Source organism: Bubalus bubalis, chromosome 20, assembly GCF_019923935.1.
Source record: "Bubalus bubalis isolate 160015118507 breed Murrah chromosome 20, NDDB_SH_1, whole genome shotgun sequence".
NCBI classification, from domain to species: Eukaryota; Metazoa; Chordata; class Mammalia; order Artiodactyla; family Bovidae; genus Bubalus; species Bubalus bubalis.
This window is the reverse complement of record NC_059176.1, coordinates 20,498,547-20,570,552: the sequence shown is the minus strand read 5'-3', so window position 1 is coordinate 20,570,552 and position 72,006 is coordinate 20,498,547. Positions and strand designations below refer to the sequence as shown.

Here is a 72,006-nt window from a genome sequence, read left to right as displayed (position 1 = left end):
ATTTCAGTGTTGACCATCTGGTGATGTCCATGTGTAGAGTCTTCTCTTGTGTTGTTGGAAGAGGGTGTTTGCTATGACCAGTGCATTTTCTTGGCAAAACTCTATTAGTCTTTGCCCTGTTTCATTCCATATTCCAAGGCCAAATTTGCCTGTTACTCCAGGTGTTTCTTGACTTCCTACTTTTGCATTCCAGTCACCTATAATGAAAAGCACATCTTTTTTGGGTGTTAGTTCTAAAAGGCGTTGTAGGTCTTCATAGAACCGTTCAACTTCAGCTTCTTCAGCATTATTGGTCGCGGCATAGTCTTGGATTACCATGATATTGAATGGTTTGCCTTGGAAATGAACAGAGATGATTCTGTCGTTTTTGAGATTGCATCCAAGTACTGCATTTCGGACTCTCTTGTTGACCATGATGGCTACTCCATCTCTTCTAAGGGATTCCTGCCCACAGTAGTAGATATAATGGTCATCTGAGTTAAATTCACCCATTCCAGTCCATTTTAGTTTGCTGATTCCTAGTATGTCGACGTTCACTCTTGCCATCTCCTGTTTGACCACTTCCAATTTGCCTTGATTCATGGACCTAACGTTCCAGGTTCCTATACAATATTGCTCTTTACAACATCGGACCTTGCTTCTATCACCAGTCACATCCACAACTGGGTATTGTTTTTGCTTTGGCTCCATCCCTTCATTCTTTCTGGAGTTATTTCTCCACTGATCTCCAGTAGCATATTGGGCACCTACCGACCTGGGGAGTTTCTCTTTCAGTATCCTATCATTTTGCCTTCTCTTACTGTTCATGGAGTTCTCAAGGCAAGAATTCTGAAGTGGTTTGCCATTCCCTTCTCCAGTGGACCACATTCTGTCAGACCTTTCTACCATGACCCGCCTGTCTTGGGTGGCCCCACAGAGCATGGCTTAGTTTCATTGAGTTAGACAAGGCTGTGGTCCGTGTGATCAGATTGATTAGTTTTCTGTGATTATGGTTTCAGTGTGTCTGCCCTTTGATGCCCTCTTGCAATACCTATTGTCTTACTTGGGTTTCTCTTACCTTGGACATGGGGTATCTCTTCACGGCTCCTCCAGCAAAGCGCAGCTGCTGCTCCTTACCTTGGAGAAGTGGTATATCTTCACAGCTGCCCCTCCTACCTTGAACATGGAGTAGCTCCTCTCGGCCCTCCTGCGCTCAGGCGGCCGCTGCTCCTTGGACGTGGGGTGGCTCCTCTAGGCCACTGCCCCTGACCTTGGATGTGGGGTGGCTCCTCTCGGCCGCCGCCCCTATCCTCGGACGAGTCCAGGCTACCATACTGGAGTGGGTTGCTTTCCTTTCTCCAGGGGATCTTCCCAACCCAGGAATCGAACCAGGGTCTTCTGCATTGCAGGCAGATTCTTTACAAGTTGAGCCACCAAGGAAGCCTATATTTTGTATAGGTGTGGTTAACATCTGTAATCAGTTGACTTAAGTAAAGGGGATTGCCCTCAAATGAGTGGGTAGATCTAATCCAATAAGCTGAAGATCTTAAGAACAAAAATTCAGTTTCCCAGAGGAAAAAATTCTGCCTCAAGACTTTGAAGTCAACTCCTGCTAAGTCATGCCAGCCTGCTCTCTGAATTTTAATCTTGTAGCCCCCACTATTCTGTGAGCCAATTTTTAAAGTTAAATTTATTTTATTAAAATTATTTTATTTAAATCACTGCCTGATTTGCAGGGCAGAATTGTTTCTCTCAGAGCTTCCCTGGAGGCTCAGATGGTAAAGAATCCACCTGCAATGCAGGAGACCTGGGTTTGATCCTTGGGTCAGGAAGATCCCCTGGAGAAGGGACTGGCAACCCACTCTAGTATTCTTGCATGGAGAATACCATGGACAGAGGTGCCTGGTTGGCTACAGTCCATGGGGTTGCAAAGAGTCAGATACAACTGAGTGACTTTCACTTTCATTATTTCTCTCTGCAGAGATTTGCAAAAGTTTTTAATTATTACAGTATAGAGTTACTTGGAGTATAGATTTATGCATATTTTAAGAAATAAAAACTTTTGAGCTTTTTTTGACAGAATGAATATTTACTAAAACTTTATATTAAGACATGAAGTGAAGTGAAGTGAAAGTCGCTCAGTTGTGTCCAACTTTTGCGACCCCATGGACTGTATAGTCCATGGAATTCTCCAGGCCAGAATACTGGAGTGTATAGCCTTTCCATTCTCCAGGAGATCTTCCCAACCCAGGGATGGAACCCATGTCTCCAGCATTGGAGGCAGATCTTTTACCAGTGAAGCCACAAGGGAAAACCATATTAAGACATATTGACCAAATAACATGGACAGATTAAAGACGTCATTTCTTTCTTAAATAAATTTAATGAAGAAGTTAAAGCATGAAAAAAGTGTGTAGTTTAGTTAATACTAATGTGAAATGTTGATTCCTTAGTTATGACAAATGCTCTATAGTAGTATAAGATAGTCATGTAATATATTCATGCTGCTAAGTCGCTTCAGTCGTGTCCGACTCTGTGTGACCCCATAGACAGCAGCCCACCAGGCTCCCCCGTCCCTGGGATTCTCCAGGCAAGAACATTGGAGTGGGTTGCCATTTCCTTCTCCAATGCGTGAAAAGAAAAGTGAAAGTGAAGCCGCTCAGTCATGTCCGACTCCTAGTGACCCCATGGACTACAGCCTACCAGGCACCTCTGTCCATGGGATTTTCCAGGCAAGAGTACTGGAGTAGGGTGCCATTGCCTTTACTCCGAATATATTCATAATAGGTAATATATATAAAATAGGGGAAATTGAGTGTAAGAGACATATGGGGACCGTACTAGTATAGTAACTTTTCTGTTAATCTAAAACTATTCTAAAATTAAAAGCAATTAAAAATTTTAAAAGTCAAAACAAAGATAGCTTAATAAAAAATAGTATCATTTAATTAGATTTCAAAGATAAGTCCAAAACTAGCTGGTAGACCATAATTCTCAGGAAAGCAGGTTCACACAATCTCTTTCTATTAAAAAAACAGACTGTATTTTCAGGAACTTTCTGGTAGACACGTGATTAGAACACAAATATAAGATGATATTAATAAGTGCATGCTCAGTCACTCAGTTGTGTCTGACTCTTTGCAACTCTATGGACTTCCTGCAGCCCACCAGGTTCCTCTGTCCATAGGATTTTCCAGGCAAAAATACTGGAGTAGGTTGCTGTTTCCTACTCCACAGGATCTTCCTGACCCAGGGATCAAACCTGCATATCTTGTATTGCAGGTTAACTCTTTACTACTAAGCCACTGGAAAGCCCCCAGTGACTCTCAGATAGATTTTCTGAGACTGTCTTCCCTCAACTGATATTTCAGACATAGTCATAATGTTCAACTTTGCCATCTTTAGCCAAGGGTCTTGGATAGAATAATGTATCTCCTTTTTCTCTCTCTCCCTGGCAGACCATCTGCCTTTTGTTCATGCAGTAAATCTCTTCCCAGAGTAGTTAAAATAAATTGAGGTTCCTATTAAAACATTAGAGTTCTCCCAGTTCTACTTTCCTGAGATTATTCTGAAACCAGTGTTTTCAAGTTTAGGTTGTTTCCATTTCTTTTCTTCAACATTTTGAAGAGCGTCTCTCTCTCTCTCTCTCTCTCTCTCTCTATATATATATCTTTATATACTTTCCAACTAATTTGATAAGATAATTTACCCAAGATTTAGGCCTATAAATATTCATGGAAGGATTTTGTGGTTTCATTAAATTTCACTATAGAATATTTGTATTCATTTATGTATCCAAAAGGAGTAGCTGGGAATGCTCATTTCCTGACATACTTGATGACCATTTGGCTTTAACATTACTTATATTTTTTAAAATATGCAAAACCAAGACCAACTTGGTTTTAATATTAATTTGTTGATGACTTGTGAGGGTAAACATATTATCAGATGTTTGTCATTACTTCTTCCTGACGAATTGCTAATTGCTTTGTTCAGGGGTTTTGATTGTCAGAAATTAATTTCTATAAACTTGATTCATCTGTATATAGACTCTTCTTTTGGTGCTGAAAAAACTTGGCTTTCTGAGCCTGAAGCCCTGCACAGTGGTGAATTCACCAGAGAGCCACCTTGACTCCCAGCCTCCTCCGGCGACACCTTTCTTTCTTAAATTGTATTTGATATTTGGAATTAGGAGAAAATGGCTGATTCTTACCTTTCTGTTGTGCTCTACACCCATGACTTTTCCAAACCTTAACATCCCTTTTTTTTCTTTTCTTCAACCAGTTACAGAAATAGCTTATTCTCACAATTAGCCACCTGTCAACCTTATATATTTTTTTCCCCAAATGCCCATCAACACTGTTAATGTGGTCATTTCACTTTAAACTTCAATTTACATGTGCCAAAGCCTCCATCCTCCTCTAACCCCACTTAAGAAACATGGTATATTTTGGTTCTCACTCTAAAATATCTTTTTAAAAAGTTCTATGAACATAAGTAATGTTAATTTAAGCTGTTCCTTAAGAGCATATGTGCCGCAGTAGGATTTTGTTTTAGTCCTTTAGCGAAGACTGAACTAGAATGCTGGATGTGGCTGATTCTTCTTTACTGTCCATACAGATAAAATTTTGTGCCAAAAAGCTTTCCTCAAAGCTATTTCTTTTAGGTCTTTCATGTTGCATATAAATACCTGCTTCTCTTACCCTGTTCCCATATGGCATTTGAAGTCTTATGAAATTCCCCTTGATATTTATTTTTGCTTTCCCTCATGACTCCTTTACTAGTGAGGAATAATTTATAGGATCTCCAAAGTGCCTCAGTCACTGTCTTGAAGCAGAATGCTATTTAAATATATTTTAGAAGAGCTGTTTGTAAAATGAAAATGAATGTCATATCAGGCTTTATGGATGTTCTGTATAAAGAATAGATTCAGCCTTAGAAACTGTAGTGGTATCATTTTCAGGTATTGTCTGAGCTGTTGCAAATATTCTTTATCCACAAGATATTATGTAAATGTAACATAGCAAGTTAAACTTTCTGACTTTTAAAAGACTTGAGTTTTGTGCTGAACCAAAAGGCCAAGAAAAAGCAAGAAATAGTCATCGTTTATACACTCTCTCTCCCTCTCTACCACAGTGTTCTAATCAATCCCTTCCTAAACATTAATCCCCCAAAATTACCAAGACAGGGTACTTGTTCCAACATGGCGGACAAGTTTCATAAAATTTTCACTGGTCCCTGTTTCTCCTCTCCTGTTGTAGTTGGTTTATCCATGTTTTATCTTAACATAGGACTTGACCAATGCGATTATGCCCTTAGTTTTTGTGACTGATGATTTCATTGGCTTAGAGGCTTTGCAAATTTCAACTAAGTGTACTGGAAAGTTTGGATTTCTTGGGACCCTTGGGATCAGGGGATCTGTGACTTCATGACTGAAAACAGTTGTTTTTCCTGGGTCTTCCCATCAAGTCCTTTTAGGATTATTTGTTTTTGTTTCTTGACTAGGCTATACGTTTTGAGTGGAGTGCTATATCATACATAATTTTGTTCCCAACTTCTAACATAACTCCATTCTGTAATAAGTTTAAAACAAGGGTTTTATAAATAAAAATGATAATTTTTGAGGGCTTTTCTCTATGCCATGTCCAAATTGAGTATTACCTAAATGGAATTTTCATTTAATTTATTATATAACTTGAGTGGGAGATTCTGTAATTGTCTTCATTTTTATGATGATGATCTGAAGTGTAGAGGGGAAAGTTAAATATATTATCAAATGACATATGGTAAATAAGTGATACAGCTAGATTTGAACAAATAAATGTTCTCACAAATAAAGAGTGCTCACCTTTAAGCACTCTTCTGTGCTGTTCCTCATGAACAAATGAATAGATAGACAAATACTGCTTCCAGATTAACTTTGACTTGAACCTTTAAATGCCTCAAAAATAGAATTTTGGCCATTGGCACCAATATAAAAGTATAGATCTACTATCAGATGATGAAGACTACAGAAGTATCAAACTGTCTCTGTTGATGAGTAATTAAATATCTCAAAGTTGGGCAACCAGAAAACCAGAAGGAAGAGATGTTTTAAAAAGTATGATTATCTAATAAATCTGATAATAAGCTCTAAATACTTAAACTTCTTGGGGCATGTATATGCAACTTACATGCTTATAAACTGTACATCTAGGGCCTTTATTATTCTGTGCTCCAGTGTAGTAGTGATTGTGTTCATCTTGACCTTTTTGGGGGGATTTTAGTTTAACTGCAAGCCATATCTGGTGAGGACTTTAAGTGGAAATCATTTGGAATTATAGTACCTGCAATGCCTCTGAAACATATTAAAAAGAACAATGGTTGTAATAAAGTATTCACAGCTTCTAAAAAATATATTCATTTATGTCTGCTGAGCATCGCTGAGCAATAGTTTTATTTAAATTACCTTTATATTTCCTTGCTTCTGTTGATTTCAAAGCAGTAGGATCCTGTAGCCACACTTCCCTTGGACAACCCAAAAGCAAGAATCCTATATAAAACCCAGATATTTAACTGACTGCTCCAATGACTTTGACAATGCAAAGGTGTTTTGATGAAAGACCAACAAGTAAAATTTTCTATCAAATGCATTCTTAGACAATAACTTTTTCAATTGTTCATCTTATTGAAGGATATGCATATATTCAGAAAACCTTCAAATGAATTTATGATGCAGTCTGAAAGCACAAACAGCATATTACTGGAATGACAACAAATAGGGTTAAAAGGGAAGCTAGCCACAGTGCCACAGGAGTTTCGTCTAGGTTCCTAATTAATTATTTCATTGCATTGTGAGCTTTGCGATTGCTCATGAGATGGCAGTGGATTTCATGACATGCAGCATGGAGTTAGCTTATAAGCTCTTTTGTACACTTCTTTAGGCTGCTGCGTCTTTAAATTGGGCTGCCAGCTGGCATCTGGAATGTCAGCTCTGCAATATGTTAAGACCAACAGAGAGAGAATGGGGTGATTAGATTTCATCATTTAAGGTATTTCATTTGTAAGGGCATTTGTGCAGAAGTTTTTTCATTATCAGTAGTGAATATAGGGAAAGTCATTCTTCCATTATTTAAAACATAATGAAAACATCTATTACTTCTTTGCTATTAACTCTAATTTGAAATATTCCACTCCAGTGTGTCTAAATTCACTTGTGGTGAGGATGGAAATAACAATCCAATTGGAAAACTGGGTGAACTATTTTTAACATGGATGTACAAATCTCATTATTTGATTAAAAAATATATATATATGCACATGTATCTTTGTTTTTATTTTATTTTATTTTTAAACTTTACAAAATTATATTAGTTTTGCCAAATAACAAAATGAATCCGTCACAGGTATACATGTGTTCCCTACCCTGAACCCTCCTCCCTCCCCATACCCTCCCTCTGGGTCGTCCCAGTTCACCAGCCCCAAGCATCCAGTATCGTGCATCGAACCTGGACTGGCAACTCGTTTCATACATGATATTTTACATGTTTCAATGCCATTCTCCCAAATCTTCCCACCCTCTCCCTCTCCCACAGAGTCCATAAGACTGTTCTATACATCAGTGTCTCTTTTGCTGTCTCGTACACAGGGTTATTGCTACCATCTTTCTAAATTCCATATATATGTGTTAGTATACTGTATTGGTGTTTTTCTTTCTGGCTTACTTCACTCTGTATAATAGGCTCCAGTTTCATCCACCTCATTAGAACTGATTCAAATGTATTCTTTTTAATGGCTGAGTAATACTCCATTGTGTATATGTACCATAGCTTTCTTATCCATTCATCTGCTGATGGACATCTAGGTTGCTTCCATGTCCTGGCTATTATAAACAGTGCTGTGATGAACATTGGGGTACACGTGTCTCTTTCCCTTCTGGTTTCCTCAGTGTGTATGCCAGCAGTGGGATTGCTGGATCATAAGGCAGTTCTATTTCCAGTTTTTTAAGGAATCTCCACACTGTTCTCCATAGTGGCTGTACTAGTTTGCATTCCCACCAACAGTGTAAGAGGGTTCCCTTTTCTCCACACCCTCTCCAGCATTTATTACTTGTAGACTTTTGGATCGCAGCCATTCTGACTGGCGTGAAATGGTACCTCATAGTGGTTTTGATTTGCATTTCTCTGATAATGAGTGATGTTGAGCATCTTTTCATGTGTTTGTTAGCCATCTGTATGTCTTCTTTGGAGAAATGTCTATTCAGTTCTTTGGCCCATTTTTTGATTGGGTCATTTATTTTTCTGGAGTTGAGCTGTAGGAGTTGCTTGTATATTTTTGAGATTAGTTGTTTGTCAGTTGCTTCATTTGCTATTATCTTCTCCCATTCTGAAGGCTGTCTTTTCACCTTGCTAATAGTTTCCTTTGATGTGCAGAAGCTTTTAAGGTTAATTAGGTCCCATTTGTTTATTTTTGCTTTTATTTCCAATATTCTGGGAGGTGGGTCATGGAGGATCCTGCTGTGATGTATGTCGGAGAGTGTTTTGCCTATGTTCTCCTCTAGGAGTTTTATAGTTTCTGGTCTTACGTTTATATCTTTAATCCATTTTGAGTTTATTTTTGTGTATGGTGTTAGAAACTGTTCTAGTTTCATTCTTTTACAAGTGGTTGACCAGATTTCCCAGCACCACTTGTTAAAGAGATTGTCTTTAATCCACTGTATATTCTTGCCTCCTTTGTCAAAGATAAAGTGTCCATATGTGCATGGATTTATCTCTGGGCTTTCTATTTTGTTCCATTGATCTATATTTCTGTCTTTGTGCCAGTACCATACTGTCTTGATGACTGTGGCTTTGTAGTAGAGCCTGAAGTCAGGTAGGTTGATTCCTCCAGTTCCATTCTTTTTTCTCAAGATAGCTTTGGCTATTCGAGCTTTTTTGTATTTCCATACAAACTGTGAAATTATTTGTTCTAGCTCTGTGAAAAATACCATTGGTAGCTTGATAGGGATTGCATTGAATCTATAAATTGCTTTGGGTAGTCTTTGGAATGTGCTTCTATGTTGAGATTGTGGGAAAAGTCTAAATTGCTGAAACTTGCCAGTCTTTCTAATGAAATCTTTTCATCTAATATAAACATCCCTAGGGACCACTTTTGACTTTGTTTCTTATCCTATGTACTTGAGAAAGTTTACTCTCTAGGTCAAGATATTTTCTAACCCTGAAAGTAGATTTTCCCTGTTTTATATCCAAAAATGAAATGACATATTTTAGGTTATTGGAAAAGACAATTGAATATACATTTTCATTAGAATTCTGCAGTCATGATGGAATTTGAAGGAGATTAATGAAAACTCCAATACTTTGGAAACCTCATGTGAAGAGTTGACTCATTGGAAAAGACCCTGATGCTGGGAGGGATTGAGGGCAAGAGAAGAAGGGGACGACAGAGGATGAGATGGCTGGATGGCATCACCGACTCAATGGACATGAGTTTGAGTGAACTCTGGGAGTTGGTGATGGACAGGGAGGCCTGGCGTGCTGCGATTCATGCGGTCGCAAAGGGTCAGACATGACTGAGTAACTGAACTGAATGAAAACTGGCAAATATGATATATCTTTAATCTGGGAGACAAAATAACATATAAAAATTACTAATGCAAACATCAAATATACATAAAATTGCTAAAGAAAATGGCAACTTTCTGTCTGCCTCCAAAGATTAGGGCTTTCTTCCAAACTGCAAAACACCTTTGAGTTCAGTTCAGTTCAGTCCCTCAGTTGTGTCTGACTCTTTGCGACTCCATGAATCGCAGTACGTCAGGCCTCCCTGTCCATCACCAACTCCTGGAGTTCACTCAAACTCATGTCCATCGAGTCGGTGATGCCATCCAGCCATCTCATCCTCTGTCGTTCCCTTCTCCTCCTGCCCCCAATCCCTCCCAGCATCAGGGTCTTTTCCAATGAGTCAACTCTTTGCATGAGGTGGCCAAAGTACTGGAGTTTCAACTTTAGCATCATTCCTTCCAAAGAAATTCCAGGCCTGATCTCCTTTAGAATGGACTGGTTGGATCTCCTTGCAGTCCAAGGGACTCTTAAGAGTCTTCTCCAACACCACAGTTCAAAAGTATCAATTCTTCAGCGCTCAGCTTTCTTCACAGTCCAACTCTCACATCCGTACATGACCACTGGAAAAACCATAGCCTTGACTAGATAGACTTTTGTTGGCAAAGTAATGTCTCTGCTTTTTAATATGCTATCTAGGCTGGTTATAACTTTCCTTCCAAGGAGTGTCTTTTAATTTCATGGCTGCAGTCACCATCCGCAGTGATTTTGGAGCCCCAAAAAATAAAGTCTGACACTGTTTCCACTGTTTCCCCATCTATTTCCCATGAAGTGATGGGACCTGATGCCATGATCTTCGTTTTCTGAATGTTGAGCTTTAAGCCAACATTTTCACTCTCCTCTTTCACTTTCATCAAGAGGCTTTTTAGTTCCTCCTCACTTTCTGCCATAAGGGTGGTGTCATCTGCATATCTGAGGTTATTGATGTTTCTCCTGGCAATCTTGATTCCAGCTTGTGCTTCTTCCAGCCCAGCATTTCTCATAATGTACTCTGCATATAAGTTAAATAAGCAGGGTGACAATATACAGCCTTGAGGTACTCCTTTTCCTATTTGGAACCAGTCTGTTGTTCCATGTCCAGTTCTAACTGTTGCTTCCTGACCTGCATATACCCTTTAGCTCATATTAAAATTGATATGAACATTATATATACATATATTAGAATAGCTAATCTTTGAGCATCCATCTTGACTGTTTAAAGATATTTCAACACTTGTTTGAAAATGATTAAAAATTAATACCATACTATTATGATATTTGGAGAAGGCAATGACACCCCACTCCAGTACTCTTGCCTGGAAAATCCCATGGACGGAGGAGCCTGGTGGGCTGCAGTCCATGGGGTCGCTAGGAGTTGGACACAACTGAGTGACTTCACTTTCACTTTTCACTTTCCTGCATTGGAGAAGGAGGTGGCAACCCACTCCAGTGTTCTTGCCCGGAGAATCCCAGGGACGGAGGGGCCTGGTAGGCTGCCGTCTATGGGGTCGCACAGAGTCGGACACGACTGAAGTGACTTAGCAGCAGCAGCAGCATTATGATATTTACGAGTCTCATACAACACAATAAAACATGAAAATGAGTGTTTGTGATATGTCATATAAATGTAAAACATAAAAATTTATTCCTTAATATTTTAAGTTAGCATTTTAGAAAATTTTATTAGTCAGTCTGACACTTAAGCCAGTGTTATAATTGGGGTTATGAATTTGCCCTGTATTAATCCCACTGTATGTAAATACAGTAAAATACAACTGGTCAGAGGGAGTTTGCACTTAATCAAGTGTGGTTTGTGGATAACGCAGGAGAGCCGAGTTTATACTGACCAGTTGAAAGGGTGTGATCTCAAGTGGATCCCTGCATTTCTGTCTTCCTTTCCTTATCACTAGCCAGTGTGGCTACACAGCCCGGACTGCACAGTTGACAGTGCAGATTATCAGACAAAGACATTACTGAAATGTTTGCTCAATTCTGTCTGGAATAGACAGACATATGTAAGTCCTGTACTTCTCATTCCTAAATAAACAACCAAGGCGTGATGAGTCATCTTACTACTAGACAGCAATCATCTGTCATAAGAGTAGGCCTTGCAGTGCACCTAAGCTGTCTTTCCTGTAAATAAAACTTCAATCATATTTGTCTACTTATTACAAGAAAATTTTGAGAACAAATGAAAAATATGAGGAATATATATATGGTATATGTTTGTATATATATAGTGTGTGAGTGTATATATATATATATATATATATATATGGTATATATAGTTGGACTTTCCTGGTAGCTCAGTGGTAAAGAATCTGCTTGCCAATACGGGGGACATGTGTTCAATCCCTGGGTCAGGAAGATCCCCTGGAGAAGGAAATGGCAACCCCCTCCAGTATTCTTGCCTGGGAAATCCCATTAGAGAGAGGAGCCTGATGGGCTACCATCCATGGGATCACAAAAGAGTTGGACACGACTCAGCAACTAAACAACAGTAAAACAATGGTGTATACAAACAACAAATATTTTAAAATCTTTAAATGCTGTTTTCCTTTCCACATAAAATTGATGTCTGAGAGAAAATCTACAGGGTTTTCCTGACTAAAAAAATCATCTTTTAACTGTTTTCCTTAAGATATGCAATTTTAACTACAAATGTAGAATATGTAGAAGGCACTCACTCTTCATCTTATCATGGTCTTTCCAAGCATTATCTATTCCTTCTAGAAGTTTATACTTTAGCAATGAAGTATATTTGTACATATATAATTATGTGCACATGCTGCTGCTGCTGCTAAGTCACTTCAGTCGTGTCCGACTCTGTGCGACCCCATAGACGGCAGCCCAACAGTCTCCCCCGTCCCTGGGATTCTCCAGGCAAGAACACTGGAGTGGGTTGCCATTTCCTTCTCCAATGCATGAAAGTGAAAAGTGAAAGTGAAGTCTCTCAATCGTGTCTGACCCTCAGCGACCCCATGGACTGCAGACTTCCAGGCTCCTCCGTCCATGGGATTTGCCAGGCAACAGTACTGGAGTGGGGTGCCACTGCCTTCTCCACCACATCCATACATATGTGTGTGTGAATGAGGTTTTCAACAAGCCCTCTATGTAAAAGAACTTTTCTGAATTGTCAATAGTTTGCTTTTCCTAAAATAATGTTTTTAATGCCATAGTTGTAAAGCATTTGAGCTGTAACTAGTCAGCAATATATGATTTAATTTCTATTTTCATTTCTTTGCTTTCTTGGGTGAAACATTTCCTATTTAAATCAGATAAGCATTTTCTGATGTGCCAGGGTTTTACCTAATTGACTGGGCATATGGTGGCTTAATTCACCTATTCATCTCCTGCCCCGCTTTCAGACGTGTCCTAATAGCAATCATTGTTTCCACATCTTATGAACTGAGCTTCCTGAGTCTACATCTCCATTTTAAAAAACCCCAAAGCCTGTGGTATAATATCCAAGCTGCTACTGGAAAGGATTAGAATGTGTAAACAGAATAAGGACACATCTTTTAATATAATCTTTGAAATTTAAACAGCTATTGCCAGTGAAAAGAGTAATTTCCTTCTGCTTGCCTCTAAAGATTAGTACTCTGTTTCAAACAGCAAACAAGAAAGACTCTTACATTGCTACTTTTGATTAGGAAAAGCAGTCACAAGCAGATGAAAGATCAGAACAAACCTCTAAAAATACTCTTTTCTTCACCGGCAATGGAACTTGGTAGCTTTGAACCAATTAAAGATGTTTTTCATTGTAAGTCTCTACTTCTTGGGTGTCGAATATCAATTCAAAGCTGGGTTGAAAATCCAGGAATGTGCATAGATCTCATACTGGCTCAAGTAGGTCCAAAATATTCCAGCCACTCATTGAGGCAGTGAGAGCCATGTTTTCATCTCAGTCTGAGATGTCTTAAGCTGCCAAGACACTAGAAGGGCAATTTTATCCCAAGACGTCGTTCATAACACAGATGCCAGAGTCAGCCACTGACATCCCTGGCTAGTCCTGTGGAACTCCAGTTAACAGCTGGCTGCTTGGCTTGCCAAAGCAATCCACAGTTTTTTGAACTCCCGCCTTTCTTCTGGCTTCCAGCCTTTGCAAAAAGAAAGAAAGCATATAGTCATTCCATTTTTACAGTTGCAAAGAAAATCAGAAGCTGGCAAGTAAGGATGATTTGTGGTTGAAGGAAGGAAGATATGTTTTCAATGATATAATCAAGGACACCATTAGCCTGGAGCAGGGCTTCTCAGGTGGTGCTAGTGGTAAAGAATCCACCTGCCAGTGCAGGAGACACAAGAGACACGGGTTAGATCCCTAGGTTGGGAAGATCCTCTGGAGTAGGTAGGAAATGACAACCCACTTAGTATTCTTGCCTGGAAAATTCTGTGGACAGAGGAGCCTGGCAGACTACAGTCCATGTGGCCCCAGAGAATTGGACACAAATGAGCATGCACAAACATACCTAAGAGCAAACAAATAAAAGGAGCCCATTTCTTGAAGTTATAGGCTCTTAGGAGCAAGGCTGGGCTATCAGATATCATTTCTGTATGAAAAAATAAGGTTCTCATCCTGCTGGTAGAGAGACATAGCCTTGCACATCCCTCCTCACCCTTGTGACCATCGTGTGTGTAGAACCTGAATCTTAGAGCCAGTGGGTTGCATGAGGGGACATTGGAGGAAGGTGGTCAAATGTTACAAACTTTCAGTTATAAGATAAATAAATACTAGAGGTGTCATGGATGACGTGATGACCCTAGCTAGCACTGCTGTATGATACATAGGAAAGTTAAGACAGTAAATCTTAAAATGGATCCCAAGGAAAAGTTTTTTCGTCTTTCTTTTCTTTTTATTGTATCTATATGAGAAGACTGCTATTAGCTGAATCTACTATGGTAATAATTTCACAAAATATGAAAATCAAACCATCATGCTGTATGTCTTAGACGTATACATGATCTGTGAAAATTATTTCTCAATAAAACTGAAAAAAAATTGCATCAGAAACAGTGCTGGACCAAAAAGATGGCAGAGACTGTAGGGAAATGGCAGCCAATTTAGAATGACTGGCAGAGACAGAGATTACTGGGAAAAATATAGCCCACATCTTACAAAAAGAAAAGAAGGATTCTAACATGATCTGATTGGGATTTTACTGTTATGATACATTTAGCTTTACTTTAAGCCAATGGGTTTATAAGAAATATAAAAACATTCCCAAATTAGACCCTAATGCTTAAAAATAGGTCAACATATTTCAATGGCTTGTAAGGCCAATGAGCGTGCTTGTCTTAATTCCAGCCATATCATCAGTATCTAGTATGCTATTGGTACAAAATAAAGGTTCAATAAATACTACTGGCAGGAAGAAGGAAGGAGGGGATTAAAAAATGTGGGAGGGAGAGAGGAAAAGAGAAGGCGTGAAAGACTTAGAAAGCTTCTAAAAACGTGATGCAAAATGCCAGGCTGGATGAAGTACAAACTGAGATCAAGAGTTCTGGTAAAAAGTATCAATAACATCAGATACTCAGATACCACCACCCTTATTGCAGAAAGGGAAGAGAAACTGAAGGCCTCTTGATGAAAGTGAAAGAGGACAGCGAAAAAGCTGGCTTAAAACTCAACATTCAGAAAACTAAGATCATGGCATCTGGTCCCATCACTTCATGGCAAATAGATGGGGAAACAATGGAAACAGTGACAGACCTTATTTTTTTGGGCTCCAAAATCACTGCAGATGGTAACTGCAGCCATGAAATTAAAAGACCCTTGCTCCTTGAAAGAAAAGTTATGACCAACCTAGACAACATATTCAAAAGCGGAGACATTACTTTGCCAACAAAGGTCCATCTAGTTATGGTTTTTCCAGTGGTCATGTATGGATATGAGAGTTGGACTATAAAGAAAGCTGAGCACTGAAGAATTGATGCTTTAGAACTGTAGGCTGGAGAAGACTCTTGAGAGTCCCTTGGACTGCAAGGAGGTCCAACTGACCAATCCTGAAGGAAATCAGTCCTGAATATTCATCAGAAGGACTGATGCTGAAACTGAAACTTCAGTACTTTGGGCACCTGATGCAAAGAACTGACTCATTGGAAAAGACCCTGATGCTGGGAAAGATTGAAGGCAGGAGGAGAAGGGGACGACAGAGGATAAGATGGCTGGATGGCATCACTGACTCTATGGACGTGAGTTTGAGTAAGCTCTGGGAGTTGGTGATGGACAGGGAGGCCTGGCGTGCTGCAGTCCATGGGGTTGCAGAGTGGAACATGACTGAGCGACTAAACTAAACTGAACTGAAAAACAGGATAACATTTAGAAACTAGAGCTAACTAGATTTTTGAAATTTGTAGCATAGCTTTTCACCTGCAGGTTTATATGTAATTTTAGCACAAAAGATAAAGGTCACAATTTTGATCCACCTGTTCCTGTTAAAATAATTATTTTACTGAGGGGAAAAATGAATGCACTAAAAGCAAAGTGTCATCTGGGAATCCTGAGTGAGGCTCATAATATGCAACAATAACTAAAAATTCAAAGGCCAGATGGCCTATAACAAGGAAGATAAAATAGTTGTTATAGGGATTAGATGAAAATCAACAGAACATTATAGCCAAAAGCCACAAAATTGATAGCAGCAGTACCTAGAGGGGAAAAATATTTATTTAAATGTTGAAAGTTTTGGATTCCAAAATAGGCTACACTCTATTTTCCAAATAATCTATTTTATTCTAATTTTACTTTAAGTAAATTATGTTTGTTGGTTACCTATTAACATGTCAGGAACCCTAGTTGAAAAAAACAAAACTTGCTAACAACTACAAATATATCAGGGAAGTGAACTAGAACTCAGAAATATTAGGGTAAAAGTAAAAATTGGCCACTTTGACACAGAAGCAACAAGAATTCAAGTTGCAGCTGGTGTTGTGGGATGTCCTGGGATATGATTTAATGCATAAAAGAAAGTACTTGGATAGATAATGAAAAACTTGTCTCAAGAGGGATTTTATCTATAAAATTTTATAGGTAAAATTGTATGTACTAGAATTACAAGACAAAGGCAAGGACACTGGCTCAGAATTGAGTGATCTAAGGTCAGAATCTGCCTATGACCCTAGTGGCATTAGAAAACCAGACCTCATCAAAGCCGCACAGTATAGATCGCTGCAACTTTAATGATATTTACTAATGATGTAGTTCTGAGTATTCAATGTATTTTCAGTGAGATATCTGAACTGGAACAGTGTGAGGTGCCATATAAGGAAGTAATAACTGCCATAGTCATTATTATTGCTGTACTTGAATTAGGAATTTTCTTTATATTGATAAACTCTGCAGATAAAAAGCAGGGTAACAGCAGGAGTAAAGGGGAAAGAGTGTGCATGTAGAAAATTGTTGTGCAGTAAGGCTAACTGGGGAGAAGGCAATGGCACCCCACTCCAGTACTCTTGCCTGGAGAATCCCATGGCTGGAGGAGCCTGGTAGGCTGCAGTCCATGGGGTCGCTGGGGGTCGGACACGACTGAGCAACTTCACTTTCACTTTTCACTTTCATGCATTGGAGAAGGAAACGGCAACGCACTCCAGTGTTCTTGCCTGGAGAATCCCAGGGATGGGGGAGCCTGGTGGGCTGCCGTCTATGGGGTCACACAGAGTTGGAAACAACTGAAGCGACTTAGCAGCAGCAGCAGCAAGGCTAACTGGATTGGCTTCCTATGTGGGTCAGTGGTAAAGAACCTGCTTGCCAATGCAGGATTTGCCAGAGATGTAGATTCAATCCCTGGCTTAGGAAGATCCCCTGGAGGAAGAAATGGCAACCCATTCCAGTATTCTTGCCTTGATAATTCCATGGTCAGAGGAGCCTGGTGGGCTATTGTCCATGCGGTTGCAAAGAGTTATGCATGACTGAGCTATGGAGCACACACACACAAGGCTAACTGGTAACAGAATTCCACTGAACTGTTTAAACCCAGTAAAAATTGTTTTCTTTGGGGGAAAAGTTTTTCAATGCCAGACCCCGGAGAAGAACAAACATCTTGACTTTCAACACACCAAAGTTTCCCATATAATGTTCTATTAACTTCCTTCCTTTGTGGTTGACATCTTAACACAAAGATATTATTGAATAGACATTCAACAATACTGTAAAAATGAAATACATCACAGAATCCTTACAGACAAGATAAACTTGTACTGGACATCTAGCTTTTATACAAAGTCTCTCAAAATAGAAATTATTGGGGATGTTCTACCATGGGAGATAATTTGTTTTTACTTCCTGCTAGAGCTGCCGGCTTACATCTGGTCAACCTATGCTGTGTAGGTGTATGTACATCTATGTGGAAAGGTATGGAAATTTTTTAATCTGTTAAAGAAAAATTCTGAAGCCATTTGTGAGTTAAGTGTGCATTCCTGACATGAAATTTAAAATGTAAATACTTATTTCATTTTTTTAACTGATGGTTTTCCCCTCTGTGGCAGCGGTGGTCTTTGGCCACACAATACAGGAGGCATCTGAGACCATGGCAATAGCGGAACGCCACACACTTTAGATTTATGCTCTCGAGTAGTTTGTATGCCATTTGTCTTTTTGACTGAACGCTGCACGCTGGCACAGTATTAGATTGTGTGAGCACATCAAAGAGATATAAGATATTATTCTTGTCCCCCAGGCCTGAGTTGTTTTACTGCACTTTGCTCAAATGAAAACATAATGAAACCCCTGAGTTGGTTAACTTTCGGGGTAGAGTAGCATGCTTTTCTTTTCTTAGGATCTCACAAAAGATTTCAGTTCACTCATTCCCCTCAGATAGAAGGATTGAACGGCCTGCAAATGGATTTAGGGGGAGAAAGCAGTTTGAGCAAGGTGGGGGCCTCTCAGCATTTCATTGAGAAGAGTGAAGTGATTCGAGATAAGGTGTTGAAAGCCTGTAAAGCTCACCTACGACAAAGGCAAGAGCACATTTATTTGTGATTTCTAGCCTGCAGTTCTGTGGCATAAATTCCTGATGCATTTTTATAGATTTTATTGGCTGCCTTTAAATGCTTTTTTGAGAATCAATAGTCATTCCTTTTCAAACTTTTATAATTTGTTGAAATTGTCTAAGGCAGAGGGCAAGTTTGGGATGTGATGAGGGATGGGGTGGGGTCCTACACATATTTTACATGCTGTGAGCTACGTTGAATGATTTTTAAGGTATCATGTCACAGATACATATCAAGATAATGATTCTGGGTCTCACAAATGGAAAGAAGATAAACGACCTGCATATTAGCATAGAAAGAAATATGGAGTCCATTCCTAATAGGGAATACTTTGTCGATATGCATATTAGCATTATGAGTATTATTAAAACACTGGAGGGAGTTTAAAGTAGGGGCAGACAATAGGCATTTATTTGCTAAGTTATACTCAGTATTCAACAAGGAGAAAAAGAGAAGATGAGTCTGGAAGTATGGATGGGAAAAACTGAGGAAATTTACTGTTTTAGTAAAACTATTATCATAAGGGGTCAGGAGCAAGGAGGAAAGTTAGCAATCAAGTGGGTGTAGACTCTTGAGGGAGGCAAAATTGTAGTCTGTAAGGGAGTATGTAAATATAATGTAAACATAGAGTATTTGCACTTAGTGGCATTTTCTGATTTTCAAAATTCAGCTTTGGCACCTGACTATGATCTGAGGTTTTATTTTTATTTCTTTCATCACTCACATTTTAATTTTAAAAGTTTTAGTGGTTGAAGCATAACTTGATAAAATATTTTCTGAGGCCTCACAGTCAGAAGTTAAAGCCACAAGCTTCTGAAATCTTCAATAATTTTATGCTAAGTACTTGGGAACATGAGCTCTTCATTTGAATTAAGGATGGAGATGTTTCTGGGAATAATGAGCCACTTGTTATTGGTCTCCTGGCCAAAATCAAACCAAATGGACTATGAAATGATTGTGTTCATAAAAAGACATGTAATAAAGGCCAGTGTGAGTATAATAGGAAATTTTCACTATCTACAGAACCAGTAGAAATGTTATGTTAATGGATCTGTATACTGGATTGCTTTTTTAACTCTATATGTGCTTTAAATGACCATGTTATTGTATCTTTAGACTTAAGATTGAACAGAGTTCTGTAATAATGTTTCATTCCTGAAAATAAAATGAGTCCTTTCCCTATTTTCCTATAGAAATGCTTTAAGCTTATATGTATTAACTAGATTTTTAATATTGTTTTGTTTCCTGTTGAGAGCTTTTATTCAGGAAAATGTAAGCTTAAGATGTTCATTTATTGGGCAATTTAGTTGAGGACAAGTTATACTTAGAGTATTTTAAAATAGAAAATGACTCCTAGCCCTCTCGTTCACTTCATTAGACTGGAGGGAAAAAAAAAGAACTAAAACTTATCCAGATTTCACAGACACATTTTTTAAAATTTCATGCAACAGATTCTTTATAACATTAGAAAATGTGTTCCAAGCAAGAGCTATTGGAATGGAATTTTCAAAGTCTTAAGGTTTAGAACACACACTTTAATACTGTCACAATTCATGGTAAAGTGAGCTAATAAATGCTTTGTGGATCACAAGTGCACATAAATTGAGCATTTGTTGCCTCTACCCAGTTTATAATATAAGAAGGGAAAAGGGCCTGCTCTAGGGTAAACTCTAAAGAAATGGTCTGAACCATTGTAACTTTTTGATCATTGGAATCACCAGGCTGGGTTTATTTATTTTCTCTATTAGCTGCATTTCTTCTCATCAGTATCACCCTTCACCCTACTCCCAACCCATCTGATGCCCTTAAACAAATTCTTAATTGGGCATCACATTGAATTATCTCATTGCATTATATTTCATTATCTTCTAGAGAATTTTCATGAGCATAGAATTGATATTAGAAGTTCTGATTCCTACTTCTAAAACTATGCATTCTATTCCTAGGTGGGTTTATTGTGAAGTTAATAGAAAGCTTAAGCTTCAGATTCCTTTGCTTCTCATGAGAGGGGTTTTAGTAATATATTCATGTGGTTGAACACTTCTGTAAATTTTCAGAAATGAAGTATTTTATTTTTAAAAATGAGGTATAGCTAATTTACAATGCTGTGTTAGCTTCAGGTGTATTTTGAGCAAAGTGATTGGAATATATACATATTCTTTATTTTTTTTTTTTCTATTTGCATTTTATTTTATTTTTATTTATTTATTTTTTTTTTTGAAGATTTTAAATTTTATTTTATTTTTAAACTTTACATAATCTGCCACAGGTATACATGTGTTCCCCATCCTGAACATATTCTTTAGAAATAAAGTATTTTAAGTGCAATTAGTTAGGCCCCACTATCTTTGAAGGGCTTCCCCGATGGCTCAGCAGTAAGAGAATCCACCTGCAATGCAGGGGATGTGGGAGATGAAGGTTCAGTCCCTGGGTTGGGAAGATCCCTTGACAGAGGAAATGGCAACCCACTCCAGTGTTCTTGCCTGGAAAATCCCATGGACAGAGAAGCCTGGAAGGCTAGTCCATAGGGTTGTAAGAAGTCAGACATGACTGAGCACAGCACACACCATCTTTTATAACACTGGTTTCCTGCTTATTATACTTTTTCTTTACTCAGATGTATTGGAATGGGATGTGTGGGTTATAGCCAAAGAGATGATGAGCTTACTGGAATATATTTATGGTTTATGGTCCTTTTCATTTACTATTTGTTTATTTATTTCTGGCTATCCTGGTGGAGGAATGGTGTCCAGAAACACTTTTGCACCTGCTGTGCTGATTTGCCTGACTTATGAGCCTAAAGTTTAGAGCCAGGAATCTCACTATAATGTGAACATGTTCTATATCCCTGGGTAATGAAAGTATATGCACAGTAGAAGAGAAACTAATATTGAGCTATATAGTGGCAAAGGGGTACCCATTTCCAATAATTGGCACACTAGCTAATGTTTTCAATTCGAAGGATATTTAATATTAGCCACTGCACAGTAAAACTTGAAATACTGCGAAGCTGTATAATTTATATATGAAAGAAACTTGAGAGTTTCCCAAATTTGACAACAATCATAAATATTTAAATATTATAATCATGAATAAACTATGAAGTGGAAACATTTCTAAATTGTCAGTATTGAAAATTAAAATAAAAATTCAATATTATGAAAATAAATTTTGATCTCAACTATGTTGGAGGAAAGAGTTTCATATCTCAGATGTTGTTGGCCTTTTATTCTATTTAATATAGAAAAATGAGAGATTGTTATAATTACGATAAAGGGTAGTAAGAGTGGAAAGAACAGTTGGTTGCAAGTCATAATAAATGGTTTCTAGTAGGAAGGTGTTTTATTTGCTGAGAGACAGAAAAGTCTCCATTTTCACATGTTACTTAGAAGGGATTCTTTTCTAGGAAATGTTAGGTCAAAAAGACTAACATTAATTTTCACATCAGGAGAAGCAGGCATTGATCCTAGTTGGATTATGAAATAACATTTGAAAGTGAAAATGATAATGAAAGAAAAACAAATTATGTAGTCAAAAAATTGTATAAGCAACACTTAGGAGTAACAGGATAAAAATTAAAGAATAAAGATTCAGGGAAGTAATTGAAAATAAAAATATTTTTTACTTTAGGAAGAAGCCGAAGTGAAGTGAGATAGAAAGCAAGGTAGACAAGAAAAGAAAAATTAGTGATAGTAGCAATTTGAGTAACTTTGGACATTAATGGAGAAGCCGGAAAAATTAGACAGTACTTAAAACAACAGGATTTTTAAGCACTGCAGTATCTGTGTCACTGTGAGATGTATCAAAACTTTTTAATAAATCCACATACCTATGATCACTTAATCTATGCAAAGGAGGCAAGACAAAATGTATTAAAAACAGCAAATGGTGTTTGGAAGACTGGACAACCACATGCAAATCAATGAATTTAGAATATTCCCTTATACTATGTACAAAAATAAACTAAACAAATGGTTTAAAGACCTAAATTTAAGACATGATAGCATAAAACTCCTAGAACAGAATATAGGCAAAAAAATTCTTGGGCATAAATCATAGCAATATTTTCTTAGATCAGTTTCTGAAGGCCAAAAATAAAAAGCAAAAATAATCAGTTCAGACCTAATCAAACTTAGAAGTTTTTGCAGAGCAAAAGAAACCATCAACAAAATGAAAAGACAGCTTATGGAATGGGAGAAAATATTTGCAAACAATGCTACAAATAAGGGGTTGATATCCAATACAAAGAGCTCTTAAAACTCAATATCAAAAAAGGAAACAACCCAATGGAAAAATGGGAAGAAGACCTAAACAGACACTTCTCCAAAAAGACAGATGACCCACAGGCAGATGAAAAAGTGCTCAACATTGTTATTTATTCAGTTCAGTTCAGTCACTCAGTCGTGTTAGACTCTTTGTGACCCCATGAATTGCAGCACGCTAGGCCTCCCTGTCCATCACCAACTCCCGGAGTTCACTCAAACTCATGCCCATCGAGTCGGTGATGCCATCCAGCCATCTCATCCTCTGTTGTCCCCTTCTCCTCCTGCCCCCAATCCCTCCCAGCATCAGATTCTTTTCCAATGAGTCAACTCTTCGCATGAGGTGGCCAAAGTATTGGAGTTTCAGCTTTAGTTTTCAGTCCTTCCAAAGAATACCAAGGGCTGATCTCCTTTAGAATGGACTGATTGGATCTCCTTGCAGTCCAAGGGACTCTCAAGAGTCTTCTCCAACACTACAGTTCAAAAGCATCAATTCTTCAGCACTCAGCCTTCTTCACAGTCCAACTCTCACATCCATACAGGACCACAGGAAAAACGATAGCCTTGACTAGATGGACCTTTGTTGGCAAAGTAATGTCTCTGCTTTTGAATATGCTATCTAGGTTGGTCATAACTTTCCTTCCAAGGAGTAAGCCTCTTTTAATTTCATGGCTGCAGTCACCATCTGCAGTGATTTTGGAGCCCCCAAAAGTAAAGTCTGACACTGTTTCCACTGTTTCCCCATCTAATTCCCATGAAGTGATGGGACCAGATGCCATGATCTTAGTTTTCTGAATGTTGAGCTTTAAGCCAACTTTTTCACTCTCCACTTTCACTTTCATCAAGAGGCTTTTTAGTTCCTCTTCACTTTCTGCCATAAGGGTGGTGTCATCTGCATATCTGAGGTTATTGATATTTCTCCCGGCAATCTTGATTCCAGCTTGTGTTTCTTCCAGCCCAGCGTTTCTCATGATGTACTCTGCATATAAGTTAAATAAGCAGGGTGACAATATACAACCTTGACATACTCCTTTTTCTATTTGGAACCAGTTTGTTGTTCCATGTCCAGTTCTAACTGTTGCTTCCTGACCTGCATATAGGTTTCTGAAGAGGCAGGTCAGGTGGTCTGGTTATTCCCATCTCTTTCAGAATTTTCCACAGTTTATTGTGATCCACACAGTCAAAGTCCAGTTCTAACTGTTGCTTCCTGACCTTAATATAGATTTCTCAAGAGGTAGGTCAGATGGTCTGGTATTCCCATTTCTTTCAGAATTTTCCACAGTTTATTGTGATCCACACAGTCAAAGGCTTTGGCATAGTCAATAAAGCAGAAATAGATGTTTTTATGGAACTCTCTTGCTTTTTCCATAATCCAGGGGATGTTGGCAATTTGATCTCTGGTTCCTCTGCCTTTTCTAAAACCAGCTTGAACATCAGGAAGGTCACAGTTCACATATTGCTGAAGCCTGGCTTGGAGAATTTTGAGCATTACTTTACTAGCATGTGAGATGAGTGCAATTGTGCTGTAGTTTGAGCATGTTTGGCATGCCTTTCTTAAAAGCAAATCAAAGTTACTATGAAGTTTCACCTTGCACCTGTCAGAATGGCTGTTATCAAAAAGTCTACAAAAAATAAATTCTGAGAAGGGTATGGAGAAAAGGGAACCCTCTACACTATTGGTGGTAATGGAAAACAGTATATAGGGTCCTTAAAAAAAATAGAGCCACAATGTGATTTAACAGTGCCGCTCATGGGCACATGGCCAGAAAAAATCATAACTCAAAGAGATACATGAACCCCACTGTACATTGAGCACTATTTACAACAGTCAGGACATGGAAGCAGCCTAGGTGTCCATTGACAAAGGAAAGGATAAAGAAGATGTGGTACATATATACAGTGGAATATTACTCAGCCATGGAAAAAGAATGAAATAACATCATTTGCAGCAACATGGGTGGACTTAAGAGATTGTCATACTGAGTGAAGGAAGTCTGACACAGAGAGACAAATATCATATCACTTGTGGAATCTAAAAGAAAGGGTGGAAACAAACTTATTTATAAAACAGACGTAGAGTCACAAAGGTAAACAGCTTATGGTTACAAGGAAATGAGAGGGGAGGGATAAATTGGGAGATTGGGATTGACATATACATGCTATTAGATATAAAATAGGAAACAAGAACCTGCTAAACTTGTATACTCCACTCAATACTCTGTAATGACCTATATGGGAAAGAATCTTGAAAATAAGAGTGCATATATGTATCTGTATAACTGACTCACTTTGTTGAATACCTGAAACTAATAGAACATTGTAAGTCAAATATACCCCAAGAAAATTTTTTAAAAATTAAAAAAGGATACATCAACCCCATTGTTCATAGCAGCACTATTTATAATAACCAAGATATGGAAACAACCCAAGTGCCATGTATAGACAATTGGTTTAAGAATATGCAGTATATTTACCTATATACCTGACCTGTGATACATGCAATGGAATATTACTCAGCCATAAAAAGAATTAAATGTTGGCATTTGCAGCAACATGGATAGACACAAATAATATCATTCTAAGTGAAATAAGTTAGAGAAAGACAAATAGTATATGATATCACCTATGGAATCTAAAAATATACAGATAATTAGAAATACAGGTTGACAGATACAAACTACTATACATAAAATAGATGTGCAGTAAGGATTTACTGTATAGTATAAGGAACTATATGGGCTTCCCTTGTGGCTCAGCTGGTAAAGAATCCACCTGCAATGGAGGAGACCTGCATTCGATCCCTGGGTTGGGAAGATCCCCTGGAGAAGGTAAAGGCTAACCATTCCAGTATTCTGGCCTGGAGACCCTGCTGCTGGGAAAGATTGAAGGTGGGAGGAGAAGGAGATGACAGAGGATGAGATGGTTAGATGGCATCACCGACTCAATGGACATGAGTTTGAGTAAACTCTGGGAGTTGGTGATGGGCAGGGAGGCCTGGCGTGCTGTAGTCCATGGGGTCGCAAACAGTCAGACATGATGGAGCGACTGAACTGAATAAGGAAATATATTCAATATCTTATAATTACCTATAAGAAAAAAATGATCTGAAAAACATATATTAACTGAATCACTTTGTTATATATCTGAAACTAATACAATATTATAGCTATAACTATAAAAAATAAGCAACATGGTAATAGTGTTAAAGAACATGTTGACTAGACTTATATGAAAGTATATCTTTTGTCATTTGGTATTCCCTCATTTGGGAAAGAATCCTAAAATGCAAATGCTAGAAAAGAGTAAATGTATACATAATTCTAGATACTGATACATTTCTGTCAATAAAGGTTGCACAGTTTTAGATTCTTACCAATAGTCTGTGAGGAGTGCTTGTTTCACACCAGTAGAGCATGTCAAATTTCTGGATGTTTCAATATGTAAATGGGAATTTATATCTCATGGTATAAATTATACATTTCTCTGATAGAAAAGTTGGTCATCTTTTAATGTATTTAAGGACTATTGACATGTCATTTTATTGAGAACTGTATGCTACACCTCTTGCACATTTTTATACCAGGTTATTGATTTTTTCTTTCCTATTTAAATTTTTTTTTTATGTAAAGGAAGCACTAATTTTTCTTCTGTGATGCAAGGTACAATATTTTTCACCAATTTGTCATTTGTTTAAATCTATATGCGTATATTTGTATGTATATATACCTTTACATATGTGTTACTTTGGTCATAGTATTTTGATTTATATAGTTAAATTTAACCTTTACTTTCCTTATTGTTTCTAAGTATTGAGACATAAGACATCTTCTAGTCAAAGCTATGGTTTTTCTAGTAGTCATGTATTGATATGGGAGTTGTACTATAAAGAAACCTGAGCACTGAAGGATTGATGCTTTTGAACTGTGGTGTTGGAGAAGACTCTTGAGAGTACCTTGAACTGCAAAGAGATGAAACCAATCAATCCTAAAGGAAATCAGTCATGAATATTCATTGGAAGGACTGACGCTGAAACTCCAATATTTTGGCCACCTTATGTGAAGAACTGACTCATTTGAAAAGACCTTGATGCTGGGAAAGATTGAAGGTAGGAGGAGATGGGGATGACAGAGGATGAGATGGTTGCATGGTGTCACTGACTCAATGGACACAAATTTGAGCAAGCTCCGGGAGTTGGTGATGGACAGGAAGGCCTGGCATGCTGCGGTCCATGGGGTCACAAAGAGTTGGACACAACTGAATGACTGAATTGAAATGAAGACATTTTCTGTATTTAAGCTTGTAGAGAAATTCATCCACGTATTATTTTTATACTTTTTCCCCCAATGGCTCAAGTGATAAAGAACCTGCCTACAATATGTGTGTTTTTTATTTTAATGTTTGATAGCTAGTTAATTTGGGATTTATCCTGGGGTGTGATATGAGAAATGGATCCAGTTTTTTTCTTTTTGATTATCCTCAAACCATTTATTTAAAAAATTGACCTTATCCTTAATAGTTTGGGAAGCCTCCTTTATCATATGTTAAATTCCCATATGCAGCTGGGTATATTTCTGGCATTTTCTATTCTTTTCTATGGTTCTTTATATTTATACACCAGTTCCACATGGTTTTAGGGCTTCCCTGGTGGCTCAGAGGATAAAGAAACTGCCTGCAATGCAGGAACCTTGTGTTCGATCCCTGGGTCAGGAAGATCCCCTGGAGAAGGGTATGGCTACCCACTCCAGTATTCTTGCCTGGAGAATTCCACAGACAGAGGGGCGTCGTGGGCTATAGCCCATGGGATTGCAAAGAGTCATACGTGGCTGAGCAACTAACACATAACACGCTGTTTTATTTATAGAGACTTTGTATTCCATTTAATGATTAATGAGGCTACTCTGTTAACACTGTTCTTGTTCTCCAAAAATTTTCCAGTTATCCTAACTTGTCTGTTCTTTCAAAGAAACTTGGACTCATGTTAAACTTAATATATATTAACTTAGGAAAGATAGTTATCTTTATGAGTTATCAAGTGTTACCACAACAAAGTACCATAAACTGAATGACTTTAAACAACACACAATTTTGTGTCATAGTCCTAGAAGCTAGAAATCCAAACTCAAAGTGTAGTAGGTCCATCCCCTCTTTAAAAGCCTCTAGGGAAAGAACCTTTAGTTTCTGGTGTTTGCCAGCCATCCTTGGTGTTCCCTGGTTTATAGAATCATCACTCCAGTTTCTCCCTTGGTCATCACATGGCTTTTTTCTTTCCTTATGTCTCTGTTTTCTCTTTTTAGAAGAACACCAGTCATATTGGATTAAGACCCATCCTAATGACTAACTTGATTAGAGTTTAATTCTAAATAAGGCTACATTCATTCACAGGTTCCAGGCGGTAGGACTTGAACATATCTTTTTGAGGGACAGAGATTCTTTGTGACATTGTACTCCTATCTTAGAAAATGGAGTGCCAACTTACTCATTGATTTCACCATTGTAAATGAAGCCTATTATATTTTTTTGTATGCATGAAGCTTTTTGAGTCTTGTGTGCTGATATATAACTTGCCATTTATAAAATTCTATACCTAATTGTGGCAAAATGAAAGTACACATTTGTAAGTTTGAACTGACCGATTGTTGCAATAAATTATTTTACCTTCTCCTTTGCAATCGTAATATCTATCTTCCTTTCTTTTGTCTAATTGCACTTGTGGGTACGTTCAACATAGTGTTAAACATCAGTGGAGAAATCGGGTAGCTTTTCATTTTTTCCTGACTTTTTTATTAAGATGCTAGATTTTGAGTTAAGAGGTGTGTGTGTGCGTGTGTATGTGTGTGTGTAAAGATGCTCAACATCACTCATTATCAGAGAAATGCAAATCAAAACCACTATGAGGTACCATTTCACACCAGTCAGAATGGCTGTGATCCAAAAGTCTACAAGTAATAAATGCTGGAGAGGGTGTGGAGAAAAGGGAACCCTCTTACACTGTTGGTGGGAATGCAAACTAGAACAGCCACTATGGAGAACAGTGTGGAGATTCCTTAAAAAACTGGAAATAGAACTGCCTTACGATCCAGCAATCCCACTGCTGGGCATACACACTGAGGAAACCAGAAGGGAAAGAGACACGTGTACCCCACTGTTCATCGCAGCACTGTTTATAATAGCCAGGACATGGAAGCAACCTAGATGTCCATCAGCAGATGAATGGATAAGCAAGCTGTGGTACATATACACAATGGAGTATTACTCAGCCATTAAAAAGAATATATTTGAATCAGTTCTAATGAGGTGGATGAAACTGGATCCTATTATACAGAGTGAAGTCAGCCAGAAAGAAAAACACCAATACAGTATACTAACGCATAGATATGGAATTTAGAAAGATGGTAACAACAACCCTGTGTACGAGACAGCAAAAGAGACACTGATGTATAGAACAGTCTTATGGACTCTGTGGGAGAGGGAGAGGGTGGGAAGATTTGGGAGAATGGCATTGAAACATGTAAAATATCATGTATGAAACGAGTTGCCAGTCCAGGTTCGATGCACGATACTGGATGCTTGGGGCTGGTGCACTGGGACGACCCAGAGGGAGGGTATGGGGAGGGAGGAGGGAGGAGGGTTCAGGGTGGGGAACACATGTATACCTGTGGCGGATTCATTTTGATATTTGTCAAAACTAATACAATTATGTAAAGTTTAAAAATAAAATAAAAAAAAATACTTTACGTGAACACCTCTATAGTTTTCTTTATCAGGTTTTGAGAACTGTGTTACATACATTTCATAAAAGTAAGTTTGAATGTTTTCCTCAAGTTTTCTATGATCTAGACTAATTTAAATTTTATTTTATATGTAAGCATTTCTTAATGATAATTGTTATAAAATCATATGGGCCTGATGCTGGGAGAACTCTTTAATCTCTTACTATCTATTCTATTGCCTTTATTCAGTCTAAGCCTTTTGTCTCTACTGGAGTCAATTTTGAAAGGTAGTTTTCTACCTTTCAAAAATACCCATTTATTCTCTCTTCAACTTTATTTATAAAACTGTATAAAATACAAAATGTATTTCCATCTTAACATTAAGTCTTTCAAGTCATCTGAATATTGGATGGTCTTCCATTTATTTAGTTCTCTTAAAATTATGTTCAACAATGTTTTGTAGATTTTAATACTTCTTTAAAAGTATACATCTTATACTTCTTTAAAAGTATATATCTTATACTTCTTTAAATTTAATCCTAAGTGTTTTGTTATGTTTGCTGCTACCGTGAATGGAATTGCTTTCTTAATTGCATTTTGATTGGTCTACTGCTAGAGCATAGAAATTAAGTGTATATAGATCTCATATCCTACACCTTTGCTAAATTTATTAATTAGTTCTAGGATTATTTTTTCTATATTATTCAAGATTTTCTGTGTGCAAGAGCACATCATCTATGAATAGGTTTTCTTCTTCCTTTCCAATTTGAATGCCTTTTATTTCTTTTTTGCCTAATTCCTATGGCTAGAACATCCAGGTGAGAGTGGGTATCTTGTTCCTAACTTTATTTTATTTATTTTTTTTTTTGACTCAATAAAAACATTTATTATTCTTATGTTTTGACTTGTTCTGTAAATTCTTTTGGATTTTTCTTTCTTTTTAAAGGGAAATTATTCAATATTTTACCACTAAATATAGTGATAGTTGTGGGTTTTCAAGATAGCAAGTATCAGGGTGAGGAAGTCATTTTCTTTTCTATCCAGTCTTGTATTCCAGCAGAAAGTTCTGCGTGGTCATGGTGAATAATCTTTTCGCTGGATTTGGTTTGTTATTAGTATTTAGTTGAACTTTTGGTCTGTAGCTTTCTTGTGACACCTTTGTCTAGTTTACTTCTATTTTTTAGAAAACTTTAAGTAGGATTAGTTCCTCTCTAAACTTTTGAGAGAATTCACCAGTGAAGTCATCTGGGTGTGGGATTTTATTTGGGATGGTTTTGTATTAGTGTTCTTTTGCTGCTGTAATCACAAATGTAATGGCTTAAGGAGCACAAATATATGATTTTACAATTCTGTAGGTTAGAAATTCAGCATACGTCTAAAATCACCATGAGCTAAAATCTAGGTGTTGGCAGTAATCCCTATGAGTAGAGCTGTAGACATGCTGTTCTTAGGAAAGGATCAGTATCAAAAATTTTCAGTGAAGAAATTCTTTAGAATAGCACATGTTACACATATGTCAACATTAAGTCTAACACTGTTTATCATGGTTCATGTTAGTTATTAGCATATATCCATTTTACAGCCAAATTTTGAGTAGTATTTGAAGTGAAACACTGATTGGCATAAATCTTATCACATAGTTGCACTGAAAAGACCTAATGAATAAATTTAGTATGGAAACTATATAGAAAAAATACAGAATTTTGAGTCATAGTAGACTCAGTTTAGGTCTTGACCTAACCTGTGATATTTTTATGAACTCAAATTCCCAAATCTTTCTGTAATTCAGGATTTCTGTTTATAAAAAAAACTCTGTTTATAAAACAATCTCTGTTTATAAAGATTCTGTGAGGGTATCATGCCAACAATTAGTAGAGCGCCTGAATGCAGTACATGCCCAGTAAATGATAGCTTTTCGATGTTACTAGCTAAAGGAACCTTGCTTTCCCAGCACAGGATGATATCAAAGTTTCTTTGTATCTGGATTTCTAAACTACCAACCTGCTCAGTGATGTTTACTTTAGCATCCATGGAGACGCACATGTGCGTAACTGTTTCTCATACTCTTGAATTCTTTTTCCGAGTCATTGCTCATGTTCAACCACATATTCACCTTCCTCATTCACTCTGAAAACTTGTAGACTACCTGATTATAAGAATTTATAAGTTTCACCAGGCAGAAAATAATTTCTTTTTCTTCAGGATTGATTGATAGTTTTTTTTATTATGCATCCCTTTTCTCTCTGTGGTTTCTTTTATTAATGAGAACATAGTGGCAATTGTATGTGATTTACTGTTACTATACATTCCTAAATTACTTCATAGGTCTGGTAGATTAGCCTTGGTCTTTTATGCTTACATCTACTAATAGTCTTGCTACACATTCAAAAGTTGATAAATTTGTCATTTTCAGTGACAATTTCCCCTTCCTATTTTCCAATTCTCCCTCGAGTATAATTTTGCAGTAGCATGTTTCCTGTTTTTCATTGTAGCAGTCAGAGGGACCTATGCTTTTTCCATCAACTTTCTGGTAGAAAGAGTGTGGAGTGTGTGCACTTAATCTGGGCTTGATTTTCGGAACATCTGTGTCCAGAACAGAATTTGCAGCAACTGAGGCAAAATCAAGTGAAGTGAAGTGAAGTCACTCAGTCGTGTCTGACTCTTTGCAACCCCATGGATGGTAGCCTACCAGGCTCCGCAGTCCATGGGATTTTCCAGGCAAGAATACTGGTGTGGACTGCCATTTCCTTCTCCAGGGGATCCTCCCGACCCAGGGATTGAACCCGGGTCTCCTGCATTGCAGACAGACGCTTTACCATCTGAGCCACCAGGAAGAAGCGAAATCAAAGTGATGGCTAAAATGCACTCATTTGTGCACTCAGTGTGCCAAGTAGTGGTGGAAGCATTGTTCTGGGTCAGTTTTGCTTTTGGCCTTCTAGAGTTGCTTTGCTTTTTGGTCATTTTCCAAAATGTTTCTTTTTTTTTTTACCTAATATATCAATGGTTGGTCTCCACTTAATGTAACAAAGAATCCCATTAGATGAAAAGCTTTTTGCATAATCTGGTCCCATCCTTCTTGATAGCTTCATCACCTCACTTGCCATTCCTAACTACCTACTTTGTGTTACAGTTGCACTGAATTTCATGCTACTTTATAAATAGTAAGCGCACAGTTTTCAGTAACATCTGTATTGGCTTTCTGTTATTGCCATAACAAATTATGAAAAATTTAATGGCTTAATCTGCACAAGATTTTATGTTACAATTCTGTAGGTTACAAATCTAATCCAGGTATCACTGTACTAAAACAAAGACATCCACAGGGCTACTCTCCTTTCTGTCTTCTCTGCGGCATGATATATTTACTTACTTATTTGAGTTGTTGGGGGAACTTAGTCCCTTGTGGTTTCAGGACTTCGGTCCCTTTTTCTCACTGGCTATAAACTAAGGGTCATTCTCAGCTTCTACAGGCCACAGACTACTTACAGCTAATGTTCCCCTTCATTCATCTTCGAAGCCAGTAATGGCAGTCCAAGTCCTTGTCATCTGTCTGACTCCTCTTCCATCATCACATCTTTCTTTGACCACAGCCAGGAAATAATTTTCCTGGAGAAATTATACTGTTAAATATATATGTATATATATGTAGGAAGGACAGTTTGCTTCTCATAGGTCCCAGTATAGGGTAGTCGCTCAATCATGTCTAACTCTTTGCGACACCAAGGACTATAACCTTCCTTTATATATATTTATATATATATTTTTTTTTTTTACAGTATAATTTCTCTATCTCAGATTCCATATTCTTAATCACATCTGTAGTCTCTATTGGTGTATAAATTAACATATTCACAAGCTCCAGGCATTAGAACATGGATATCTTGGGGGAATATTATTCTACCTACTATGGTCTACCTTCTGGCTCCAAAACATTCACATTCTTCCCATATAAAAAATATATACAACACATCCCAATATCCTCAAAAGTCTTAATGCATTACAGCATCAACTTAAAGGCCAACGTCTTATCTGTATCTCATAAAGTAAAAATTCTATATATCATCATCTGTATTATCTAAATTAGATATATTTGAGACTCTCTGATAATCTCTTCCTGGTATAGTTTCTCCCCATCTATGGGCTTGTGAAACTAAAGAACAAATTATCTGCTCCCATAATACACGGTGAGATAGGAATAGGTTAATATTTTCATATATGTGGTTCATAAATGGATAAAATGGAAGGAAAAAAGTACTCACCAGTCCCAAAAACTTTTGAAACTCAGCCTGGCAAACTCCGTTAGATTTCAAGAGCTGGGGATAATGCTGTATGTTTCATCATTCAACTGTCTAGGCTTGAGCATCTCCCATCTGAGTCCTGTTTTTTTTCATGAAAAATATCAAGTGTTTGCAGCTGGGTAGCTTTATTAGCCTGTTTCCTGCCATTAATATTTGGAGCATGAGAGGGTACACAGCTACACACTTCTTTCATTTTCTACTCTCTGTCCTTTTCAGTCCAAGTTGGTGGTGTTTCTTCTTGCATAAAGTGCTTGAAACCTTGTGAATCTCCTATTTATGCCACAGAGATTCCTGTCCAGGAGCTCTGCAGGATTAGGGTGGAACGAGCCACACCTGCTTTCCATAGCGATCTGAAGACAGTGGCCCTGGACTGTGTGTTTCTTGGGACTCCCTTCCAGACCTGCTGCTCTTAGGAATCTTTTCCTGTCTGTGCCTTCCTGAACTCCTGAAAGTCTCCAGTGTAAGAGATGGTATCATCTAGCGACTCTTACTGTGAGAACACGGGAGTCCCTGCCCTTACGTTTACAGACGTGCTGGAAATAAGGACACTCCAGGTTTGACGAGTCTCTCTGGCAGATTGGAGACCTCGCGGGAAGAAACCTCCACCCAGACGTGGTTGGTCGGCTGCTGTCCCGAGGGGTGTTTTGCCTTCCGCTGTCCATGATCATTTATGGACCAACCGTTAGATGAACATTTCGGCCCTTTTCGTCTACAGCACCTGGACCTGTCGAACTCTGTGATCGATGTCTCTACCTGCACAGCCTTCTGTCTCACTGTTCCAAGTTGCTGAATCTCAGCCTGGAAGGCCTCTGGCTTTCAGACCCCATTGTCGATAATCTTGCTCAAGATACAGATTTACTGCGACTAAACCTTTCTGGGTGTTCTGGATTCTCTGAATCTGTCCTGAAGACTTTGCTGAGCAGCTCTTCCAGATTGGATGAGCTGAACCTCTCTTGGTGCTGTGACTTCACTGAAAAGCACGTACAGGTGGTTGTTGCACACATGTCAGAGACCATCATCCAGCTGAATCTCAGCGAATATCGAAAGAATCTGCAGAGATTAGATGTCTCTACCTTAGTTGGAAGATGTCCCAGTCTTGTCCACCTAGACTTAAGCGATAGTGTCATGCTGAAAACGACTGCTTTCCAGAATTTTAACAACTCGACTACCTCCAACACCTATCACTCAGTTGGTGCTTTAACATAATACCCGAAACTTTACTTGAATTTGGAAAAATTCCCACATTAAAAACACTACAAGTCTTTGAAACTGTGGCAGACAGTACTCTTCAACTGTTAAAGAAAGCCCTCCTTCATTTACAGGTTAATTGCTCTCATTTCACCACCATCGCCAGGTTGACCATTGGCAACAAGAAGAACCAAGAGACATGAGGCATCAAATGCCAGCTGTCACTGGAGAAGCCCAGGTGTCTATGAAGCCTCTATTGCAAGATGGTGTCTCCTCTTTTCTTTCAACATGGCAAGTAGGCAGGAAGCCCAATTGTGGAGAGCTCAGCTATTTTTATTCTTGGTTTTCCATTGCCTTCTTTCTACTATGTTAGAGAATCATTAGAGAGAAAACTATGAAGTTTTGCTTTTTAGAAATGACTAGGAAAGCTTTTATCACTGCTATACCCTTAACAGCCTAAGCTCTATGCTTTTTGAAATTTTGGGGAGAGTGAGCCTGTAATTTCAAGATACCTTCAATAGCAAAATTTGAACCACATCTTCCAAGTGTCCTTTTTTTGTAAATCTATTTAGAATCAAGCTTAAAAAACCACCAGCAAATCATTTTCATAGCCTATATGGCAACCGAACTTTCTTCTATTTAATTTTTCAGCACTGCTTTATTATAAGATATAGGTTGCAAAAAACAATAAGGTATTTGTATTGTAAGCTGAAAAGAATGAGAATCATAGAGTAGATTTGCAGCAATCTCTTCTGAGGATAGTAAGAAAAATATACATTTCAAGTGTACCTTTAGATTAGCAATTGTATTGATGGAAACAAATATGCCCAGGTCATTCACCTTAAAACCTAAATAAAGAAACAATCAGCCAACCAGAGGTATAGAACTAGTATACATTTCAAAGACTCAAGAGACAGTTTTCTATTACAGTTTAACCTGGGGTATCCTCTAATGCACATTAATGAAGTCTCCTTTATGTACAGTTTCCCCCCTGGAGGAGGAAATGGCAACCGACTCCAGTATTTTTGCCTAGAAAATTCCATGGTCAGAGGAGCCTGGTGGGCTACAGTCCATGGGGTAGCAAAAAGTCAGGACATGACTGAGCAACTAATACTTTTATTTCCTTTATGTACTGTATTCCCAGCGTTCTGAATTAGCTGAGGAAATTGAATTGTGGACTTCTGACTTTATGATAAAATTATATTAACCGGGGTTCTTTAGCTTTTAAAATGACTTGCTTTGTTTTAGAGAGGTGGGAACCAGTCAGTCTCTGATTCTTGAAATGGATGGAATTCTGAACTGCGGATGCCTGCCATTTTCCTTTTTGCTGAGGTTCTTGAAGTTATGTTTATTTCACTCTGGAATCAAGTATTTTAAATTGGCTTTTTTTATATTAATGACCTTCCACAGTGATTGTTTCTAACAACCTGTTTTATAAAGTTCTGGACCTGGAGTTCCCTAAGAACTGCATTTTCCTTTCAATTAGGAATATACACAAGAAACAGGTGTGTGTTCTATGCAGTTTCAGAGCAATAAGCACAGCTGGTAAGTTAAGACTCGGGTGCTGAACCTTTTGATAGTATCAGTGATTTTTTTTTAAATACATAGAAGCAAAAGGATTAAACTCTACTTAAAAAAAAAAACATAAAACACTAATTTCTTGTTTAAATCAATGACCTTTCCATATGTTCAAAATGGAGCAAAAAGCCCAAACTCATCATTTCCTTTAACATTGCTTTTTTGAAAAATCAGATATTTCAAATGATAGAAACAATGGTGTGAAGTGCCCTTATCTGCTCAAACCTAAGGAAGAACATTTTTACAAAGTAGTGTTATATAGGAAATGATTAGGTTTCAGTTTAGTAGGAGTTTAAAAGTGCTACATACTATTTGAAATTATTGTTTACAGATTAGTGACATGGGCTGGAGGGAGGATCCAGTTGGCGTCTGATTTCCAGATACCCTCACACATATAGTACTTCCAAACTCAAGTCCAGCCATAAGCTTTTTTGCTAACACGTCAGAGTAATCTGTATTTTTGGTATGTGATTTCTACTTTTATAGACTTGTTTTAAAATAAAACACATTTTTTTTAATAAAAAATGAAAAAAAAAGATTCCTGTCCATAGCAAGAGGCTTGTCCATAGATCTTCCTGGACAATCTCATCCTCAGTTATGACTGCTCACATGGATGAGAGACAATGCCCTTAAGCTTCCTTGTTCTTCAGTCATTCATTCGTGTCCAACTCTTTGCTACTCCATGAACTGTATAGAATGCCAGACTTCCGTATCACCAACTCCCAGAGCTTTGTCAAACTCATGTCCATGGAGTCGGTGATGCCATCCAACCATCTTATCCTCTGTCTTCCCCTTCCTTCCCCCCTTCAATCTTTCCCAGCATCAGGGTCTTTTCCAGTGAGTCAGTTCTTCACATAAGGTAGTCAAAGTATTGGAGCTTCAGCTTTAGCATCAGTCCTTCCAGTGAATATTCAGGGTTGATTTCCTTTAGGATTGACTGGTTTGGTCTCCTTGCAGTCCAAAGGACTCTCAAGAGTCTTTTCCAACACCACAGTTCAAGGGCATCAATCCTTCAGTGCTCAGCCTTCTTTATGGTCCAACTTTCACATCCGTACATGGCTACTGGAAAAACCATTGCTTTGACTGTGGACCTTTGTTGGCAATGTAATGTCTCTGCTTTTTAACTTCCTAAATTCTTTTAAGTTTAAATGAGATCTGTGATCTACACCCCTTAGTCTTTTTAAGGAGCCTTATATGTGACTGAATACTCTGACTTTTTGATCTTTCTGAGGTATAGGCAAAAGGTTGTACAATCATACTCTAGGTTTTTTTGTCTAGAGCATACTTTCTCTTAATTTTAGTATCTTTTGCAATCTGGATAGTCTGGAAATTTCTCAAATCCTTGAGTCCTCCTTCCTATTTATTTAACAGTTTTACCCTAAATTTATCTCATTCTTCTCACATTTCACTATAAATATCAAGAAGATCATTCAACACTTTCCCCAACTAAATATGTAAGTGTTGCTGTATTTTCAACATTTTGTGTGGAAAAATCTCAGCTAAATATTCAGTTTTGTCATTTACAAAGTCTGCTTTCCACATAACAGCAAGACATACTTCCAGTAAACTTACCGCCACTTTAAGAAAGGATCCCGTTTCTACTGTTTCTCACTTCCTTCTTAGCTCCCATTGGCAGTAACTTTCACGTCCATATTTCTAACAGTTTATTCATAATGATTCATATATTTTCTGAAACAATTTCAATATTCATTATCACACTTCTCACCTTATTCTAAGTCTTCAGTAACAGAGTCACTACCATCTATATTTCTTACAATCTATTCAAAGCAATCCAGGCATTTTCTGTCATGCTTCTCAAAACAGATGTATGAGAAAAGAAATGTTAGCAAATTATAAATTTTAAAAACTTATGAATATGTTAAAGTTTTCAAAATCCAGAAAACTAGCATACTATGTTTTATTAATAAAACCGACTGAAAACCCTCTATGATACTTTCTCTCCTCTATTTTTTGATTACCTCATCATATTCCAAATAACTTAAAAATATAAATTTTATCAGAGAGAAGAAAAAGATAATTCTGTTATTCCTCTAACATAAATGATTATTTTTGATATGATAGAAATCTTTCTTTTTGCTTCACAATCTGTTATTGGAAATCCCATGTAAAATTTTAGAATTATTATAAAATTTGGGTAAAATCCTTTTCAAGTATTTTCTTATCTGAATGGTAAGATTTCAAGGACCATACAGTTTTCTTGGGTATTCTCCAATCTTAAATACTATTTGACCTGTTCACGGACGTTCATCAGTTTGCCACTGATTCTTTATAACAGATCTATATTATTATTTGTTGTTGTTGTTGCAATTGTTAATGTCACCATTTTGTGTCGATTGAGAAGTAATGTTAAATATAGTTCCCTTATGTTGATATGATTTCACTTCTTGTCGTGAATTGGATAATCAAAAATACAAGGGCCTACTCAATACAACCACCACCAACTTAGCAATGAATTTAAATAGGAGTTTCTGATTGAAATCCATATTTTTCAGTCCATTTCAGTTTCAAGGTGGCATTTTTGTGGACCATTTTAAGAAACTGTCAAGCTTCAGGAGATGAAACAGATATATTAAGATGTGATCTGATACTTTAGAATACATAAAATGTGTGACCTCACACATACATTCAATCTTTATGGTGGTGCTTCTGCAAATACAGAAATTCTGAAAAATTCTATTTTGTATGATTCTCATAAAATATTTTTCTCTGGTCATAGCTGTGTAAACTGTATCATTGAGCATAATCAGGATAGAAAAGAACGTTTGGAATAGGTGACAATGAGTTTGAAATCTTGTGTCTACAATCTTATACATAAGATTACTAGAAGAATTTTCCACATACTAAATTATTGTTTAGTACATTTCAACCCTTGTTTCTCCTCTGTTACCCATAGTTTTATTCCTGATGCCACAGAGTATGTTTATTTGCAAGTCTGGCCTTGTCCTTGTGTTTCACAATGCCAGATGAATCATCACATCAGTAGGGGGAGTATAGGAAAATGACTAGCTATATAACAACTATACACAGAAGTGATACATATATTCCATTAAGCTCAGTCTAATCATGTCCTCAAATTATCTTCATTTGGATCCTCAAAATACCTGCAGCCATCCCAGCACCACTAAACAGGAGAATTATGATGAAGAAGAAGTAGAAATTGCAGTTGGCTAAAATATCTTATTTTGGCAAATCGTACAGAAAAATGATTCATGTAGTATATTTTCAGGACCCCTCCCAAGCTTTTGAAGGGGTCCAAAGGGCCATAAATAAAGGGTGATAAAACTTTAAGGAAAATTTTCTCCTCTAAGGAAAGTGATTCATCCTAGGTCTTTTGTAACTTCGCGTTAAGTCCGGCTCTTTGTGCCACATGGACGGCAGCCCACCAGACTCCTCTGTCCATGGGATTCTTCTCCAGGCAAGAATATTGGAGTGGGTTGCCATTTCTTCCTCCAAAGGATCTTCCCAACTCAGGGATCAAAACTTTGTCATTTTTATCTCCTGCATTGGCAGGCAGGTTCTTTACCATTAGCACCACCTGGGAAGCCCCATGTGTTACTTAGTTGATGGCAACTCCATTAAGAAATGTGGAGTGATTTGGACTTAATTTTTTAAATCACACTGTCTGTTCTAAATTGCTAAAGTCACATCTAAATAGTAAACCGTTCAAAGTATACTCAGATTCCAAACTATTACTGTGACTTGATTTTTCATCGACTTTCATTTGTATATTTTAATAATGTCCTAATGTATTTCTCTTATTTTGCTTTTCCTTTCATCTACTCTCAACATACCAATATGACTGCTATATTTAACATTCAGTTATATCTAAGTTGGATCATGGTGCTTCTCTGCTCAGCACCCATGACTCGTCATCTTACTTAAGTAAAAGTCAGAGTCATTACAGTGGCCCAAGAGGCCTGGACCCCTCACTCCTTGGCCTCATCTCCCTTTACTCACTCACTCTCCTCAGTTGTGACCACACTGGCCTCTTTACTGCCTCACACATGTTAGGCAGTTGCACAGCTTATGATCTTAGCCCTCGCAGCTCCCACTGCCTGGAATAACTGTGTCCATATGTTCCCAGGGCTTGTCCTCTCACTTCCGTCAGGACTTTACTCAAAAGTCACCTCATTGAGGATTTCCCTGGCCATCTTATCTATAATTTCACCCTTGTCTACTGCCACAGATTCTTCAGATTGCTTTTCTTGCCCTCTTTATTCTTAGTAATTATCATTTTCTAAATGAATATGTGCTTTATTTATTTTTGTTTGTGTATTTTTCTCATGCATAGTCTTTACCACTAAAAAATAATCTCTGTGAAGCAAATGTATTTGTCCCTTTTATTCACAGTGCCCTTCTAATGCACAGAAGGGTGTATAGCATAAAGCAGGTGCTCAATAAATATTTTAAATAAATATTTTTAAATAAATGACTTTTGACTTGGAGAATACACAGTCACCTTTTGTTTATCATCCTCTTGAATTGTTCTCAAGTCCTTCAAAACAAAACTTATAATGTCAGTGTGTTACAATATTTTGCAATGACCTACAAAGTATCATCATCGTGATATGATTGGCTTTTTAATTTTCTTTTTTATTGTATGCCTCTTGGGTCAGGGTTTGTGACACAATCATCTTTATATTCTTGGTGTGTAGTTTATCAACTGTAATACAGTAAGCTTTTGAATAATATACACCAAAATAATCCTACAATTAAGCAATCACATTGCCTGAATACCAATAATAAATTTTATTCTGAGACACAGAGGTAAGAGTTGTTCTCTCCTCTAGATAAAAAAGAGTCGACAGGTCAAATATTTAATTGTAAAACCTAAGTTAGACACTAAGTTAGACAATCCTTGGAGTTCCATATTTAGCAAGAAAGTAGCATTACAGTTGCTCAGAAGTTATAATCAGAGACAAGCCCATAATGGATTATTCGATTAAACTAGCTGTTAACAAATCATGAGGCATGTAATAAAGGCCCTCTTGGGTCCAAAAGACCTTTCAGTATTTTTCTTGTCAATGAAAAGGGGAGAATCACTTGAAATGTTCAAGTATCCTATTCACTTGTGGATTACACTCTGGAGCAGCATCTCCCAAAGTGTATAAAGAAAATTACCTTCATGATATGTTGATTTGATGAAATAGGTTAAATGAAAAGAATCAGGAAGGACCTAATTGGTGAAAGAAAGTGAAAATGACTTTTTTACTGCAGGATTTCTCCCAGCTTTATTTATTTATTTATTCTTGGCTGTGCTGGGTCTTCATAGCTACATGCAGGCTTTCTTGAGTTGCGGTGAGTGGGGGCCACTCTTTGTTGCGGTGTGCGGGCTTTCTCAATGCAGTAGCCTCTCTCGTTGCAGGGCACAGGCTGTAGACACGCAGGCTTCAGTAGTCGTGGCATGTGGGCTCAGTGGCTGTGGCTCATGGACTTTGCTGCACGTGCCATGTGGGATCTTCCTGGCCCAGGGATAGAACCTGTGTCCCCTGAGTTGGCAGGTGGATTCTTAACTACTAGACCACCAGGGAAGCCCTCTCCCAGCCTTTGATATGTGTGGCGATTCATCAAGGAATGAGTACAAAAGCCCATATTCTTTACAAGACTTTGTTTAGAGAGCCCCTTTATTTGCTTTTCCTTGCACCTTTACTTTGAGATACATTTTAGAGGCATCTCCATAAACAGCAAATCCTGATGTGTCCTAACAGTTTTCAGAAAAAGAGACCCACAGCAGAGACCCTGGCTTTGGGTAATGGACTCCACAGATTGTTACCATGTGCTGTGACCGTGTTCCAGCTCAAACTGTCTTCATTTCACACAATGCCTTAACAGTCATTCATATTTACTACTGAGATACATATTTCATTGCTTTATTCATGCAATGATTTTTTTCCCTTTAAAAAGACCCATTAGCTCATAGTTGACAGGATCTTCTAATGCTACCTTAGAGTGAGTAATTCTGAGAAACTATATTAGAGTAGTCCCCCTATGGATTCTAATGGTTCAAACTACTGTAGTAGTTTGCCAACCACCATTGATATTGTTGTCAGGCCCTGTGATGTGATCTAAATACTTTGCAAATACGAAACATTTTTCTGTTAACCCTGTTTGGGACTAGCGGCATTCTCATTATATCATTTGGCAGAGGCCGCTTTTTCCAACAGAATATTCTCCATATCTGAAATATTACACAAGACAGTATGGCAGCTGTGTGAAAAGCTGGTTGATTTCGAAGTGATCTCCAGCTTTATGATTGTCTGAGTTTCAAAATAGAATGAGTGTGATTACAGCCTATATAAAATGTTACAGGCTACAGAAAGGCTGGCTCCAAATCAAATGCCAAATAATGCTACATTCTATTGTACTTTAGAGTTGTTGAAACATTTAGAAAACATTGGGTTTGACTTAACAAACATTTATTGAGCACTCATTGTATGCAAAATAGTTTGTTCATGCTAATAATCCCTGGAGCAAAAATAGTCTCACTGTTTAATTGGGAAGCATTTATGGTATACCCAGTGAGATGGTGCTTTTCAATACCATTGTAATTCTGTGTAGCTAATATTCATCCAGGCCATATAAGCAATGTGTGAAGATAATTAAATGAGTGTAATTGGAAAAGGATTAATAATGCTGACAACGTAGTCACTCTAACTCCACATCAATTCCCCTTTTGATGAATTGGGCAAGTCAGACATGTGATTTGACAGGGTTGGATGCTGAGACAGGAATTATGCCAATAATTTCACCTATTAGAGATTCAGTTCAGTTCAGTCACTCAGTCATGTCCGACTTTTTGCGACCCCATGAATCGCAGCATGCCAGGCCTCCCTGTCCATCACCAACTCCTGGAGTTCACTCAGACTCACGTCCATCGAGTCAGTGATGCCATCCAGCCATCTCATCCTCTGTCGTCCCCTTCTCCTCCTGCCCCCAATCCCTCCCAGCATCAGAGTCTTTTCCAATGAGTCAACTCTTCGCATGAGGTGGCCAAAGTACTGGAGTTTCAGCTTTAGCATCATTCCTTCCAAAGAAATCCCAGGGCTGATCTCCTTCAGAATGGACTGCTTGGATCTCCTTGCAGTCCAAGGGACTCTCAAGAGTCTTCTCCAACACCACAGTTCAAAAGCATCAATTCTTCAGTGCTCATCTTTCTTCACAGTCCAATTCTCACATCCATACATGACCACAGGAAAAACCATAGCCTTGACTAGACGCACCTTTGTTGCCAAAGTAATGTCTCTGCTTTTGAATATGCTATCTAGGTTGGTCATAACTTTTCTTCCAAGGAGTAAGCGTCTTTTAATTTCATGGCTGCAGTCACCATCTGCAGTGATTTGGGAGCCCCAAAAAATAAAGTCTGACACTGTTTCCACTGTTTCCCCATCTATTACCCCTGAAGTGATAGGACCAGATGCCATGATCTTCGTTTTCTGAATGTTGAGCTTTAAGCCAACTTTTTCACTCTCCACTTTCACTTTCATGAAGAGGCTTTTGCATTCCTCTTCACTTTCTGCCATAAGGGTGGTATCATCTGCATATCTGAGGTTATTGATATTTCTCCAGGCAATCTTGATTCCAGCTTGTGCTTCTTCCAGCCCAGTGTTCCTCATGATGTACTCTGCATATAAGTTAAATAAGCAGGGTGACACTATACAGCCTCGACGTACTCCTTTTCCTATTTGGAACCAGTCTGTTGTTCCATGTCCAGTTCTAATTGTTGCTTCCTCACCTGCATACAGGTTTCTCAAGAGGCAGGTTAGGTGGTCTGGTATTCCCATCTCTTTCAGAATTTTCCACAGTTTATTGTGATCCACACAGTCAAAGGCATTGGCATAGTCAGTAAAGCAGAAATAGATGTTTTTCTGGAACTCTCTTGCTTTTTCCATGATCCAGTGAATGTTGGCAATTTGATCTCTGGTTCCTCTGCCTTTTCTAAAACCAGCTTGAACATCAGGAGGTTCACGGTTCACATATTGCTGAAGCTTGGCCTGGAGAATTTTGAGCATTACTTTACTAGCGTGTGAGATGAGTGCAATTGTGTGGTAGTCTGAGCATTCTTTGGCATTGCGTTTCTTTGAGATTGGAAAGAAAACTGACCTTTTCCAGTCCTGTGGCCACTGCTGAGTTTTCCAAATTTGCTGGCATATTGGGTGCAGCACTTTCACAGCATCATCATTCAGGATTTGAAATAGCTCAACTGGAATTCCATCACCTCCACCAGCTTTGTTCGTAGTGATGCTTTCTAAGGCCCACTTGGCTTCACATTCCAGGATGTCTGGCTCTAGGTCAGTGATCACATCATCGTGATTATCTGGGTCGTGAAGATCTTTCTTGTACAGTTCTTCTGTGTATTCTTGCCACCTCTTCTTAATATCTTCTGCTTCTGTCAGGTCCATACCATTTCTGTTCTTTATTGAGCCCATCTTTGCATGAAATGTTCCCTTGATATCTCTAATTTTCTTGAAGAGATCTCTCGTCTTTCCCATTCTGTTGTTTTCCTCTATTTCTTTGCATTTATCGCTGAGGAAGGCTTTCTTATCTCTTTTTGCTATTTTTTGGAACTCTGCATTCAGATGCCTATATCTTTCCTTTTCTCCCCAATGAATTGGAAATTGAATGATTAAAACCAAACAGAAAGTACAGAGTTTATCTAAGCCAAGACTGCCATTTCTGAGACCCAGGAGAGAACAAAAAACATCTAACCAGTGTCAGCAAGGTGAACGCTTAAATGAGTCTGGGTGTGGAGGAAGCTAGGATGGGCTCAGATGTCATGATGCGGTTCAGGGAGAGGGTCCAGGGCCAAAAACTGAATCGTACCATACTTGATATTTGATACATATTAACAAGTGGATGAGGACATGAAGTCAGGACTAGGAAACCAAATCAGAAAATCCAGAAAAGCATTAGAGACAAGAACAACATCAGCAAAAGTTAATGTGGTGGTTTGAATGAGAGGAACGAACTAGAGGGGAGAAAACATTAGCATTTGTTCTTCTGTTTACATTTAGAAATTAATGCAAGGAAATGTCAGGCTTCAGGGACTCCTCAGGAGGTTGAGAGTCAAGACTGATACATATGAATTCTTCCTTTCTGAAAATAGGCCTCTGAGAAAAGCAGTCTCTAAGTTTGTACCCATTCCATCATCAAATCAGGAAAGAACTAGGGTTTGTCCAATCTGCCTCAGTTCATCTGGGGGTTTGGAAAAAGATCATTCTGGAGAATGGAGGGCAGAAATTCCCACCCACCAGCCCTTCTCCACCTATATGTTGATGCTTTTCCTCACTTGGGCTGATCACTTTTTTATATCTTTATCTAGGAAATTGGAAGGGGCAGTGGTCTGTGGTGAGGTAGACAAATGCTTATTGAAGAAGAATAAGGATCATCTTAGGCTTAATTTCAACTGTGTGCTCTAGAGTCAAAATAAAAATTGCATCAAGATCTATTTATGGCAGCAAAGCTTATTGGCAAAATACAGATTGTATTGCTAGTATGTATGAAATTGTAAGTGTTCTTATTAGCCAAGATTTCATATGATCTCTGCAATCAGGGAAAGCTAAAAAGTAAAATATTTATTGAATTCCTTAATATATTATTAAGAGATATCAATACAATTCAAGAAATATTCATTGATAGCCCTAGAAAGCAAGGTGGACATTTCCCTCTATGGTGGAGCTAACAGTTTAGACTAAATATATATAATTATTAACAAGTAACTCAAGTGTTAAAAAAAAAAGGCCTATGGAGAAACTCAGTAGTCTCTTTTAAGGTACTTAATCTAGTGTTGTGAGTTAATGACATCTTTCCTGAAACTTAAAAACCTGATAATCTGATGAATAGTTTAAACTGAATCTTAAAAACCTGATAATCTGATGAATAAAAGAAATCATGAAATGAGTGTAATGGTATCACTATAGGTGGGGCAAGTCAATAAGAACTATCACTCATGAACACTTGCAGTGTGTCAGACGTTTTGTATGTCTTAGGTCATTTAATCATGATCACAGCCTCAGAAGATGAATACTAGCATCTCCTAGGAAGACGGATGGATTTTCCCAGTGCTGAACATCTAATGATGTAGAGACTGCTTTCACATACAGATCTGATTTCAAGGCTCCCAGTGACTTTTATCTCAAAGTCCTTTACTAGTGCCTTGCAAGTGTAAGAGCTCAGTCCCTTCAGTCATAGCCAACTCTTTGCAATCTTATGGACTATAGTCTTCCAGGCTCCTCTGTCCATGGGATTCTCCAGGCAAGAATACTTTAGTGGGTAGTGATTCTCTTCTCCAGGGGATATTCTCTACCCAGGGATTGAACCCTGTTCTCCCATATTGCAGGCAGATTCTTTACCATCTGAGCCACCAGGGAAGTGCAATACATACAAAGAGATAAAAGAAATTCAGTGGTTGTAACTGATGCCTTTGAGGCCTGCATCACGTCCCTTAGCCACTTTTGATTTTAACTCCAGCTGGATGCCCAGCCAACAGTGCACTTCAAGCATGATAACACACAACATTTTACTGCCTCTGGGCTTTCCCGGAAGCCATGGGAATTTTCTTATCCTTGGTGAGTTTGTGCAGGTTAATTAGAGGGTTAATACTCTCTTAAGTAACCTTTATAAAATGGAGGAGAGTAGGCTGGTGGATAAAGGCCCCAGTCTTCTCTGCTTGGAGGGACAGTTCTAGGGCACCTTCCACATGACTCCTCAGAAGGCCCTGGGGTACTAAGACCCAGCTGTTGACACAGGTAACCAGCTTATTAAGGAATGATCCATTTTTTTTGTTTCCCTTTCTCACTCTTTCCACTCCATTACACTTGCTTTCTGAGATTATCTCCCAATGAAATCACCTGCATCCCAGGCCTTGTTCAGGTTATGCTATCAGAAGAATTCAAACTAAGATAATGATCTTAAGCATTGACTTTTTAGTAACAATTTTACACTGTATTCCTGTTGGAATCTGCTTTATCTTCAGCAAAAAAGTATGTTTCTTGTATTTTACCACCATATAGGAATCCTTGGATACTTTATTTAAAAAAAAAAAGAGCAAAACATGCTTAAAATATCAAATAAAATCTTGGGGAAAGTCAACTACTGAGTAAAGTGTCATTGGAAACATCTATTAGAGAAACTCAATAGAAGAGTTAAAGTATCAAAGGCTAAATATTAGTAGTACTAAGTATATTTATGAAGCCAGCATTGTATCTGGAAAAATTGTATATACCAATCCCATTGAGTTTGTATAATTGCATTGATATTTATTTGACCATCTCATTGATATTATAAAAAGTAACTTCCTAGATGCTTTTGAACTGTGGTGTTGGAGAAGACTCTCTTGAGAGTCCCTTGGACTGCAAGGAGATCCAACCAATCCATCCTAAAAGAGATCAGTCCTGGGTGTTCATTGGAAAGACTGATGCTGAAGCTGAAACTCCAATACTTTGGCCACCTGATGCGAAGAGCTAACTCACTGGAAAAGACCCTGATGCTGGGAAAGATTAAAGGCAAGAGGAGAAGGGGACGACAGAGGATGAGATGGTTGGATGGCATCACTGACTTGATAGACATGGGTTTGGGTGGATTCTGGGAGTTGGTGATGGACAGGGAGGCCTGGCGTGCTGCAGTTCATGGCGTCTCAAAGAGTCGGACATGACTGAGCTGAACTGATAGCCATTTTAAACAGCTGAGCGACTGAACTGAATTGATAGCCATTTGAAACTGCCACTTCTTGTCAATTGCTGCAGCCAGTGCAGCAGGTAGGGATCAAAAGTGGTTGACGCACAGTTTGGAAAAAGGAAACTAGAGACAGAATTAAAGCTTTAAATATGGGACTGGGGGACTCAAGACCTCTAGGATCGAGAGTCCCGCTGACTGATTCTACATCGCTTTTACTGAACTCTTGGTATGCAGAAAGTATCTGGTTTTTAGATAGCATAAGGTTCCCATGCCCCTAGTCATGTCCCAGAGTTGATGTTCTTCTTTGTACTTTTATGCCGTCTCCTAGTACCAAGGGCATCGCACGGCTGGGAGCAGCAGTCCTTACATGAACATGGAAGAACAATCAGTGCATGTTGCAAGCAGCATTCTGAACTTGCACTGACCTGGCGTCCCAAGGTCCACAGTATGTACCTCCTTAGCTCAGCAAGGCATGATGATCCCAACTGATCAGCCCCATGGAATTTTTGTTTAGATTATACATAGTTGCTATATCTTGCTTTTATTCTTTACCCATGGTGTTCTTCTCATGGCTTAGCCAGAGCAACAGGCAGCTATCTATTAACCCCTGTAGTCAATGACTTTTAAATTTGTGTTTTTTCAATCAGTGTGTTGTATAGATGGTGCCAGTGATTTATAATTTATCTGAGTAAGTAAACCTCCTCATGATCTAGTTTCCTTATAAAATGCCACATGATTTTCAGAAAATAGTCTTCCAAGCTTTCTGTCACTCACATATATTTCAGGAGTAATTGCTGTAGTAAAAGGTATGTCTTTGAAGGGTTTCTATGTTTTTCTGTCTCCTTTAAGTGTCAAATATGGGAACATAGAAAAAGCAAACATCTTGTATTGAACAATCTATCATTCATTGGACGGTGATGGATGGGGTCAGACTTGTTCAGCCAGTAAATTCACATCTGTTTTCTCAGAAAGCTTTTTGACATAGTTTTGGAAAGTTCTCCCTTGATGTAAAACATTATCCCCTTCTCCCTGTTCCTCCTCTTTTTCCATTTACTCCTCCCCGTTCTACAAGGCAGTGAGATTTCAATTACCTTGAAGGCCTTTTAAAAAATCAAACACATCTGATGTATTCAGCAAAAGTCAGTGCCTTGATAATCTAGAACTTTCCAAAGAAAATAAATTATGGGTTTTCTTCTCTTAAAATTCATTAAAATGAGTTGCAAGCAAAAGGTAATTATTTGTCTGAGACTGAGACACTGAGACACTGAGAAACAGGTGTCCGTGCTATTTGGAGATCCAAATGAACTTGCCAATTAGTGCGTTAGGTGTATGTGCAAATGTAGGCTAACTTAATTGCTGTGTCTGAGAAAATTTGGCTTTTTTATAAAGTAAGTTTTGGAAAATAACACTGCTAGTCATTCACGAGCTATGATGATAGACTTCTAACGGGCAAGTAGAGAATGGCCACATGCTGTATCCACATCTGGACCTTTTGGGGATGCCAAATTTGCAATGTCCCATGTTCTGCCCCCTCAGTTAACACTTTGCTCTATTGCATGTGCCAGTTGGGATCATGATACTGCCTGGAGCACAGAGCTACAGAAAGACAGCTCTGACAGAGCATATATGTGGAGGTGATGGGAAATATTAAACAATATGATGTTGCATGTTAGAAGAATTTAATAAGCCAGAAAAGGACAAGAAAGCACGGCCTCCCATATCTGATACCATTATTGCATTTCAAGAGAATTGGCAAAAATTAAGAAACATCCATCTTAAATAATCTTGCTAAAGATTAATGTTGAGATGTCTGATTTCATTTCCTTTTTCTTTTAATTTTAATCTCATGGAAGAGAGTGAGGGAAAGGAGGCTAACTTTCTGAATATTATTGTCTGATGTGTGAATTGTGATATTTTTAGGCCAGAAAGATTATTGATGTTTGGCAGAGTGAACTTCCATGAAACAAGCAAGCAATGTATAAGACAACTGATGATTTAGAATCAGCATATATGCCATGTAGGCTACAATTTTGGCAATCTATAAATAGCACCTCTTATGAAAAATGCTGGTGATCTCATAACCCAGCCATTTGTTTGAGTAGCTCTGTGCTTTGTTAAGAACAATAAGATTATAAAGGTATGTGAGTGGTGTCTTTGTAATGATAATAAATAGCAAGTTAGTCTTTCCTGAAAATGTTTTATCAATTGTAAATACTGGGTTAACTCAGTGCTTTGTAGCTTTTGTAGCAAATGATTTGAAATCATTGTTTTTTTAAATGTGATTTTTGACAATACCAGTATTCTTAGGACACTAGTCATAAAAGTTTAGAAGGACAGAATGTATTAGCAGAACAAGTTAGTGTTATCTAGCTCCTACTATTTAGGAAAGTTTAGAGTCTGGCACACCTGCAAGCTGTTACTTGGCCTGTACACAAAACAGTCAATTGATATTTTAGAAAGATATACTACTTAATAGGCAGAATGTTTTTTCATTCAAAAAATATTAATTAGACATCTTTTTTACTATATCTTGGGAGAAATAAAATTAAATTCAAATTTATAATTGGTTCTGCCATACCTCAAAAAGCATCAAAACTAGTTGCTAGATAAAACATATTTACATGAATTAAATGGCAATGAAAAAGTCATGAATACATGGGAAATACAGTTACTTTATATGCTATTAATATTTTTTCAGAGCAGCTTTTTCCTCATCTTCTCATACCTTCTTGACTGAAACAATGATGACCTCTCTCTATTCTCACCCTTTAATAACTTTAGATATTTCTTAACAAAGAAAAGGCTTTTGCTCTACTCAGTGTTAATGACTTGACTGCTATACTTCTTTGGTCCAATTAACTGCACATAGAAGGAGAAGAGCTTAGATGCTGTTATAATAAGACACCTAATATAAATCTCTCCGGTTTAACATCACTAATGAATATATTTTCGTTTTCTCTTTCTAATATTACCTCCTAATCCTCTTTTTTCACATGCATGCTTTTCCTTGTTTAGAGCTAAGTCCATGTTTCATATAAAGGAAATGTTTGTTAGGAAGCTACAAGAGCAGTAGGTAAGACTTACAGTGGGTTTTAAGTTTGATATCAGAGATTTCATTAAAGCTAACGGGCCATAATTAAATAGCCATTCAGTCTATATTAAAACTGTGTAAGATCTGAATGTTTCTAACATTTATTTACCATATTTTAGAGTCAAAAGTAAGCATCTTTGAGAGGTATAACTGTGTTCTGCTGGTATAATAGTCCATTCTGTTAATCATAGGCTTCCAGCTGCTTTTTAATGAGATACAACCATAATTCAAAGAAAAATAGACTAAGAAACCAAGACTATTAGTGGCAAATTGTAAGAGTTAGAGAGAAAAGAATATGAGCCACAAAAGGATTTTTTACCAAGCTCCACTGTAGTATGCTGGGATTGTGGGCAGACACAAATTGAGATTCAACATTACATTCCAAAGTTACCAACTGTTAAATTGGCAACTTTATGATGGAAAAAAGAGAGACTTAAAAAAAAGGTCTTTCAACTCTGAATAAAAGTATTTCTAAGATTGATATATGTGGCTTTTTAACCATTTCTGGATAAATAAAAAGATTTTTCATGCAAGTTCTTTAACTTAGAAATTGTGTAATTCTTCAAATGTTAAAAAATGACTATTTTTATCTAATATTATCTGGATATTTTAGTGTGTAATCACAAACAAGTTAGACTTATCATCTAGCCAATGCCAGCTGTGTTTTAGATATGTACATAAATAGCAAGCAAATAGAACTCTAGTAGACAGGTAGAAAGGTGTCTACTCTCCTAAAAAATGCTGGAATAATCTGTCTCTCATCTTGTAGGAGAAAGTCTCTTCATGATAAGTACCCAAGGTATTTAGTGCTTAATTGAAGGACTTGGAAGAACTCACTGAGCATAAGTATCTGGTGCACAATTAATAGGTTAGCCTTGAACAGGTTCTGTGAGATATAGACAGTCAGTCACGGGGAAATTTCTGCCTTTCATGATGATGTTTAGTGGAATTTTGATTAGAAACAATTTTACCTGAAATGAGAAGCTAAGCACATAGCAGATGAAATCATACAGTACACATTTATTGGCAAGGTAGTTTTTAAAGGTGTAGAATAAAAGCACCTAGATATTCATTTGTTTTGTTTGTGCCCTCCAAGAATCTGTTTCCCAGTCCTGTGTAAGTTCTGGTGGCTCTATGGTGGGGTTAATGGTGACCTCCTCCAAGAGGGCTTATGCCATACCCAAGTCTGCAGCACCCGGAGCCCCTGCCCCTGCGGCAGTCCACTGCTGACCTGTACCTCCTCAGGAGACACTCACAGTTCTGTCTCAGTTTCTGTGGGGTCTCTGGGTCCTGGTGCACACAAGGTATGTTTGAGCTCTCTGAGCATCTCTGGAAGGTATGGGGTTTTATTTTAAATGTGATTTTGCCCCTCATATCATCTTGCTGTGGCTTCTCTGCCCTTGGACACAGGGTATCTCCTCACAGTAGCCCCAGTGCCATGCAGCTGCTGCTCCAGTGCCTACAGTCTTTCTGGGGCTCTTGGACCCAGGATAAAGGACCAGTGACCCTGTAAGGGACTGACCCAGACTTTCCTGAGATGGTCCAGGAGCCTCCAGGGATGGGGGGAGGTGTGGGTCAGCAGTGGCCTGCTGCAAGGTTGGGGGCACTGAGTGTAGCAGTGCATGCATGGGATCTTTTGAAGGAGGTTGCCATTATCTTCATTACCTCCACCATAGTTTGGTCTCAGGTCAAATAAAGGGGAGAGAACACAGCCCTGCTCATCAACAGAAAATTGGATTAAAGATTTACTGAGCATGGCCCCACACATCAGAACAAGACCCAGTCTTTCCCATCAGGAAGCTTCCATAAGCCTCTTGTCATTCTCCATCAGAGGGAAGACAGACTGACAACCACAATCACAGAAAACTAACCAATCTGATCACAAATCTTGTTTAACTCATTGAAACTATGAGTCATGCTGTGTAGGGCCACCCAAGATGGACGGGTCATGGTGGAGAGTTCTGACAGAATGTAGTCCACTGGAGAAGGGAATGGCAAACCACTTCAGTATTCTTGCCTTGAGAACCCCATGAACAGTATGAAAAGGCAAAAAGATAGGAGACTGAAAGATGAATTCCCTAGGTCAGTAGGTGCCCAATATGCTACTGGAGATCACTGGAGAAATAACTCCAGAAAGAATGAAGAGATGGAGCTAAAGCAAAAACCACATTCCAGTTGTGGATGTGACTGGTGATGGAAGTAAAGTCTGATGCTATAAAGAGCAATATTGCATAGGAACCTGGAATGTTAGGTCCATGAATCAAGGCAAATTGGAAGTGGTCAAACAGGAGATGGCAAGAGTGAACACTGACATTTTAGGAATCAGCAAACTAAAATGGACTGGAATGGGTGAATTTAAGTCAGATGACCATTGTATCTACTACTCCGGGCAAAAATGCCTTAGAAGAAAAGGAGTAGCCATCACAGTGAACAAAAGAGTCCGAAATGCAGTACTTGGAGGCAATCTTAAAAATGACAGAATGATCGCTGTTCGTTTCCAAGGCAAACCTTCAATATCACGGTAATCCAAGTCTATGCTCCAACCAGTAATGCTGAAGAAGCTGAAGTCGAACAGTTCTATGAAGACCTACAAGACCTTCTAGAACTAACACACAAAAAAGATGTCCTTTCCATTATAGGGGATTGGAATGCAAAAGTAGGAAGTCAAGAAATACCTGGAGTAATGGGAAAATTTGGCCTTAGAGTACACTATGAAGCAGGGAAAAGATAACAGTTTTGCCAAGAGAATGCACTGGTCATGGCAAACACCCTCTTGCAACAACACAAGAGAAGACTCTGCACATGGACATAACCAGATGGTCAATACTGAAATCAGATTGATTATATTCTTTACAGCAAAAGATGGAGAAGCTCTAAACAATCTGCAAAAACAAGACTGTGGCTCAGATCATGAACTCCTTATTGCCAAAATCAGACTTAGATTGAAGAAAGTAGGAAAAACCACTAGACCATTCAGGTATGACATTAATCAAATCTCTTATGATTATACAGTTGAAGTTACAAATAGATTCAAGGGATTAGATCTGATAGACAGATTACCTGAAGAACTATGGACCGAGGTTGTGACATTATATAGGAGGCAGTGATTAAGACCGTCCCCAAGAAAAAGAATTGCAAAAAGGCAAAATGGTTGTTTGAGGAGGCCTTACAAATAGCTGTGAAAAGAAAAGAAGCCAAAGGCAAAGGAGAAAAGGAAAGATATACCCATTTGAATGTAGAGTTCCAAAGAATAGCAAGGAGAGATAAGAAGGCCTTCCTTAGTGATCAATGCAAAGAAATAGAGGAAAACAATAGAATGGGAGAGACTAGAGATCTCTTCAAGAAGATTAGAGATACCAAGGGAACATTTCATGCAAAGATGGGCTCGATAAAGGATGGAAATGGTGTGGACCTAACAGAAGTAGAGGATATTAAGAAGAGGTGGCAAGAATCCACAGAGATATAATCAAAAAAGATCTTCATGACCCAGATAATCACGATGGTGTGATCACTCACGTAGAGCCAGACATCCTGGAATGTGAAGTCAAGTGGGCCTTAGGAAGCATCACTATGAACAAAGCTAGTGGAGGTGATGGAATTCCAGTTGAGATATTTCAAATCCTAAAAGATAATGCTGTGAAAGTGCTGCACTCAATATGCCAGCAAATCTGGAAAACTCAGCAGCGGCCACAGGAAAAGGTCGTGGCCTTTTCCAGATAACCATATCATGATTATCTGGAAAAGGTCAGTGTTCATTCCAATCCCAAAGAAAGGCAATGCCAAAGAATGCTCAAACTACTCTACAATTGCACTCATCTCACACGTTAACAAAATAATGCTCCAAATTCTCCAAGCCAGGCTACTACAGTACATGAACCATGAAATTCTAGATGTTCATGCTGGATTTAGAAAAGGCAGAGGCACCAGACATCAAATTGCCAACAGCCATGGGATCATTGAAAAAGTGAGAGTTTCAGAAAAACATCTACTTCTGCTTTATTGACTATGCCCAAACCTTTGACTGTGTGGATCAAAATAAAATGTGGAAAATTCTTAAAGAGATGGGAATACAGACCACCTGACCTGCCTTCTGAGAAATCTGTATGCAGGTCAAGAAGCAACAGTTAAAACTGGACATGGAACAACAGAATGGTTCCATATCAGGAAAGAATAGGTCAAGGCTGTATATTGTCACCCTGCTTATTTAACTTATATTCAGAGTACATCATGAGAAATGCTGGACTGGATGAAGCACAAGCTGGAATCAAGATTGCTGGTAGAAATATCAATAACTTCCGATATGCAGATGACACCACCCTTATGGCAGAAAATGAAGAGGAACTAAAGCATCTCTTGATGAAAGTGAAAGAGGAGAGTGAAACAGTTGGCTTAAAACTTAACATTCAGGAAACTAAGATCATGGCACCTGGTCCCATCACTTCATGGCAAATAGATAGGGAAACAGTGTCAGACTTTATTTTTTTTTTTGGCTCCAACATCACTGCAGATGGTGACTGCAGCCATGAAATTAAAAGACGCTTGCTCCTTGAAAGATAAGTTATGACCAACCTAGACAGCATATTGAAAAGCAGAGATATTACGTTGCCAACAAAGGTCCATTTAGTCAGAGCTATGGTTTTTCCAGTAGTCACATATGGATGTGAGAGTTGGATTATAAAGAAAGCTGAGCATTGAAGAATTGATGCTTTTGAACTGTGGTGTTGGAGAAGACTCTTGAGAGTCCCTTGGACTGCAAGGAGATCCAACCATTACATCCTAAAGGAGATCAGTCCTGGTGTTCATTGGAAGGACTGATGCTGAAGCTGAAACTCCAATACTTTGGCCACCAGATGTGAAGAATTGACTTGGAAAAGACCCTGATGCTGGGAAAGATTGAAAGCAGGAGGAGAAGTGGAAGTCAGAGGATGAGATGGTTGGATGGCATCCCTGACTCAAAGGATGTGAGTTTGGGTAGGCTCTGGGACTTGGTGATGGACAGGTAAGCCTGGAGTGTTGCAGTCCATGGGTTCTCAGAGTCCGACCCAACTGACCGACTGAACTCAACTCAGATATTCATTGGTTTTCTCTGGAAGCTATACATTTTCTGTGCAAAAATATGAATGAGTAACCAATTAGAGGCAATCTGAACTATCAAAATAAGAAAATTTTGTTACACATTTAATAAAAAATGCATCTATGTGAAAGCGAATTGCTTGATTTTTCATATATAAGATGTAAGGTCTCTCATTAAAATTAATTTTTATTGAAGTATAGTTACAATGTCCTGTTAGTTTCTACTGTACATCAAAGTAAATCAGCTATACATATACCTATATTCCCTTTTTTAAGAAAAATTTTCTTCCCATTTAGTTCAACACAGAACACTGAGTTCCCAGAGCTATGAAGTAGGTTCTCCTATTTAAAAGCAGCAACTTAAATTGATGGAAGTAACAATGCTTCTGTTTCTCACACCATTTCCATATATCCTCATATATTAATTAGCATTCTTTGTAAGCTTTGGTGAGTCCTTTAATTTTTCTGTACTCCATTTCTCTTGTACAAAAGAGAGACCACTCTGACACACAAAACATGTGATTGTTTTCCCTTCAAGATTAGGAGAGAAATTTTATAATCACTTTCAATAACAATTTCATTGTTTTAATCACCCGTATGCAAGGTATATATATTTTCATCTTTGCATCTAGTATTTTAAAAATCTGTGTAATAGATTAAACTGTTTTCCTTTAACTCTGAGCTTTGAGGGTCTAGGAAATAGCAGCAGAATCCCCTTGAAATTACTCTTCAAGTTCTAGCAGACAGTTCTGTTTTCCTTCAGGTGAAATGCTTCTGCTGTGCTGACATTTATATGAAGTAGCTCTCTGTTGTTTCAGTAGATACTAAATAATTCATTCAAGTGGTGCCTCTGGTTCTGAAAAAAATGTTTCTTTAATACAACCCCTGCTTTTCCTCAGGAGCGGTTACCATATTTGAAAAAAGTAAAAAAGGGGTATCATGAAAAAAAGCTGAGGAGGTATTGGTCCACAAAGTTAGATGTATACAATCATAAGTCATTTTACTTTCTCATTCTGTAACCTCACTTAGAGATGTTTTTCTCATTAATGAGGGAACTCACCTAAATTGCTACACATGTTATTTGGAACTTTTGTAAATTAGTTAGTTTACTTTAACATTGACATAGACTTCCTAAGGCCTAAGTACTGCTTCTGACTCTGACACCTGAGTGACCTTGAATAAATCTTTTCATATTTAGTGGCCTGTGTTTTCATGGCTTTAGTAAAGTATTAACTGTGAAGCTATGGTGTACGCGTCCTTGAGAGTGGTCTTGCATGCAAAAATTACTAACTAGAAATTAATTTTGGCTTAAGAAAGTCACCTTCAGTTACTAAAGTTCTAAATAAAAAACTAATTCTTAAACTTAGTTTGGACAAAATTTTTTATTAAAAAGTTTTAAAAATTGAAGTATACTTGATTTATAATGTGTTAGTTTCAGGTGTACAGCAAAGCTATTTAGTTATACATAGATACATATATATATACTTTTTCAGATTCTTTTTCATTATAGGTTATTATAAGATATTAAATATAGTTCCCTGTGCTATACAGTAGGTACCTGTTGTTTATCTATTTTATATACAGTAGTATGTATCTGTTAGTCCCAAACTTCTAAAGCATCTTTATCCCTCCCTCTCTTCTCTTTCTCCTTTTAAAACCATAAGCTTGTTCTGTGTCTTTGACAGGAATATATGTTATTTCAACCAATGATGGGAGTACCTGCAATATAATTTGGGGGGTAACCTTCCCACTTTCTGGAGATAATGCAGATTCAAGGACAAAGACTGGATTCTTATTAAAATTACTCTACAATTTCTAGATGCAAGTTGTCACATATGTGCATTCAAGTTGCAGATTAATTACCTAATTCTTCTGTCTACCCATAGGTTCATAGATATTGCTCCCATGATTTGAGTTTTTTTTTTTTCAAATCTTAAAATATATGAATGTATTTTCCAGAAAACTTATAGACATTTGCCCTTGTTGAAATCTTTATTATTGTTTCTTGAATCATACTGATTTTTAGGTTTTATAATAATAAAAGATTAAATTTTAGATACCTTTAATTGTTCCAAATGATTATTTTGTTATAACTTTGAAAGTCATCCAAATGACATAAAAGAAAATAATTTAGCAATGTTTTCAACATTAATACTCAACTCACTTAAAAATTGATTGTGCTTGTACTATGCAAAAGACCGCTTCTAGGAATTTGGAAAAATAAACAGTTCATCATGAACTGGCCTTTTAGAGAGCTAAAATTAGAGAGGAAATAAACATTTTAAAGTAGAATTCAAGTACAATGAAATACCAGGTGTTTCTACAGATATAAAAATACTAATGGAGTGTTTTGAAAGGACCATTTTATATAATTGACTAGGAAAAACTAGACTGGCATCTTAGAGATAGAAATTTATGGTTGAGTTTTGAAGAACTGACAGATAAGAGGGTGAGAGGTGGATGTTGTGAAAAACTTTAAAGTAGAAGATATTTAACAAAGCCAAAAATTTTGAAGATCACTAGATGTATTACAAGAATAACTGTATAGAGAAGGGATGAGAGTGAAGTAATATTAATGAAGCATGTATATCCTTCCACTGAAAATAACTTTGAATGCCAGAAGAGAGTCAGAGCTTCATTCTGTATTCATAAGGAACATAACTCTAATAATCATGCACTGGGTAGATTTGAGAGTATTACATAATAAAAAACTAAGAGCTTAGGAAGGAAGACAGTGGTGAAAAGCATAAAATGAGGGAGCTAGTCATATAGAACTTGCATCTGACTGGTGATTTTGCAAGGTGTTAACTGATGAAGGAAAAGAGAGATATGATTATTAAGATTCAAAAAAGTATGAACATGTACATCAACTTGTGCGTGCTCAGTCAGTCAGTTGTGCCCCATTCTTTGTGACCTCACAGACTGCAAGCTGCCAGGGTCCTCTGTCCATGGGACTGTTGTTGTTCAATTGCCCAGTCATGTCTGACTCTTTGCAACCCCATGGACTGTGCACGCCAGGCTTCTCTGTCCCTCACCATCTCCCCAAGTTTGCCCAGGTTCATGTCCATTGCATCGGTGATGCCATCCAGCCATCTCATCCTCTGATACCCTCTTTTCTTTCTGCCTTCAATCTTTCCCAGCATCAGGGACTTTTCCAGTGAGTCAGCTGCTCATATCAGATGATCAAAATACTGGAGTTTCAACTTCAACATCAGTCCTTCCAATGAGTATTCAGGGTTGATTTCCCTTAAGATAGACTGGTTTGATCTCCTTGCTGTCCAAGGCATTATCAGGAATCTTCTCCAGCACCATAATTTGAAGGCATCAGTTCTTCACCCTCTGCCTTCTTTATGGTCCAGGTCTCACAACTGTACATCACCACCGGGGAGACCATAGCATTGACTCTATGGACCTTTGTTGGCAGAGTAATGTCTTTGGTTTTCAACACACTGTCTAGGTTTGTCATAGCTTTCCTGCAAAGAAGCAAACATCTTCTGATTTCATGGCTGCCATCACCATTCACAGTGATTTTAGAGCCCAAGAAGTCTGTCACTATTTACCACTTTTCCCCTTCTATTTGCCAAGTAATGGGGCTAGATGCCATGATCTTAGTTTTTTTAATATTTAGTTTTAAGCTGGCTCTTTCACTCTTCTCTTTTACCCTCATCAAGAGGCTCTCTAGTTCCTCTTCACTTTCTGCCATTAGAGTGGTATCATCCGCATATCTGAGGTTGTTGATGTTTCTCCTGCCTATCTTGATTCCAGCTTGTAACTCATCCAGTCTGGCATTTCTCATGATGTGCTCAGGATATAGATTAAACAAACAGGGTGATAGCAGACAGCCCTGTCATGCTCCCTTCTCAATCTTGAACCAATCAGTTGTTCCATAGAGGGTCCTAACTGTTGCTTCTGTGACATGCATACAGGTTTCTCAGGAGACAGGTAAGATGGTCTGGTATTCCCATCTCTTTAAGAGGTTTCCACAGTTTGTTATGATCTACACAGTCAAAGGCTTTGACTTTTAATCAATGGAACAGAGATAGATGGTTTTTTGGAGTTCCCTAGCTTTCTCTATGATCCAGTGAATGTTGGCAATTTGATCTCTGGTTCCTCTTCCTTTTCTAAATCCAACTTGGACATCTGGAAGTTCTCAGTTTGCATAATGCTGAAGTCTCACATGCAAGATTTTAAGCATGACCTTACTAGCATGGGAGATGAGTGCAATTGTCCAATGGTTAGCACATTCTTTAGTACTACTCTTCTTGGGAACTGGGATGAAAATTGACTTTTTCCAGTCCTGTGGCCACTTCTGGGTCTTCCAGATTTGCTGACATATTGAATGCATCACCTTGATAGCATTATCCTTTAGGATTTTGAATAGTTCTACTGGAATTCCATTGCATCCACTAGCTTTATTAATAGCAGTACTTCCCAGCAGTACATGGGGATATCCCAGCAATAACACTGGAGTGGGCAACAATTCCCTTCTCCTGGGTACCTTCCAAATCCAGGGATCAACACAGGTCTCCTGTATTGCAGGCAGATTCTTTACCATCTGAGCCACCAGGAAGGCCCTGCATCAACTCTACCTTAATATAAACAAGAGGGGGAAGGAAAAAGAGAAGGATGAGCAGATCAGGAGGAGTCAGGGCAAGAGTCTGTGAAAAAGCAACCAGATATGAAGAAAGATAACCATGATTCAGAAAAGCCTAGAGAAAAGGGAAATATGGGTGGTGACTGAATGTGTCTGATGCTGTAGAGATGAGATAATACTTTTAGGAAGGTATGATCAGAGCTCAACTGCATGAGTGGAAAAGAGAAGAGAAATAGAAGAAGCAGAAGATACAAAAGCCTTGTCAGTAAGTTCTGTGTTAAAGGAAAATGAAAGGGAATGCATCAGAATTTGAGCATGGTCAGTAATTGGGTAAAAATGGGGAAGGTCAGAATATTAGGAGGTAATACCCAAGAACCCAATGAAAAGGGAATGATTGAACACAAAGAGGGAAATACAAACACATCTAGGAGTTGACAAGGCAGAATAAACATCTAGATAGAGGCTGTGTTAGAGTGGAGATGGGGATAGAGGAAGAGTCTGAGGCAGGACATCTAATGTCTCCTGAGCCTGGAGGAGAAGAATAAAGGGTTGATTCAGATTTCTAGGGTTTTGAGGTAAAGGGAAGAAGAAAAATTTAGAGACTTATTAGTTGTGCTCAATGCTGTTAATGACTAGTCAGAAATGGTTAGTTAGTAGGGCATAGGTGGGGATCCTTTTCCTTTCCATACCTTCAGTAATAACTTTTCTGTTTCAACATATTTGAGAAGTAAAATGAAAGCCAATGCTACATTTTATAGTTGCTTATCATCATTGATTTTTATGGTACCTCTGGTAGGAAATAATCAGGCAGATACATCCTAATGCTTAAAATTGAATTCGTTTTAATACTCGAAATGTTATTGTTGTATCCATTTTAAAAAATTTTATTTTTTATTTTGAGATTTCATTATATGTTGGTAGAAATAGTGAAATTTGTTAAAATGACTTTGACAGGGAAGTTTAAGTATCTGTGTTAATAATTATAAAAATCAACTCATCAATAGCAAAATTGAAAAAATCACTAATAGGCTTTTCACAAAAGATATAATGCAGATGAAAATTCAGCCTCAGTGGTTAGAAATATGGAAAGTAATTACATTTTTGATCTACTGGTAGAGATATTTTTAAAGTGACAGTGCTCAGTTTTGGTGAGAATGGAGTGTAAAATAGTATCTCCTGGGACAGGGCATTAACAAAGCTCCAGGACCTTTTGTATGTAAGTTCATCTGACTTGAGTTTGAAAGTTCTACTTGTCCTTTTTATCTTACCTGAAAATAGAATAATATGGGCAATAGACATTTTGAATAATGAGTAGTATTTTACTACTTATATTATTTTACTTATTATTATTACTTAGTAATGATTTTATGGAGTAAGTTTTTCCATCGCTAGATACACAATTAGGGGAAATTCAGATGTGAAACACAAAGGGAAGCAACTTTTCCCCCCAAGCTTTAATCCAACCTGAAAATTGACATATAATGTTCAAACATATTTATATCCTATGACTGAAGGAACTGAATCAAATCCATTTGAAGATATTTAAAGGAAACTTTAGGCTTGAGTTTCAGTTTCTGTTCCATCTTTACAGTCTTGAGAAGATTGGTGGTGGTGGTAGTTTAGTCTCTAAGTCGTGTCCGACTCTTGCAACCCCATGGACTGTAGCTTGCCAGGCTCCTCTGTCCATGAGGTTCTCCAGGCAAGAATACTGAGTGGGTTGCCATTCCCTTCTCCAAGGGATCTTCCCAGCCCAGGAATCAAACTCGGGTGTCCTGCATTGCAGGCAGATTCTTTACCAACTGAGCTACGAGGGAAGCCCTCTTGGGAAGATTAGGTCATAGGAATGCAAAACATCCTTTAGAAAAATCTTTGACTTATTGCTTAAAAATTTTCTCATGAATGCAAGGACTTTTAGTTATTTTATCTCTACCATGATAATAGATGGAATGGTGGAATTTGTATACTACTGGCACAAAGGGAGGAACTAAGAAAGTAAAAATCAACTTTACTATTGAGCTGGAGTAATACATATAGATGAAGCCAACTGCAAAGTTAGTATGAGACAATTTCCCCAAAAAACATGCTACAGATACTGCGTCATAGCCACTTCTTTAATGGCCATTACTCTTATTCATTGAGAATTATAGTTCTCCAAAATCTTAAGCTGCTAGAAACTTTGCTGTTTGAAATGATATCAATATAAGAAACACATTTCATTCTTGCCCGGAGTCTCTTAAGTCATTTTGATGTTGAGAAACAGCTTTGACTTACAACCCAAATGCAGGGCTTCTTCAGATAGGGAGTTTCTGGATACAATTTGCTACATTTACGTTGACTTCAGATTTCATAAGAAATAGTGCCATGGATCCACTTTCTTTGATAATTTTCGTATTTTGGGTTATTTTTCCATTCATCTAAATTGTTGAGTTGTTGGAATTGTACATAACATTCTCATGCTATCCTTTTTACATCAGTAGGATTTATATTGAGGTTTTATCTTTCTAATTTATTGATTTCTGTGCTTATCTTTACTATTTTCTTCTATCTTGGGTTTAATTTGCTCTTTACTTATTAGTTTATTAAGGTGGTTATGTAGATCTTTGACTTGTGAGCATTATTCATTTTTTAATATAAACATTGAATGTTACAAGTTTAACTCTGAAGACTGCTTTGGCTTCATTCCAAAAATTTTGCATTTTTATATTATATTTTTGTGTTTGTATTTTTATACATTTTATGACTTCAATTCTTTTATATAGTTTTATGTTATGGCTCAAAATATGGCCAATATTGCTGACTGTTTATGTGTACTTTAAAAGAAAGTTTACTGTGTTTTGCTTGGTAAATATGCTTTACTGGTGCATTCTGTAAATATCAGTAAGAATAAGTTGCTTAATGTAATGTTTAGTTATTCCATATCCTGATTTTCTGTCTACTACTATCAGTCAGAGAGAAACATGTTGAAATCTTCAACTGTAAGTTTTTATTCACTGCAGTCTATCCATTTTTTGCTTCATGTATTTTGAAGCTCTGATACTGACTGCATACACATTTAATATTTCCATGTCTTAATGAATTCACTCTGTAATCATTAACTAATTTCCTTAATTATCCCTGTTAATATTCTTTGCTTTCAAATCTATTTTGTTCAATACTAAAATAATAATTTCAGCTTCCTTTTATTTAGTGTTAGTCTGGTACATCTTTTTCCGTCAATTTCTTTCATTCACTTTATAGTTAAAATGAGTTACTTATATAATGCAAGACTTGAGTTTTGCTTTTATTTGATCGACAATTGTGGTCATTTTCTTGGAGCATTTGGATCATTTACATTTAATGTAATTATTGATATGACTGGGTTTCCTGTTTTGATTTTAATATTTCATGTTATATTTTATATCTATCATTTAATAACTTTGTTTTTAGAGTTTGTTCTAAAGTTTACCCTACTATTTTTTAACTTATAACAGTCTACTTTGAGATAATATAATACAACTTTGTATAAAGACATTACAATAATATCCTGTTCCTCTCCCCATACTTGTGCTTTAGCTGTCATATATATATATATATATATATTTTTTTTTTACATATGTTACAAACTATACAATTCACTGTTTTTATTTTTGCTTCAAGATGTCAGTTATCTTTTAAGTAATTTAAACATCAAAAAAATATTTACACCTACTAACATATTTACAGTATCCTGTATTTTCCATTTCCTTGGATAAATCCAAATTTTCATTTAATATCCATTTTCTTCTGCCTTAAACAGTTTTTAGAAGATATATTGCAGTGCAAGTCTTCTGGAAACAAATATTTTCAGCTTACATATTTTTTTGCCTGAAATTATTTTTCATTCTCATTTTGAAAGATTTTTTTCCTCTGAATATAAAACTCTGAGTAAACATGTTTATTAACAAAATTTAGCACATTAAAGGTAGGATTTATTTCCTTTTAGTTTGAATTGTTTCTAATGAGAAACCTGCAATCATGCTTATCTTTGTTCTGTGTAATATCTTTTCCCTGTCTAATTTGAGGAGTTTTTTCTTCAACTTTGGTTTTTAGCAAGCTGATTATGGTGAGCCTTGTTATATTTTGAGTTTATCCTGCTTTGGAATCTGTGGGCTTCTAACTTTCACACTTTAGGTATTTGGGGCTTTAATTTCTTCATTTTTATCTGCCTTCCATTCCTCCAGGACTCAAACTGTGCATATGTCGACTGCTTGATATTGTCCATTTAGTCTGTTTTTTCTTGTTTCAGTCTTTTTCCTTCCCATATTTCATTTTGTATAGTTTCTATTTCTACTGCTCCATTGATTTTCCCCCCATATCTTTCAATCTGTTGTTAAACTCATCCAATGTATTGTCATCTCAAATATTGAAATTTTAAAATTTTATATGTTATATTTCAGTTCAGTTGCTCAGTCATGTCCGACTCACCTTGCTGTCATCCCCTTCTCCTCCCATCTTGAATCTTTCCCAGCATTCTCTTCACCGTGGTTGGTCATTTCTATACTACATTCTTAAACATGTGAAGAATATATGTATTGTTTTGATATCCTTACTTGCCAATACTATCACCTCAGTCTTTTGTGTCTGTTTCTATTGCCTGACTTATCTCCTGGTTATGAATTATTGTTATTATTTTCTGCTTCCTTGCATGTTTCAAAGTAATTGATCAGATCCAAGGCACTGGAACTTCTGGGCTGTGTGTCAGAGCTCTTGTTATGTGGGATACTGTCCTGGTATTGAGTTACTCAGGGCAGTGTCAGTGGTGGTCTGCTCTGAAGACTTCATTCTTGGCCTGTGATGTCATTAAACCACACTATAAAGAAATAGCCTGTGAACTTAATCTGATAGCATGTCTTGTGAAGCCTCACTATTCTGGCTTGTAAAAACAAACTATTCCCAGCTTTGTGTGAGCTTTGGGAATTTTTATGTCTCCTCATTTTGATTATTGTTTCTCAGATTATATAGTTTCCACTTAGGAATGTGCAGATTTGTATTCAGCTGAAGATGTGAGGGGACTGAAGATTTCCAGAGCACTCTCTATGCAACCAGCTCCTTTTTCTTTGGTGCTCTGTACCATATATTCTAAATAATTTGATCTCTCAAAATCTAATCCTTGTCCCCTCTCTCAATGAGACCTCAGGCTCAATGGTACTTTCTTCATGTCTTTGCTAAAGATCGGAAAGTAGCTCTGGGCAATAAACTCGTGTAATTTTAGGTCCTTTTCTTTCTCACAAGGAGCACAGTCCTTAACTGCTTGTTGTTTAATGTTTGAAAATCTTTTTAAAAATATATTTGTCTAGTTGTCTAATATAGGACTATAAATCCAATTTCTGTTCCTCCAACTTGGCTGGAGGCAAAAGTCCTCTAACATTCATTTCAATTCAGCTACTAACTTTCATTTTTATTTAATCCTTCTTATGTCATCATTTGCCATTTAAAATTTTCTCTGATAGGTAATTCATAGTCTATTCAATTCTTTGAGTTTCTTCTTATTTTTAATTAAGGCCAAGTCTTTTTTGCCTTCTAGGATCTAGGCTGTACATTCCGCAAGATATGGTATCAGGGAGGCACGATTATTAATTTTGAAAAATAATGAAAATTCTCAACAACTCAAGTGTAAACCATTATCAGAGTCTCTGCCAAGGACTGACATCATAGTTCTATATATATTCTTACTGAGGTTAAGCAATTAAAAAAAAAATCAAGGACTATTTTTCCATGCCTGAGTATATTTAAAGGAAAAACAGTGTCTCTGCTTTTTATATTCATGCCTTACTTAGTACTATGTGCCACTCGATGCACAGAGTTGACCTTTTAAAAATAATCAAGCATAAACTCACATTTTCTCAGTGGTTCTTATTCTGGATATGTTCAATGGATACATTTAGGGGCTACTTGAAACCTTGAAAATTGATGGAATATTTTGTGTATGATTATTGATTCCATATTCCTCTCTACAGGAGAGGTACAGGGCCCAGTGATACAGAAAAGTTTTAAGAATTGAAAATTACATTATAGATTATAACCTAGCTATTTCTTATGCATATATTTCTGATTTGAAGGAATCACTAAGTTTTAAAATTTATTTATTTATTTTATCTTTTCCTTTCCTTCACTGCTTGATTTTTAAAAAATTCTATATATTTAGAATTTGTAATTACAAAGAAATGATTTGCAGCTTTTAAAAAGGGCCTGTTAATCTTATTCAAGGCTTCAGAGATAATGTCAATTTTTCTTAAACTTCCATTAGAATGTGATCCCTGCTATTATTTTAAAGAATAATGGGGAATAATGCCTGGCAAGAAATAACTAGAATTTATAGTTTCACTAGGATTTCCAAGCCTTATCAGAAGATTCTGTTACTTCTCTGAAATCTCAGTATTACTTAGGGGGAGGAAGCTAGAAATTAAAGAAAAATAATACCTCTATCCTACAATATGCTTTTCCTCTAGTAATAACAATACAATGGTCATTTTTGTTAATATGAAGGACATATCGATTCAAAGGAAATAATCTGTTAAGTGAAGAATGGTTGTAGTGAAGAATATTAAATCCTTTTGGCAATGTTTCACAGAACACATCTTTGTCCTAAAAATATCTTTTTTAAAAGCTTTTTTCTTCTCAAGTTGACACAAAGGAGTTTGGTCTTTTTTTTACTGTATTGCTAAAATTAAAATATGGATGTTTTGTATATTTTAACACATTTATTGAGGTATAACTTGATTTACTTACCATAAAATTCATGCATTTAATTGACAGTTTACTGATTTTTAGTAACTTTATAGAGTTGTGTAACCATTATTACATTCTAATTTTAGAACACTTCCATCATCCCCCAAATTCTCTAGCACCAGTCTGCAGTTAACTCTTATCTCCAGTTTCAGGTAAACACTAACCTGGTTTCTATCTTTAGATTTGCCTTTTCTAGATATTTCATAAAGATGAAAACATAAAATATGTAATCATCTACATTTGAATTCTTTCATTAAGTATTGCCCTTTTGAGGTTCATCCATATGGTAGTGTAATTGAAAGTCTTTTCCTTTTAATTGCTCTAGGCTGCATTTTAATCAATGTTAAAGTTAATAGTTGCATTAGCAGGATATTGTTGTCAATTTATTCTCAAAATACTATATGTGTATTTGTTGTATTTTTGTGACCCCTTGGATTGCAGCACACCAGGAACCCCTGTTATTCTCTATCTCCCAAGGTTTGCTCAAATTCATATTGAGCCTATGAAATATTTTAGGAAATACCTTTAAAAATATTTAAGGGGATTTTGAATTGCAAGAGTCATGCTTAATAATTAAAGGGAATTACAGGTAACAAATGCTCATATAATACCCTCTGCTTTAAACAATGGGATTATATAGATATTTAAAACATACCTATTTCCCTGAAGTTGACTCTATAGAAAAACTCATGTTCTTTCTCATGCCATTAAAAATTTCATTTTATTTCTTGCTGTGTAATAAAACACTTTGTAGTAATAGATGAAAGCAGGGTTCACAAATTATAGACTACGGGCTAAATCTGGTGCAAAACCTGTTTTTGGATGACCTGTCAACTAAGAACCATCTTTATACTTAAATAATTGCTTATTAAAAAAAAACTATATTACTTCTATATAAAAAGCTATATTGCTTCTCATAGTTCAGAGAGGTGATTCTTGTTTTGAGTCTTTCATGTGGTAACTCTCAGCTCTTGACTCAGGCTACATACTTGACCTTCATTCAAATGACACTTGCTGTCTTGTACTTCATATTCTCATAACATAGTATCCGGATTCTTAAATAGAGCATCCCTTGCTAAACAGTCTAAGAGATCTATGCAGAAACTGCAAAGTTTTTTTGGAAGTCATGGAGTGTAATTTCTGCTGCCCTCTATTGAATATATAACACCAGTTAAAATCCAGTGTAGGAGGTATATATGACTTTGGGCAGGGGATGAACTGGAAAGTATGGTTTACTGGGGGACCACTTCCTCGAAGACGAACTTTCACAGTACCTCCCTCTGAATCCCAATGATTCTTTTCCTTCTGAAGTGCAAAATACACTCAGTCCTTCCCAAGACTCTCAAAGTTTTATGTTATTAGATGATCAGGACCAGATTTAAGGTCCAGAATCTAAATCAGGTCCTAGTATGAATGAGACTGGTCAAGAAAGATGCTTCTTAATCTGAAGGTCTGTAAATCAAAGAGACAAATTATCTGCTTCCCACATAACCAACATAGAATAAGGGGACATGATTAATGCCATAGGCATATCTGACTAAAACAGGAAATAGAAGGCACATAGAAGTTATTGTTCTACAGCAATTCTGAAATCCAGCTGGGCTTAGGTGATAATTCACCTTGCTTTGACTGTAGGAAACATATGGTGATTAAGGCCCAGTTTTGCACCCTGGGGTTTCTCTACTTCTGGTTTTGGCTTTATCTCTGGGCTCTTGGCTTCAAGCTGATCATTCTTTCCTTTTCATAAGATGTGCCGCAGTCTCTCAGCTGAGAGTTCACAGAAACTTGAAGGGCCTGAGACATCTTTTCATTTTGACTGTCTGTCCCTTTCAGTAAAAACTGATACAAATATTTTAATAGTTTGGATTTTAAGTATCATTGAATTATGTACGTTTATAAGTTGGCTTCATTAGATAGACTCACTTCTAGATTTCTTGTGGAGATAGTTTCTTCTATATTCTGGACTGCCCTTGTGATTTTTAAGAGTCCTTTTCTACTAAAGAGGGTATAAAAGGCAAGTCTCTCAAATTCATAGCCAATCTTTTTTCCCAGGCAAGAAAAATCTAAGAAGCATACCTTAAGATCTTTAGAAAACGTTTTAGCTAGCCGAGAGGGTCTAGAAGGCATGCCCTTATTATTCTTAGTAATCCTATTTTTTTCTCGTTGTGAAGGTCTACAAGAACTGCCTTAAATCTTTCTGAAGTTCCAGCAAAGGGTCTTACAGATGCTCTCTTAGTCTCAAATTTATCTCGAGGCCACATTTTACAAAAAGAACTCTGAATTTGATCTTTGCCCAAATGCCATTTCTTACTTTGAGAAACTTCTGCCGTCTAAAAAGACTAGGATTGAGAAACAGTTTTGTATTTTAAGCAAGCAATACCTCCTATAAATTCTGATAAAAAATTAAAAAGTGCCTTCTGAAGTTCCATTTTCTCTATTTTTTCACATTGTAGGAGAGCAAAATTTGCCATCGCAAAACATGTCTCTGTGGTGTATGGATTATTTTAAGCTGAAAACAATCAAAGCCCAAAAGACTCAGGAAGAATCTTTGACTTTCCCCCAACTGTCTAAACAAATTTAGATAGAAGACCTATTCCAGGAAGGGAGCTATCACCATAGATAAGTATTAATAAAATATGAACGAGGTGTGACATACAGGAAGGAGTCCAGAAAAATCTGCTTAATATTTCTGTGTTTCACTGTCTCTGTATGGCCTAGCAAACATTTCTTTACCAAACATTTGTATGTCCATTTTTGTTAATTACTTTACCCCTCTCTGAAGTCCCAAATCACTACCTTCAATATCCTCTTTTGTTTTTAGCTCAAGATGATATTTAAGGTGAGGGCTTCGGTAATTTTGGTGAGTTACTCAGTTTTCTTAAGTCTCTCTCATGTACAGCTGACCCTTGAACAACACAGATTTGAATTGTGCAGGTCCACTTACATACAAATTCTTTTCAGTAGAGAATACTACAGTGGATGTTTGGATCCATGGATGTAGGACCATGGATATGAAGGAATTGCATATAAAGGAACTGTACACAGAGGGCCAACTATTAATTTTATGTGCATTTTCGATTTTGTGGAAGTTTGGCATCCCTAACCCCTGCATTGTTCAAGGGTCAATTGTATACATGTTATTAAACTTTTGTTTGACTTTCTCCTGTTACTCTCTTTCTCTCTCTCATGTCAATTTAATTTTAGATCAGTCAGAAGAACTTAAAAGGGTAGAGGAAAATTTATTCCTCCCCAACTATTGTATTAAAATAAACAAGTTGGCACTGTGATATTATGCCAGGAAAAAAAAAAACAAAAAACAAAAAAACCTCCTGAGCTATAACAAATATCTCATTAGGTAAATTTTTGATACCCAAAACAGTAATGTTGTTCAGTTGCCAAGTCATGTCGGACCCTTTGTGACCCCAAGGACTGCAGCATGCCAGACCTCCCTGTCCTTCATGATCTCTTGGAGTTTGCCCAATTTCATGTCCATTTAATTGGTGATGCTATCCAACCATCTCATCCTCTGTCACCTTATTCTCTTTCTGTCTTCAATCTTTCCCAGTGGTAGGGTCTTTTCCAATGAGTAGGCTGTTTGCATCAGGTGGTCAAAGTATTGGAGCTTCAGCATCAGTCCTTCCAAAGAGTATTCAGAGTTGACTTCCTTTAGCATTGACTGGTTTGATCTCCTTGCTGTCTAAGAGACTCTTAGGAGTCTTCTCCAGCACCACAGTCTGAAAGCATCAATTTCTCTGCACTCTGCCTTCTTTATTGTCCAGCTCTCACATCCGTACATGACTATTGGAAAGACCATAACCTTGAATATATGGACCTTTATTGGTAAAGTGATATCTTTGCTTTTTAATACACTGCCTAGGTTTGTCATAGCTTTCCTGCCAAAAAGCAGTTACCTAATTTCACGGCTGCAGTCAACATCTGCAGTGACTTTAGAGCCCAAGAGAATATCTGTCACTGCTTCCACCTTTCCTTCTTCTATTTGTCACAAAGTGATGGGACTGGCTGCCATTATCTTAGTTTTTTAATATTGAGTTGTAAGCCAGCTTTTTCACTCTCCTCTTTCACCCTCATCAAGAGACTCTTTAGTTCCTCTTTTCTTTCTGCCATTAGAGTGGTATTATCTGAAGAAATAGAACAGTCTACCCAGAGTGTAGGTAATGAAGGAGTACACTGTCTGTAGAGAACTTAAAAATGATACTGAAACTAAC

General features: G+C 37.4%; 1 pseudogene; it reads left to right on the top strand.

Annotated features, from left to right (window-relative positions):
- The first annotated feature begins 13,277 nt into the window (after positions 1-13,277).
- On the top strand, positions 13,278-36,049 carry LOC102406398 (annotated as a pseudogene).
- Positions 36,050-72,006: the final 35,957 nt, after the last annotated feature.